Here is a 70,466-nt window from a genome sequence, read left to right on the forward strand (position 1 = left end):
TGCTGAGATCTGGGTCTTTAGGGTGCGTAAACCCAGTCCTTTCTGAAACCCCTCCGTCAGGAATTCCACCACCTCGATTGTGGAAATATCCTTCCAAGAAATGTCCCTGTGTCTGCACCATTTTAGGAGGGTCCTCCAGACCCTATGATACGTCTTGTCTGTAGACTGCTTGCGGGCTCGTAAGAAGATTTTTATGGCGTTCTGTGAAAATCCTTGTCGCTGCCACCACTCGGTTTCAAGAGCCACGCAGTTAATCGGAGCATCTGCAAGTTGGGGTGCTTTATTGGCCCTTGAGTTAAGAGGTCGGGTCGAGGAGGTACTCGCCAGGGCCTGGCAATTGACAATTTGATGAGATCTGAGTACCAAACTCTGTTCGGCCAGTCCGGGGCTATGAGTATTGTGACCGTGCTGGACTGTTTCAATTTCTTGATTACCCTGGGTAAGATGGGTAGTGGTGGAAATGCATATACCATCCTGAAGTTCCATGGTATTACTAGTGCGTCCACAAACGCCGCCCTTGGATCTCTTGTTCTGGCACAGTAAAGTGGTAGCTTTGCGTTGTGCCTTGATGCCAATATGTCTATTTCCGGTGTCCCCCACCTGCGAATTAGTTGTTGGAAGACCTCCTCGTTGAGTGACCATTCCCCGTGGTCGATGGTTGTTCTGCTCAGATAGTCCGCTTCCCAGTTCAGTACCCCTGGTATGAAGACTGCAGAGATGCTCGGTACTGTGCGTTCTGCCCAGGTAAGTATTCTGGAGGCCTCCTGCATAGCCATTTTGCTGTGTGTGCCTCCCTGTTTGTTGATGTAAGCTACTGCAGTTGCATTGTCGGATTGTACTCGGACTGCCTGAGCTTGTAGGATTGTTGACCAGTTCTCTAGTGCTAGGGCGATTGCTCTGAGTTCTAGTACATTGATTGGTAACTGGCTTTCCTCTCTGGACCAGGTGCCCTGGAGTGTGAGGTTTTTGTACACTGCCCCCCATCCTCTGAGGCTGGCATCGGTGGTTACCACTTCCCAGGTAGCGGTTGTCCAACTCCTTCCTTGTTGGAGGTTGACGTTCTCCGTCCACCAGAGAAGACTGGTCCTGGTTGTCTGAGTAATATGGATCTCCTGTTGTAGGTTCTGGTGGTTCTTGTTCCCGCACCTCAGGAAATTGAGCTGTAGTGGTCTGAGGTGAAATTTGGCGAATGGTACTGCTTCCAGGGTTGATACCATGAGACCCAGGAGGCGTAGACAATCCTCTGCTGAGGTCTTGTTCTTGGTCAGGAAGGCTCGAGTTGTCAAGATTAATGTGTTGATCTTGTCTTGGGTTAGGAAGACTTTCTGTGTCTTGGAGTCGAAAATTAGGCCCAGGAATAGTATCGTCTGGGATGGTGTTAGAGAGCTCTTGCGGTGGTTGATCAACCATCCGTGTTGCGTTAGGACTTGAAGACACAGGGTGGTGTCCTTTACTGCTTGTTGTGCCGTGGGTGCTTGTATTAACAGGTCGTCCAGATATGGTATGATGTGTACTCCCAGGGTTCTCAGGTATGCCACTATTGGTGCAAGCACTTTGGTAAAAATTCGCGGTGCGGTACATAGCCCAAAGGGTAGTGCTGTGAATTGGTAGTGTGAATTGTTGATTGCAAATCTGAGGTATTTGCGTGACGCTGGGTATATTGGTATGTGTAGGTAGGCGTCTTGTAGATCTATTGTCGTCATGAAGATTTGCGGTTCCATGGCGGCTACTACTGATCTTACGGATTCCATTTTGAATCTTTGGTTTAGGACCATTGGGTTTAGTGGTTTCAAGTTGAGGACTGGTCTGAAGGATCCCTCCTTCTTTCGTACCAGGAACAGGTTGGAATAGAAACCCCTGTATCTGTGGTGTTCCGGGACATCCTCTATTACTCCTGAAAGTAGTAGGGTATTTACCGCTTGTTGAAGTAAGTGTTGTTTGTGCGGTGCAGTGGATGATGGGAGAAACCTTCCCTGTGGAAGCTGTAGTGAGAAAGGGATTCTGTAGCCTTGGCTGATTATGGATAGTACCCACTTGTCTGTAACGTGTGTTTCCCATGTTCCCAGAAATTGTTGTAATCTGCCCCCAACGTTTTGTGTCCCCGGTTGCCTGGTTGAGTCAGGCTGAGTTGGTTTTGGTCGCGTTTGGTTTCTTGGTATTGCTGCGGGCGTGCTGCTGCCATGTGGGTCTGCCACGTCTTGCCCCCTGATCAGCTGGGGAGCTCCTGAATCCTGAACGAAAGGGGCGAAATGGTCTTGATTGTGAGTTCCATCCTCTCCTCCCGGAGTATCTGTTAGAGGAATCAAATCTTTGTTTCTTGCCGGTGGGTAGGAAAGTGCTTTTCTCCCCAGTAACGTCAGATATGATCTGTTTTAAGTCAGGTCCGAATAAGGACTCTCCTGTAAATCTCAGTGATAGTAACCTCATCTTAGAAGCAGTGTCTCCCGACCAATGCCTTAGCCACAGGGCTCGGCGAGCCACCACTGCGTTGGAAGTCGCTTTGGCTGCTAATCTGGTAATTTCCAGGGCGGATTCTGCTAGGAATGATAAGGTGGTGGATAGTTTGTCCACTTCCAGCTGTAGTTGTTGTTTAGATGCTGGTGGGTGACGTGCTAACTCCAAGGCCCAATGTCTGGCTGTTCTGGCTAGGCCTGCTGATGCCACTGCGGGTCTAAGGATCGCTGCTGCTTGTGTATAGGAGCGTTTTAGAATGGATTCCATCCTGCGGTCTAATGGATCTTTAAATGCCGCTTCCTCGGCTGGTATGGCAGTTTGCCTAGATAGCCTGGCCACTGCGGAATCAACCTTAGGTGCTCTATCCCACTTCTTCTGGTGTTCCTCTGGTACCGGGTATGTTTTGAAAAATCTTTGTGTGAGTGCAATTCGGCGCTCAGGTTGGGCCCACTCTGCCTCAATTGCCTGTGTGAGGGAATTGAACACTGGGAAGGCTAACTTGGACTTTTTTTGGACTCCCAAAAGTTTATCAGCCCTAGATAGGGGTACAGTCTCATCCTTAATCTCTAGTGTCTGCATCATCTCCCTTAGTAACCTCTTTGAGGTTTCTGGGGAGGCAGAGGCTGTTCCCTCTTCATCAGAGTCTGACTCTGATTGGGGTTGTGAATGGGTTGAAAAATCCGAATTCTGGCTAAGTAATTCGTCTGCCTCTGAGTCTGAAGCTAGCCCCTCTTCTGATTCTGAGGAGGAAGGTAAGGTGACTGTGGCTTTGCGCTTCCTATTATCACGGGCTTTAGTCTGCCCCCCTTGGGGTTGTACTGTGTTCATGATCCACTGTAGGAATTCCCCAAACTGGGCTGGTACTTGGTTAGAAGTATGGGCCAGTGGATTCTCATCCCAGGGCATGGGTATAGGTGCCTGTGCTATAGGTTGGTCAGTGACTGGGGGTGATGGGGAGTTAGCCTGAGGGGTGTTTGGCAGTGAGGCTGCATCCTGAGCCTGTAATGCTTGTGGGGAGAGAATAGGAGGCTCAGCTACAGAAGGAGTCTGTGAGGCAGGTTTGCAGTCAGAACAATAATTTCTCTCTGATTTTCTCAGGGAGTGCTTACATACCTTGCACTTAGGCAGTTTGTCTGGTTTCTTCTGTTTTTTTGCTGATTGTATAACCTCTCTGAGGTCCTTGAGTGAATCTGCCTTCTCCATGTTATGGGCTCTGTGAGGCTTATGTTGTATGCCTGTAGATATAATTGTGGCTAATCTGCCTTTTTACTACTCCTGATGCTGTATAGGGCAGTTATATTAGTACCCCTCTTGAGGTGGAGCAGGGGAGAACTGCAGCTTTGCTGCTATAAAGACGCTGCTATAGGAGCGCTCCTGTAATGGCGCGCTGTGTCCGTTGTGCAGGGGCGCCTAGGATGACGTCATCGCGCCCGACGTTCAGGCGCGAATCCTAGTTGCGCGCTTACGTTCGGCGCGCGTTGCCTTAGCAACCAGGAAGTGCGCCGCGTGGCAATGTCCCCGGTGCGAGCGGGGCCTTCTACAAGGTAGGTACCGTGAGCCCACCGCTCTTGTGAGGATCCCACTTACCTTTCTTTTTATCAGCTGTAAGGGTGTATAGGGCAGGCTATTAGGCGGATGGCCGTTGTGTTCCTGCTGTGGGGGTTACACTTATGGGCAGCTCTGCGTACCCTGTGTGCCCCAATGGCATGTCAGCCAGCACTTAAGTGGCAGCTCTGCGTGCCTAAGTGCCCACCATTAGGTGCCAATCTGCACTTGTAGGGGCAGCTCTGCGTGCCCAAGTGCCCACCATTAGGTGCCAATCTGCACTTGTAGGGGCAGCTCTGCGTGCCTAGTGCCCACCATTAGGTGCCAATCTGCACTTGTAGGGGCAGCTCTGCGTGCCCAAGTGCCCACCATTAGGTGCCAATCTGCACTTGTAGGGGCAGCTCTGCGTGCCCAAGTGCCCACCATTAGGTGCCAATCTGCACTTGTAGGGGCAGCTCTGCGTGCCCAAGTGCCCACCATTAGGTGCCAATCTGCACTTGTAGGGGCAGCTCTGCGTGCCCAAGTGCCCACCATTAGGTGCCAATCTGCACTTGTAGGGGCAGCTCTGCGTGCCCAAGTGCCCATCATCCTTAGCTTCTGTGGATGTTCCCTTGTTGATATTTTATTTTTAAAATCATTAACTATATTGTTAAGTGAGATAAAAAAAAAAATTAAAGAATAAATAAAAGGAAAAAAATTGAATCTAGATAACTGTCCTACACCTCCGAGGCAGGACAAAGAACTGAGGAGTGAGGGTGGAGCCTTATATACAGTGGGAGGGGCCAGGAGCCACTAGGTCTAAATTCTCTGTCCTGCCTCCAGAGGTGATCCCAGACAAAACCCCTAACGTCTGCACTGACAGGAGGGCCGACTAGAAAAGGATTTTCCGGTAAGTCTAAAATCCCCTTTTTTCAGCCTCCCCTACTATGTTGCTATGGTGGTTGCCAGGGTACAAGGTTCTCTCATTACTGGGGTGAACTCCAAGAAAATGATTAAGAAAAAGTGCTAAAAAACCCAAAGTGAGAGTGGAAAGAGGAGCGGGGGGTGTAAGTCACATGGTGCCGGGGTGGAATAACTGCCCCCACGGAGCTTGAGAGGCAGATAAATATCTCCTTAGTAATGCTTATAGGGGGGGGGCATAGGTTCCCGCCTTTGGACTGTAGAAGTCCCGCCCTCTGCAGAGGCAGAGCTACCATACTGATGGGGGAGTGTCCCTCAGCTCCTGCGGGTGATTGGTTACCCCACTGCTGGGGGCAGGAGCTTGATTTATTCCCTTGTGTAATGTGTTGGGGGTCTCTGTAGCTTTAGGGAAGTGAATTAATTGAATTTATATGAAATATCCTTAGTGCAGGTGTGTGTTTTAGCCCCACCCTCCACCAGCTGATAGGACAGACAGCAGTGTAACCAAGGAAACCGCCCTATACAGAGCTGCCCCCTTGCTTTAAAGGGACAGGAAGCGACTTGTGGCCAAACAGGCTCCACCCACCTCAGAATTAAAGGTTCAGAAAATGATTTGATTCTTTGATCACCACGATTCTGTTTGGGCTTCACTTGCCTGCGGGCCCCAAAGCCTCTCACAGTGAATTTCTGGTTCCTATGGGCCAGGGTTCTGTTCTACTGACCCACAGATGTGCTGCTGTCGCTGCCCAATGGCAATTAGCCGTTATATCAGATTCACATTACAGGGCGGCACAGACACCGGCACAGGCTGCGTGAGGAATCAGAACCAGCCCTGTAGCATCAGCTTCTGTGCCCTCGATTTCCCACGCCCCCTAAGCTTAGCTCCTCCCAGCAGCCCAGAGCCAACTGAGCATGTGCGGTGCCACAGACACACAAGAGACTGGGAGCGGCCAGGGCTGAAGGCTCCGTTGTTACCCCTACAGTGGGGCCCCAGCCGGGTACAGTAAGTACAGGAGATATTAGTGAACATTTGCACTGAACCCACAACCCAGTTTAGTAGAAATGGCCTTGAAGAACTCGGCCTAAATCAGGTGACTGATCACATGACTCACAGAAACAAAACCGTTGGAAAGTCCATTTATTTGGAGGTGCGTTTGAGCCTCATTCACACAAACAGATAATAATGAGATTCACAGAACCCAAGAGATTCTCCATGCGATGGAGCATTTGGCCCAATCTCTAGCACGCCCCCCCCCCCTCCCCCCGGGACCCGTAAGGGCCACAGAGGCCGACTGCAGCTTAGGATCAGCCAATCCCAGAGGCCACAGGGCAGGGTGACAGTGGCCAGACTCCCGGCCAATGAGGCGCAGAGCAGCCACTTCCCCGACTCCCAGCCAATGAGGCGCAGAGCAGCCACTTCCCCGACTCCCAGCCAATGAGGCGCAGAGCAGCCACTTCCCCGACTCCCAGCCAATGAGGCGCAGAGCAGCCACTTCCCCGACTCCCAGCCAATGAGGCGCAGAGCAGCCACTTCCCCGACTCCCGGCCAATGAGGCGCAGAGCAGCCACTTCCCAGACTCCCGGCCAATGAGGCGCAGAGCAGCCACTTCCCCGACTCCCGGCCAATGAGGCGCAGAGCAGCCACTTCCCAGACTCCCAGCCAATGAGGCGCAGAGCAGCCACTTCCCAGACTCCCAGCCAATGAGGCGCAGAGCAGCCACTTCCCAGACTCCCAGCCAATGAGGCGCAGAGCAGCCACTTCCCAGACTCCCAGCCAATGAGGCGCAGAGCAGCCACTTCCCAGACTCCCGGCCAATGAGGCGCAGAGCAACCACTTCCCCGACTCCCAGCCAATGAGGCGCAGAGCAGCCACTTCCCCGACTCCCGGCCAATGAGGCGCAGAGCAGCCACTTCCCAGACTCCCAGCCAATGAGGTGCAGAGCAGCCACTTCCCAGACTCCCGGCCGCACTTTATACAAAATCCGTGTTGAAATCGTAAGCGTCGTCCTCTTGCGCCTGATCGAAGCTCACCGAGGGGCCGGCCGACTCTGTGGAACATGATACAACATGTTTCTACTGCACAGACCCCCCCCAAAACACTGACCGACACCCCCACAGGCACAATAGCCAAAAGGGAAGCACACATTAAAGGGGCGGGGAAGAGGGGGTGGGAGTAGAAAGAAAAGGGAGGGGCTCTAGGTACAGGCCAGCAATTAGCATGGAGTCCCACTTACTAGAATCCTGTTCTTTTGCAGACACCACTTCCTGTTCTTTTGCAGACACCACTTCCTGTTCTTTTGCAGACACCACTTCCTGTTCTACTTCCTCGTCCTGCAAAGATCACAAATTAGCAAAAAATTGCCCGTTTCAGGCACCGGTTCCCCAAATATGGCGACTCCGCCCCCGGTTTCATGGCATCGCTCGTTGCCTCACCTCTTCCTCCTCACTGCCCTCATGCTCCTCCTCCACATCCTCCTCTCCATCATTTGCTTCCAACTCCTCCTCAATTGGTTCTGGTTCCACCAATTGCCTCTCATCCATGATGGCGCCTGTGGGCCCAACTGACGTGAAGACGACTAGGTTGGCAGGACTGGGGCACTTTAGAGCTGCAGGAAGTTATGAGACTTGATCATGTGACCGAGGAACAGCCACTAAGGCGCCCCCTATAGAGCTTGTGCGACTGCACGTCTCCCCCTGACTAAAGCTCAGCAGATCCGAGTCTTCCCCCCGGGCCCCCGGACTCATCAGACCCACCTTTGAGGGTAGAAGCGTTGTCCTGGGCCAGCTGCTCGCTACAGATGCCGCTGCTCATCGCCGCCGTAACCTCCTTGGTGATGTGGGGCTGAACCCCGGGAGAGTCGGGGGGCTGGCAGTAATACTTCATCCTCACTCTTAGGGAAAAGGAGGAAAAAAATCTCTTAACTGGGAGAATAAGTTATAATTCCAGCCAATCAGGAGCAGAGACGGAGGGGAGGGGGGGGGACCTGCCACAGGGGAGCCACAAATATTACACTTCATGTGCAAATCATATTCACTTACCCCATCCAATCATTAAAGAGCAGCCGGCCGGCAGCCTCAGTGTCAGGCACGCCCCCTTTCTTCAGCAGGCCCCTCCTCTGCGCCAGTAGCGTCACGCATTCCAGGCTGTTGCGGTAGTCGGGGAGAGTGTAGTGCAACATCAGCTGCAACAAAGCGCCAACGTTACCCCAGCGGGGAGCCTCCCAAACCCAGCCAGGCACCCCCTCAAACCCAGCCAGGGAGCCCCACCCCAAACCCAGCCAGGGAGCCCCACCCCCAAACCCAGCCAGGGAGCCCCACCCCCAAACCCAGCCAGGGAGCCCCACCCCCAAACCCAGCCAGGGAGCCCCACCCCAAACCCAGCCAGGGAGCCCCACCCCAAACCCAGCCAGGGAGCCCCACCCCCAAACCCAGCCAGGGAGCCCCACCCCCAAACCCAGCCAGGGAGCCCCACCCCCAAACCCAGCCAGGGAGCCCCACCCCCAAACCCAGCCAGGGAGCCCCACCCCCAAACCCAGCCAGGCACAGACTGTATGGGCCAGTATAGGGGATAACAAGAGACAATGGGGGGCTCCCCCAGTACCTGCCCATAGAACATGGGGTTCAGGGGAATCTTTATGGGACACTGGATCGAGGCAACTGCACATGGTTACTGAGAAGGGGTATGGAGGGGGCAGGTAGGGGTATGGAGGGGGCAGGTAGGGGGATGGAGGGGGCAGGTAGGGGGATGGAGGGGGCAGGTAGGGGTATGGAGGGGGCAGGTAGGGGGATGGAGGGGGCAGGTAGGGGGATGGAGGGGGCAGGTAGGGGGATGGAGGGGGCAGGTAGGGGGGATGGAGGGGGCAGGTATCGTAGGCCAGAGCTGCCCTTGATTTGGCTTTTTTACGAGGTTATGGGGCTTTAAATGACTTGATCCCCCCAAACCCCGAGGAACAGGGGCCCAAATGGACTCACCTCCTGCTTGGAGCAGTGTTTCAAGATGGCGCTCACCGCAGCCAACACGTCCACGTTACAGTCCGACACGCTCCTCAACATGACGGCCAGCGGCGCATTCTGGGGCGACACCACCAGGGCGGGGCTATCCAACATCCTAATCTGGGGGTCCAGTCGCACTTCCTGCAGAACCCTGGGGGGGGAATGCACTGGGGGGGTAACACCAGTCACACAACAAGCGGGTCGCTTGGGGCCACAAGGTCCGGTTCAGAGTTGGATTGGACGGAAGCCCCATGGGAATGTCGGCACCAATCTCTCATCATGTTTCGGAACCAGTTACCCACTAAGTACCCAAAGGGGCAACCAGGAGACCAACTGCAACGTCACATTGATGTGCAACAGCCAATGGGCAGAGAGGGAAGCTTTGTATCTAAACAGTGACTCCGGTTTCCCATTTAACACCCCCCCCCAATACTCTGGCACCCCCCCCCACACACAGACATAGGGCAGATATCCGTACCTCGTGGTGCCTTTGGTTGGGCCGACGTTACACACGTGCGACTGCTTCAGGCTGTTGATGACGCTGCTCTTCCCCACGTTGGCGAACCCTGCGGAACCAAGGAAAGAGTCTGAGTGGCAGAACTGCCCCCCCCCCCCCCCACTGGGCAACTCTTTCAGTTTGGGGGCTATAAACCCTGCTCCAACTACTCGCAGCAGCAGCAAGGTGTGGCCAAGCGCCCCAATCCAGCCCCCCCCCCGAATGTCTATCGGCATGTTGGCCTAGCATCTCCCCACGCACCCCCCTGGGGCAGGACACCATGGCCAGGGGGCACGAGTGGGCAGTCCTTACCAACCCAATGCCACCAACCTGTGCCAGGTCACTTACCTATTACTCCAACTTTAATGGCATCGCTTTGGGACGGGCAGAGGCTGTGAAGGATCCTAAGCAAGACTTGCCCCCCGGGGCATCTGTTCTCTGTGCACAAATCCGCAGTGTTGGGCACCTTGTGCTTCTTACCCTGCGCCATTGTGGGGCAATAAAGAGACAATGAGTGCCCAGTGCCAATCTGCTCAGCTTGGGGCAAGCGGGGGGGGGGGGGAGGAGAGAATATATAGAATTAGTACCCAGGGCAGAGGGGGGGGGGGGAATATATAGAATTAGTACCCAGGGCAGAGGGGGGGGGGGGGGGAATATATAGAATTAGTACCCAGGGCAGAGGGGGGGTGGTGGAATATATAGAATTAGTACCCAGGGCAGAGGGGGGAATATATAGAATTAGTACCCAGGGCAGAGAGGTGGGGGGGGGGGGGATATATAGAATTAGTACCCAAGGCAGAGAGGTGGGGGGGGGGAGGGGGGGGGAAATATATAGAATTAGTACCCAGGGCAGAGGGGGGAATATATAGAATTAGTACCCAGGGCAGAGAGGTGGGGGGGGGGGGGGGGGGGATATATAGAATTAGTACCCAGGGCAGAGAGGTGGGGGGGGGGGGGGGGAAATATATAGAATTAGTACCCAGGGCAGAGGGGGGAATATATAGAATTAGTACCCAGGGCAGAGGGGGGAATATATAGAATTAGTACCCAGGGCAGAGAGGTGGGGGGGGGGGGGGGGGGGATATATAGAATTTCCCATCAGGCAGAAATCAGAGTTGGATCTTGTGCTCAGTCAGGAAAAGTCAGAATCCAGTTTAATCATCACATTCCAGCCTGACCCCCCCCCCCCGCAGCGGGTATTTGTCTGTATGAGTGGGGGGGAGGGGGTTACACCCCGACATTTGCACAGAGTCTCCCTGACTCACACAGTGCCCCCCAGGGGCCGGGTTACAGCTGATTCAGACAGACTAATGGCTGAATAAAGCATCACACACAATGTACCCAGTAGGGAAAGTGGCACAGTCACTGCCAGCTTTGACTGGCACCCCAGCCAGGGGCACACACCGGGCACCCCAGCCAGGGGCACACACCGGGCACCCCAGCCAGGGGCACACACCGGGCACCCCAGTAAATGGCACATACCGGGCTCTTGCTTGGCGCTTGGGGCAGACATCTGAATGGCACGGTGGGAAGCTCCGCAGTCAGAACCTGCAGCCATTTCTCTAGAACGTCCCTGGGTACAAGATCTGGAAGGGAAGAGACAAGTTAAATGGTGCAATAAACACAGGCCTGGGGCGCCCCCTCCAGCAAGTATGGGGTGACTGAGCCCCCCAATACCCAGCAATCAGCAACATCAGTTCAGGAGGCAGCAGAGAAACCAAGAAGGTGCCAGTATTGGTTGCGCCCCCTCCCACCCATAGTAACTCCCCCCCCACGGGGCTCTGGAACCCACAGAAGGAGACAAGCGGCGATCAGAGTTGGATCTGACAGTCGTCATAGTTACATCAGATTCATTTCAGTTTCTCCTCATCTCTTACCGCTGTCTCCTTGCTTTCCCAGCAGCTTTATTTGCCCTTTAACGGAAGGGAAGCCCGCCCACTTATCCCATGGCCACGCCCAGGCGCTCTATGCAGACTGCAATAAAGGGGCAAGATGCTGTGGGTGGATGTGGGGGCCATTAATCACTTACCGGCTTTATTGAGGAGCAGCAGAAGCCGCTTGTTGGGAGATTTAAGCACCGCCTCCTCAGCTTGGGCACATCGACTGCCCAAAGGGTCCCTGGCGTCCAGAACTTCCAGTACAACATCAGACTGTTCCAGTACCTGCATATGGGAACAGCGGCACAGCCAATCACACGGGAGGATGTCTAACCTGCCCCCCCAATCACACGGGAGGATGTCTAACCTGCCCCCCAATCACACGGGAGGATGTCTAACCTGCCCCCCAATCACACGGGAGGATGTCTAACCTGCCCCCCCAATCACACGGGAGGATGTCTAACCTGCCCCCCCAATCACACGGGAGGATGTCTAACCTGCCCCCCCAATCACACGGGAGGATGTCTAACCTGCCCCCCCAATCACACGGGAGGATGTCTAACCTGCCCCCCCAATCACACGGGAGGATGTCTAACCTGCCCCCCAATCACACGGGAGGATGTCTAACCTGCCCCCCCAATCACACGGGAGGATGTCTAACCTGCCCCCCCAATCACACGGAGGATGTCTAACCTGCCCCCCAATCACACGGGAGGATGTCTAACCTGCCCCCCCAATCACACGGGAGGATGTCTAACCTGCCCCCCCAATCACACGGGAGGATGTCTAACCCACCCCCCCACATTCCCAGCGGGGCACAACCTGGCACCCAACCCACCTTGTTCACGTGACGGCAGGAAACCACCTCCGCACTCTCGGCCGCCTTTGTCCCTTTGTTCTTCTTATTATCCTGAAACAGACAATTTGCTGGTTAGTGGGGCAGAACCCGGGGCAGGTCCATACGGCACAGAACCGGGCATTCCGTAGCGCCAATGGGGAATGGCTGATACAGGAAATGCAGTAGAGCTTGCAATCTAAATCCCCCCCCCCCCCCCGGATATGAAGCACAAATAGTCACTACTTACCCTTTTTTCTCTTTTCTCAGAGTTTTTCTTTTTCTTCTCGTCCAACTTGCGTCTCTTCGCCACTTCCTTCTGTCGCTCCAGTTTCCGGTTCTGCTTCAGTTCCTCTTCCTGCAACAGAGAATCACGACCCATTAGGGGCAGCGTCCCCCCAAATTCTCCCAGTCACCTCCACATTCCAGTAACCCCCTAACTCTATATATGCATTACCCATGGATACTGTCTATAGGTAACCACCCCGGCTGTGCCACATGTACCCATGGATACTGTCTATAGGTACCCCCCGGCTGTGCCACATATACCCCTGGATACTGTCTATAGGTACCCCCCCCCCCGGCTGTGCCACATGTACCCCTGGATACTGTCTATAAGTACCCTCCCCCCCCCGGCTGTGCCACATGTACCCCTGGGTACTGTCTATAGGTACCCCCCCGGCTGTGCCACATGTACACCTGGGTACTGTCTATAGGTACCCCCCCTGGCTGTGCCACATGTACCCATGGATACTGTCTATAGGTACCCCCCCCCTGGCTGTGCCACATGTACCCCTGGGTACTGTCTATAGGTACCCCCGGATACTGTCTATAAGTACCCCCCCCCCCCCCGGCTGTGCCACATGTACCCCTGGGTACTGTCTATAGGTACCCCCCCCGGCTGTGCCACATGTACCCCTGGGTACTGTCTATAGGTACCCCCCCGGCTGTGCCACATGTACCCATGGATACTGTCTATAGGTACACCCCCCCCCCGGCTGTGCCACATGTACCCCTGGGTACTGTCTATAGGTACCCCCCCCCGGCTGTGCCACATGTACCCCTGGGTACTGTCTATAGGTACCCCCCCCCTGGCTGTGCCACATGTACCCCTGGGTACTGTCTATAGGTACCCCCCCCTGGCTGTGCCACATGTACCCCTGGATACTGTCTATAAGTACCCCCGGCTGTGCCACATGTACCCCTGGGTACTGTCTATAGGTACCCCCCCCCCCGGCTGTGCCACATGTACCCATGGGTATTGCTTATACCCCCCCCCCGGCTGTGCCACATGTACCCATGGGTATTGCTTATACCCCCCCCGGCTGTGACACATGTACCCATGGGTATTGCTTATAGGTACCCCCCCGGCTGTGCCACATGTACCCATGGGTATTGCTTATAGGTACCCCCCCGGCTGTGCCACATGTACCCCCCAACCCGTTGGTTCTGATGCCCCGGCCCATTAGTGGGTCAGTACCTGTTGGCGCCTGCGCTGTGCCTCCTGCAGGATCTCTGCCTTGAACGGCGCATTGTTAGGAACGGAGATCTCTTTCTTCTGCTTCCTGGTGCCGCTCTTCTTGGCCTCCTTCCTCGCCTTCCGATTGTGCTCCCGCACCTTAGTACAAACACATGGGGGTGAGGGGCACCTTAGTACAAACACATGGGGGTGAGGGGGCACCTTAGTACAAACACATGGGGGTGAGGGGGCACCTTAGTACAAACACATGGGGGTGAGGGGGCACCTTAGTACAAACACATGGGGGTGAGGGGGCACCTTAGTACAAACACATGGGGGTGAGGGGGCACCTTAGTACAAACACATGGGGGTGAGGGGCACCTTAGTACAAACACATGGGGGTGAGGGGGCACCTTAGTACAAACACATGGGGTGAGGGGGCACCTTAGTACAAACACATGGGGGTGAGGGGGCACCTTAGTACAAACACATGGGGGTGAGGGGGCACCTTAGTACAAACACATGGGGGTGAGGGGGCACCTTAGTACAAACACATGGGGGTGAGGGGGCACCTTAGTACAAACACATGGGGGTGAGGGGGCACCTTAGTACAAACACATGGGGGTGAGGGGGCACCTTAGTACAAACACATGGGGGTGAGGGGGCACCTTAGTACAAACACATGGGGGTGAGGGGGCACCTTAGTACAAACACATGGGGGTGAGGGGGCACCTTAGTACAAACACATGGGGGTGAGGGGGCACCTTAGTACAAACACATGGGGGTGAGGGGGCACCTTAGTACAAACACATGGGGGTGAGGGGGCACCTTAGTACAAACACATGGGGTGAGGGGGCACCTTAGTACAAACACATGGGGGTGAGGGGCACCTTAGTACAAACACATGGGGTGAGGGGCACCTTAGTACAAACACATGGGGGTGAGGGCACCTTAGTACAAACACATGGGGGTGAGGGGGGCACCTTAGTACAAACACATGGGGGTGAGGGGCACCTTAGTACAAACACATGGGGGTGAGGGGCACCTTAGTACAAACACATGGGGGTGAGGGGCACCTTAGTACAAACACATGGGGGTGAGGGGCACCTTAGTACAAACACGTGGGGGTGAGGGGGCACCTTAGTACAAACACGTGGGGGTCAGGGGGCACCTTAGTACAAACACATGGGGGTCAGGGGCACCTTAGTACAAACACATGGGGGTCAGGGGGCACTTTAGTACAAACACATGGGGGTGAGGGGCACCTTAGTACAAACACATGGGGGTGAGGGGGCACCTTAGTACAAACACATGGGGGTGAGGGGCACCTTAGTACAAACACATGGGGGTGAGGGGCACCTTAGTACAAACACATGGGGGTCAGGGGGCACCTTAGTACAAACACATGGGGGTGAGGGGGGCACCTTAGTACAAACACATGGGGGTGAGGGGGGCACCTTAGTACAAACACATGAGGGGGAGGGGCACCTTAGTACAAACACATGGGGGTGAGGGGCACCTTAGTACAAACACATGGGGGTGAGGGGCACCTTAGTACAAACACATGGGGGTGAGGGGGACTGGGGCACCTTAGTACAAACACATGGGGGTGAGGGGGACTGGGGCACCTTAGTACAAACACATGGGGGTGAGGGGGCACCTTAGTACAAACACATGGGGGTGAGGGGGCACCTTAGTACAAACACATGGGGGTGAGGGGCACCTTAGTACAAACACGTGGGGGTGAGGGGGCACCTTAGTACAAACACATGGGGGTGAGGGGGCACCTTAGTACAAACACATGGGGGTGAGGGGGCACCTTAGTACAAACACATGGGGGTGAGGGGGCACCTTAGTACAAACACATGGGGGTGAGGGGGCACCTTAGTACAAACACATGGGGGTGAGGGGCACCTTAGTACAAACACATGGGGGTGAGGGGCCCCCCACATTACAGGCCACAGGGGCCCCGGGTTCCCACCTTTTTCTGGATCTTGTAGCGCTTGTGGCAGCTCAGGCGCTTACTGCCTTTCTTCAGCTCTGAAACAGGGAGAACAGAGAGATCAGCTGCACAGGTAGGGAAATAGGCACAGCCCCGGGGAATGATGGGTAGGAGCGGGGCCCCTCACTCACACACAGCCCCGGGGAATGATGGGTAGGAGCGGGGCCCCTCACACACACAGCCCCGGGGAATGATGGGCAGGAGCGGGGCCTCTCACTCACACACACAGCCCCGGGGAATGATGGGTAGGAGCGGGGCCCCTCACTCACACACACAGCCCCGGGGAATGATGGGTAGGAGCGGGGCCCCTCACTCACACACACAGCCCCGGGGAATGATGGGTAGGAGCGGGGCCCCTCACTCACACACACAGCCCCGGGGAATGATGGGTAGGAGCGGGGCCCCTCACTCACACAGCCCCGGGGAATGATGGGTAGGAGCGGGGCCCCTCACTCACACACACAGCCCCGGGGAATGATGGGTAGGAGCGGGGCCCCTCACTCACACAGCCCCGGGGAATGATGGGTAGGAGCGGGGCCCCTCACTCACACACAGCCCCGGGGAATGATGGGTAGGAGCGGGGCCCCTCACTCACACACACAGCCCCGGGGAATGATGGGTAGGAGCGGGGCCCCTCACACACACAGCCCCGGGGAATGATGGGTAGGAGCGGGGCCTCTCACTCACACACACAGCCCCGGGGAATGATGGGTAGGAGCGGGGCCCCGGGGAATGATGGGTAGGAGCGGGGCCCCGGGGAATGATGGGTAGGAGCGGGGCCCCGGGGAATGATGGGTAGGAGCGGGGCCCCGGGGAATGATGGGTAGGAGCGGGGCCCCGGGGAATGATGGGTAGGAGCAGGGCCCCTCACTCCCCCCCCGGGGGGGGGATGGAGGGCCGGGAGGGGGGGTGGGGTTCCGGGGGGGGGATGGAGGGCGGGGGGGGGGGGGATGGAGGGCCGGGGGGGGGGATGGAGGGCCGGGGGCCCCACACATTCACACCCCACATAGCCCTGGGGGAAGGAGGGCCGGGGGGGAAGGAGGGCCGGGGGGGGAAGGAGGGCCGGGGGGGAAGGAGGGCCGGGGGGGAAGGAGGGCCGGGGGGGGAAGGAGGGCCGGGGGGGGAAGGAGGGCCGGGGGGGAAGGAGGGCCGGGGGGGGAAGGAGGGCCGGGGGGCCAACACATTCACACCCCACATAGCCCGGGGGGAAGGAGGGCCGGGGGGCCAACACATTCACACCCCACATAGCCCGGGGGGAAGGAGGGCCGGGGGGCCAACACATTCACACCCCACATAGCCCGGGGGAAGGAGGGCCGGGGGGCCAACACATTCACACCCCACATAGCCCGGGGGGAAGGAGGGCCGGGGGGCCAACACATTCACACCCCACATAGCCCGGGGGGAAGGAGGGCCGGGGGGCCAACACATTCACACCCCACATAGCCCGGGGGGAAGGAGGGCCGGGGGGCCAACACATTCACACCCCACATAGCCCGGGGGGAAGGAGGGCCGGGGGGCCAACACATTCACACCCCACATAGCCCGGGGGGAAGGAGGGCCGGGGGGCCAACACATTCACACCCCACATAGCCCGGGGGGAAGGAGGGCCGGGGGGCCAACACATTCACACCCCACATAGCCCGGGGGAAGGAGGGCCGGGGGGCCAACACATTCACACCCCACATAGCCCGGGGGGAAGGAGGGCCGGGGGGCCAACACATTCACACCCCACATAGCCCGGGGGGAAGGAGGGCCGGGGGCCAACACATTCACACCCCACATAGCCCGGGGGGAAGGAGGGCCGGGGGGCCAACACATTCACACCCCACATAGCCCGGGGGGAAGGAGGGCCGGGGGGCCAACACATTCACACCCCACATAGCCCGGGGGGAAGGAGGGCCGGGGGGCCAACACATTCACACCCCACATAGCCCGGGGGGAAGGAGGGCCGGGGGGCCAACACATTCACACCCCACATAGCCCGGGGGGAAGGAGGGCCGGAGGGCCGGGGGGGAAGGAGGGCCGCGCACACACACACACACTCACTCGGACGCTTCATGGCCGCTGTGCTTTCGCTGCTGCTGCTGACACCACGTGTGAGAGTCAGTGCGCGCTCACGGAGCCACAGGAACGCGCGTAACGTGATTTCAACCCTAAACGCGAGATCTTGACTTTCCAAGACGCCGTCGGGGCGGAAGTGACGCAATGACGCGCTACGTATATACTAGCCCCGCCCCCTGCGTGCCTGCGCATCCTGTCCCCAAACCCCGCCCCCAATCAGGCATCTTGGTGCCGGCACCGACTCTCCCGCTCTTCCCGTGTCCCAGCGGCTCCTCCGAGCCCCACTCCCGGCACAACCCTGGCGGCCCCCCTGTGGCAGCGGCAGCGCCTGTCTGCATGGCGGCGGAGAGGGGTGAGTAGCTCTGTGTGTGTGGGGGGGGGAGCCATTGTCTCGTATCGCTCCTGCTTATTGTGTGGCGCTTGTTCCTATGTGCCGCCCCTGTGCCTCTCATACCCGCCAGCCTTACACTGGGGATTGGTACTGAGGGTGTTGTGCAACTACACCTCCCACTGCCGGGTGTAACGCTGGCACAAATGAGCCAAATGCTGTGTATATACTGATGGGGCAGAACAATGGCAGCTAGAGATAATGATAAAGGCAGAGCAGTGATGCCCCAGTGTGGGGTAACCAAGCCCTTAGGGCCCCCACCTTTATGGGCCCAACCCCCCTGTGGCCCCTACACTGTAAGGAGACTACTCCCGGCTGTCTCTCCTGTGACTGTGGCCCCTACACTGTAAGGAGACTACTCCCGGCTGTCTCTCCTGTGACTGTGGCCCCTACACTGTAAGGAGACTACTCCCGACTGTCTCTCCTGTGACTGTGGCCCCTACACTGTAAGGAGACTACTCCCGGCTGTCTCTCCTGTGACTGTGGCCCCTACACTGTAAGGAGACTACTCCCGGCTGTCTCTCCTGTGACTGTGGCCCCTACACTGTAAGGAGACTACTCCCGGCTGTCTCTCCTGTGACTGTGGCCCCTACACTGTAAGGAGACTACTCCCGGCTGTCTCTCCTGTGACTGTGGCCCCTACACTGTAAGGAGACTACTCCCGGCTGTCTCTCCTGTGACTGTGGCCCCTACACTGTAAGGAGACTACTCCCGGCTGTCTCTCCTGTGACTGTGGCCCCTACACTGTAAGGAGACTACTCCCGGCTGTCTCTCCTGTGACTGTGGCCCCTACACTGTAAGGAGACTACTCCCGGCTGTCTCTCCTGTGACTGTGGCCCCTACACTGTAAGGAGACTACTCCCGGCTGTCTCTCCTGTGACTGTGGCCCCTACACTGTAAGGAGACTACTCCCGGCTGTCTCTCCTGTGACTGTGGCCCCTACACTGTAAGGAGACTACTCCCGGCTGTCTCTCCTGTGACTGTGGCCCCTACACTGTAAGGAGACTACTCCCGGCTGTCTCTCCTGTGACTGTGGCCCCTACACTGTAAGGAGACTACTCCCGGCTGTCTCTCCTGTGACTGTGGCCCCTACACTGTAAGGAGACTACTCCCGGCTGTCTCTCCTGTGACTGTGGCCCCTACACTGTAAGGAGACTACTCCCGGCTGTCTCTCCTGTGACTGTGGCCCCTACACTGTAAGGAGACTACTCCCGGCTGTCTCTCCTGTGACTGTGGCCCCTACACTGTAAGGAGACTACTCCCGGCTGTCTCTCCTGTGACTGTGGCCCCTACACTGTAAGGAGACTACTCCCGGCTGTCTCTCCTGTGACTGTGGCCCCTACACTGTAAGGAGACTACTCCCGGCTGTCTCTCCTGTGACTGTGGCCCCTACACTGTAAGGAGACTACTCCCGACTTTCTCTCCTGGTTTGAGCCCCTGCTCTCTCTCTAACTAAAGCTGTGACTGTCTTGCATTTTTCTTTAGGAGACTGCAGAGCCAGTGAGTTCCAAGAGGCGCCGCACCACCTCCCCTTCCAGCAGTGCCAGTGGGGGGGACTTTGATGATAGCCCCCACTCTACAAGTACCCCAAACTCTGGTCGCAAGAGAAGGCGCCCCGCTAATGTGGCCTCTGTGGATCCAGTAAGTAAATGTCACTCTGGGTGATGCCCCTAATGCCCCTCACTGACACTGGCAGATAATTATTCACTGTGTGTTTGGCACCGACTGGCAAGGGGTAGGGCAACAAGGGGGACGTGCCCAGGAGCACTGTTTGGGAAGCCCCCATAGCAGGGGTAGGGCAACAAGGGGGACGTGCCCAGGAGCACTGTTTGGGAAGCCCCCATAGCAGGGGTAGGGCAACAAGGGGGACGTGCCCAGGAGCACTGTTTGGGAAGCCCCCATAGCAGGGGTAGGGCAACAAGGGGGATGTGCCCAGGAGCACTGTTTGGGAAGCCCCCATAGCAGGGGTAGGGCAACAAGGGGGACGTGCCCAGGAGCACTGTTTGGGAAGCCCCCATAGCAGGGGTAGGGCAACAAGGGGGATGTGCCCAGGAGCACTGTTTGGGAAGCCCCCATAGCAGGGGTAGGGCAACAAGGGGGATGTGCCCAGGAGCACTGTTTGGGAAGCCCCCATAGCAGGGGTAGGGCAACAAGGGGGACGTGCCCAGGAGCACTGTTTGGGAAGCCCCCATAGCAGGGGTAGGGCAACAAGGGGGACGTGCCCAGGAGCACTGTTTGGGAAGCCCCCATAGCAGGGGTAGGGCAACAAGGGGGACGTGCCCAGGAGCACTGTTTGGGAAGCCCCCATAGCAGGGGTAGGGCAACAAGGGGGACGTGCCCAGGAGCATTGCCATCAGGTGCACATGTGCCGCCGGGGGGTTATGATTTTATTTACATTTCTGTATCTGCTTTAGTTATTTATATTAAGCCCCACTTATCTGAAAAAGCTGAATGGTTCAATGCCATGTGTATTCCAGTTGGCACTGTGCCCTGGCTCTCTGGGCATGGAGCTCTGCCAGTATGTATGATGGCTGCCCGTGCTGCTGCCCGACTCTGCATTGGGCTCTGGGGGGCAGGACCCCACATAGGGTTAAATAAAGAGATACATATATAGGGTTGGGGATTGGCCCTATTCGGGGCCCCTGTGTGTTTCCTGCTGTTACAGAGATATGTGGGATCCCTTTATCCTTTCAGATTGCCGTTTGCCATGAACTTTACAACACAATCCGGGACTATAAGGACGAGCAGGGCCGGATCCTGTGTGAGCTCTTCATTAGGGCCCCCAAGCGCAGGTAAGTGGCCCTCAGGCTCTTCCTTACCCGGGCGTCTATAGGCTGGGAGTTAGTGTTACTAATATCCTGTATTGTCATTGGTTCCTTCACTCTGAGCTTACAATCTAAGGTCCCTATCCAATTCCCATCAGTCCCTGCCCCAGTGAGCTTACAATCTAAGGGCCCTATCCCATTCCCATCAGCCCCTGCCCCAGTGAGCTTACAATCTAAGGGCCCTATCCCTTTCCCATCCGTCCCTGCCCCAGTGAGCTTACAATCTAAGGTTCCTATCCCATTCCCATCAGTCCCTGCCCCAGTGAGCTTACAATCTAAGGGCCCTATCCCATTCCCATCAGCCCCTGCCCCAGTGAGTTTACAATCTAAGGGCCCTATCCCTTTCCCATCAGCCCCTGCCCCAGTGAGCTTACAATCTAAGGTCCCTATCCCATTCCCATCAGTCCCTGCCCCAGTGAGCTTACAATCTAAGGTCCCTATCCCATTCCCATCAATCCCTGCCCCAGTGAGCTTACAATCTAAGGTCCCTATCACATTCCCATCAGTCCCTGCCCCAGTGAGCTTACAGTCTAAGGTCCCTATCCCATTCCCATCAGTCCCTGCCCCAGTGAGCTTACAATCTAAGGTCCCTATCCCATTCCCATCAGTCCCTGCCCCAGTGAGCTTACAGTCTAAGGTCCCTATCCCATTCCCATCAGTCCCTGCCCCAGTGAGTTTACAATCTAAGGTCCCTATCACATTCCCATCAGCCCCTGCCCCAGTGAGCTTTCAATCTAAGGTCCCTATCCCATTCCCATCAGTCCCTGCCCCAGTGAGCTTACAATCTAAGGTCCCTATCCCATTCCCATCAATCCCTGCCCCAGTGAGCTTACAGTCTAAGGTCCCTATCCCATTCCCATCAGTCCCTGCCCCAGTGAGCTTACAATCTAAGGTCCCTGTCACATTCCCATCACTCCCTGCCCCAGTGAGCTTACAATCTAAGGTCCCTATCCCATTCCCATCAGTCCCTGCCCCAGTGAGCTTACAATCTAAGGTCCCTATCACATTCCCATCAGTCCCTGCCCCAGTGAGCTTACAGTCTAAGGGCCCTATCCCATTCCCATCAGTCCCTGCCCCAGTGAGCTTACAATCTAAGGTCCATATCACATTCCCATCACTCCCTGCCCCAGTGAGCTTACAATCTTGCAATACAGTTGGACCTTTTACAGATTTAGAGAATGGGTCAGTATTTGGTTGGGTTTATTTACAAGAAGGTGTTCTCCCCGGCACAGAAACCAACCGGATTATTATGAAGTGATTTCTCAGCCGATTGACCTGATGAAGATTCAGCAGAAGCTGAAGATGGAGGAGTATGATGACGTGCGCTTACTGACCGCAGACTTCCAGCTGCTGTTCCAGAATGCTAAAGCTTATTATAAGGTGGGTCTGGGACCCGGCTCTGGTGCATTTGTACCTACCCCTGAATTGCCCTTCTGTGACCTGATTGGCCAGGAGGTCCCAGTGCCCTGCTGGGTGCAACAGTAACTAATACCTACTGTCTCTCACACCCCAGCCTGAAAGCCCAGAGTACAAAGCTGCCTGCAAGCTGTTGGATGTCTACCTGCGTACGCGGAACGAGTTTGTTCAGAAAGGAGACTGTGAGGAAGACGAGGAGGAAGAAGAGGCGCAGGAGAGCAGCAGTGCAGCACCTGAGGAGGAAGTAAGCGTCTGTGCTTCCTTCCTGCTGGCCCTATACTATAGGGGGCAGGCCCCTGGGTGTTTGAATATTATCTTCCCCTTCCCCCCTCTCCCTTTAGCTTTAGCCATAGGTTGTGCCTGGATCTCACTGTGCGGTTCTGAGAGATCCAATAGGCGGAATCAGTTTGTGACGTTGAGATTGGGTTGAGGGGTGGGAGGGCTTGGGTGTATGTTACCCATTTAGCAGGAACTGGACAGGTACGTTGGGTACAGTATATTTGGTTGGGGGGGTCTTATCTAGGGCTCACCAACACAGGTTGCACTGACAGGTTGCACTGACTCTGATATCCCTGTCACATGATTATTGGTCACTTTCCCAGAGGCCTTCAGTAAATACCCACAGTGCATCACTTCCATGCCCTTATCTTTACAGAACTACCTGAAGCCAATCCTAGAGCAGCTGCTGGAATCGGTCACTTCTGCCACTCACCCTGGGGGGAGGCTGATCAGCGAGCTCTTCCAGAAGCTGCCCTCCAAGGTGGTAAGTACCGGGCCGGTGCTGCTATTATAATGTACTTCCTGGTTGGTGCGGTCGGCCCCGCCTCACTGTCGCTCCTTGCCTTTCAGCATTACCCAGATTACTATGCGATCATAAAGGATCCCATTGACCTCAAGACGATTGCGCAGAGGATTCAGGTACTGAGATAAGGGACAACCTACCTGCTCAATGAGTTGCCCTGTGTGTCCTTTATATAATCATTTGTCTGTATCTCTGGCCTGTGAGTAACTGCCCCATTAGCCTGATCTCTGCCTTGTAGCCCTTTATGCAATGATGCTGCTGGGGGGGGGGGCAGTAGTCCTGGCCAGCTGGTCAGCTGAAAGTGATGAGAGGAATATACTGCCTCTGATTGGCTTATATTTCTATTTCTTGGGGTCTTAAAGGGGTGGTTCACCTCAAAGTGAACTTAGTTCTAGAATGTCCTATTCCTAGCAGCTTTGCGATTGGTCTTCATTATTTATCTTTTATAGACTTGTAATTATTCACCTTTTTTTCTACATCTTTTCAGCTTTCAAACAGGGGTCACTGACCCCGAAAGCCAAATAACTATTGCTCCGTGGGGCTATTATTACTTTTCTTTCTATTCAGCCCCTCTCCTGTTTGTATTCTGGTCTCTCATTTAAACCCCTGGTCACTAAGTTAAACAATACCCTAGCAACCAGAGACCTGCTGAAATTCCAAAGAGAGCTTCTAAATAACTGAAAAACCATAAAAATGAAAACCAATTGCAAATTGTCTCAGAATATCAATGCCTTGGTCACACTAAAAGTTAGTTTAAAGGTGAACTTCCCCTTTAACTCTGAAGCACTGGTTTCTTACTGACAATCTGTGTATATTAAAGGGATTCTGGATTACTTTGCCTTTTTATTATAGCCACGTGTGCTATGGCCTTCCCGTTTGTGCAGCCTCCCCATATAAACATGTAAATGCCTGTACTCTGTCTGAGTGAAACACAATAGTCTCTCTCGCTTACAGACTGGTCACTATAAAAGTGTCAACGCAATGGCCAAGGATATCGACCTGCTGACAAAGAATGCAAAGACTTACAATGAACCGGGCTCTCAGGTCTTCAAGGTGAGAAATTAAGGCCTGGGTGTTGGGAGTGTTTCCTGCCTTCATTCTGTGTGAGTGATGGGGGCCTGGGAGTTGCTAGCCTCCTTTGTGTGAGTGATGGGGGCCTGGGAGTTGCTAGCCTCCTTTGTGTGAGGGATGGGGGCCTGGGAGTTGCTAGCCTCCTTTGTGTGAGGGATGGGGGCCTGGGAGTTGCTAGCCTCCTTTGTGTGAGTGATGGGGGCCTGGGAGTTGCTAGCCTCCTTTGTGGAGTGATGGGGGCCTGGGAGTTGCTAGCCTCCTTTGTGTGAGGGATGGGGGCCTGGGAGTTGCTAGCCTTCATTATGTGTGAGTGATGGGGGCCTGGGAGTTGCTAGCCTTCATTATGTGTGAGTGATGGGGGCCTGGGAGTTGCTAGCCTCCTTTGTGTGAGGGATGGGGGCCTGGGAGTTGCTAGCCTTCATTATGTGTGAGTGATGGGGGCCTGGGAGTTTCTAGCCTCCTTTGTGTGAGTGATGGGGGCCTGGGAGTTGCTAGCCTTCATTATGTGTGAGTGATGGGGGCCTGGGAGTTGCTAGCCTTCATTCTGTGTGAGTGATGGGGGGCTGGGAGTTGCTAGCTTCCTTTGTGTGAGGGATGGGGGCCTGGGAGTTACTAGCCTCCTTTGTGTGAGTGATGGGGGCCTGGGAGTTGCTAGCCTTCATTATGTGTGAGTGATGGGGGCCTGGGAGTTGCTAGCCTCCTTTGTGTGAGTGATGGGGGCCTGGGAGTTGCTAGCCTCCTTTGTGTGAGTGATGGGGGCCTGGGAGTTGCTAGCCTCCTTTGTGTGAGTGATGGGGGCCTGGGAGTTGCTAGCCTCCTTTGTGTGAGTGTTGGGGCCTGGGAGTTGCTAGCCTCCTTTGTGTGAGTGACGGGGGCTTGGGAGTTGCAAGCCTCCTTTGTGTGCAATAGTTGTGAGTAGGACGCATATGCCATCCCACCGGCGATTTACATTCTAGCTGGCGGGATGGCATTGCGGGGAGATTAGCCACCCACAACAACGAAGATTTGTCGCGGGGCGACTAATCTCCCCTTCTACCCACTGCCCTGAGGCCCAATGGCTGCCAGCCTTCAGTCTGTGCGAGGGGGAGGCCCAATGGCTGCCAGCCTTCAGTCTGTGTGAGGGGGAGGCCCAATGGCTGCCAGCCTTCAGTCTGTGTGAGGGGGAGGCCCAATGGCTGCCAGCCTTCAGTCTGTGTGAGGGGGAGGCCCAATGGCTGCCAGCCTTCAGTCTGTGCGGAGGGGAGGCCCAATGACTTGCCAGCCTTCAGTCTGTGTGAGGGGGAGGCCCAATGGCTGCCAGCCTTCATTTTGTGTGAGGGGTGAGGCCCAATGGCTGCCAGCTTCAGTCTGTGTGAGGGGGAGGCCCAATGGCTGCCAGCCTTCAGTCTGTGCGGAGGGGAGGCCCAATGACTGCCAGCCTTCAGTCTGTGCGAAGGGGAGGCCCAATGGCTGCCAGCCTTCAGTCTGTGTGAAGGGGAGGCCTAGGCTGTGGGTGTAACTTTTCTTTATCTTCTCTCTCTCAGGATGCAAATACCATTAAAAAGCTGTTTGCATTAAAAAAGACAGAAGTTGACAGCGCAGAGGTGGGCAAGTCCAGCCTCCGGAGCAGGTAAGGAACACGTGGTCCCCTCGCCCCCTCAGCTGCTGCACCCCCACTTATGTGTATTACATCTTCTGCCTCCGTGGGTTGGGACCCTAATGCATCTGTTACCCAGAATGCGCTGGTGGGGGGGAAATAGATTGTTTGGGCCTCTGGGTACTGGGAATGCCAGGGGGGCTGTAAGGTGCCACAGACAGTCACTATTTATTGGGCTGGGGGGGGGGGCTGTTTGTGCCTCTGGGTACTGGGAATGCCAGGGGGGCTGTAAGGTGCCACAGACAGTCACTATTTATTGGGCTGGGGGGCTGTTTGTGCCTCTGGGTACTGGGAATGCCGGGGGGGCTGTAAGGTGCCACAGACAGTCACTATTTATTGGGCTGGGGGGGGGAGCTGTTTGTGCCTCTGGGTACTGGGAATGCCAGGGGGGCTGTAAGGTGCCACAGACAGTCACTATTTATTGGGCTGGGGGGGGCTGTTTGTGCCTCTGGGTACTGGGAATGCCAGGGGCCTATTCTGACTCCCAGCCCAGGCCTAGGCCCATACATGTAGAGGAAAACCCAGTAACCCTACATTTTTCATGAAATCTCCACCCAGCTAACAGGTAAACCCCAGTAGAGGGGGGATTGAGCCACTGGATTGAAGGAATTTGATACTGTACAGCCTGAAGGTGATAGATAAGGTGTATATATTGTCATTCATGTTTTTAATATTTTCTAAACATTTTAAACAATTTGCTGAAATTATTAGGACCCCCCCCTTGGTAGTTGCACTATAAATAGATACTGACATACTTGTACATATTGTGCCCTGAGGAAGACGCCCCTCTGTGGTGTCAAAACGTTGACTTGAAAATAACCACAATAGTCAGCCTGTCTGTATTTGGACATAGGGTCAATGTGCATCAGAGGTTTATACCTCAGTATATGGATATAAAACGAAGGCAACATTCTCTGATTTGCCCCTTGCAGTTGCTATGGAGGAGTGCAGGCCTATATACACTATTGCTGCTCTTGCCATTACTTTCCCTATTGTTCTGATCTTCGCTTTGGTTTGGCCTGTATTCAAGTGACACAGAAATGAAACTATAACCCCACTGTGCCCCTATTTGCCCCTTGCAGTTGCTATGGAGGAGTGCAGGCCTATATACACTATTGCTGCTCTTGCCATTACTTTCCCTATTGTTCTGATCTTCGCTTTGGTTTGGCCTGTATTCAAGTGACACAGAAATGAAACTATAACCCCACTGTGCCCCTATTTGCCCCTGGCAGTTGCTATGGAGGAGTGCAGGCCTATATACACTATTGCTGCTGACGCCGTTACTTTCTCTATTGTTCTGATCTTCGCTTTGGTTTGGCCTGTATTCAAGAGACACAGAAATGAAACTATAACAATAACCCCACTGTGCCCCTATTTGCCCCTAATTACAGGAACAAGAGACCCGCACAGGGCGACCGTCTCTCCGCCATCACCATGGCTTTGCAGTACGGCTCAGAGAGCGAGGAAGACGCCTCTTTAAATGGTAGGTTTGTTATTTCCCAGAATGCACTTGTGTTTATGGTTATTCATTTCCTGGTTGGTAGGTCAGCTTGCTGCCATTTTCCTGCTCTCTGTGGGTTAAGAGGAGCAATAACACATGGGTCAGGGCTTTCCTAGCCGTAATGCTGTGAGAAGGGGGCCGGGGGCAGCTATTCCCAGTCACACAGCAGGGGGGGCACAAGCAGCAAGTTAATGGCCTCTGTGCATAGGAGACAAACACTGGCACAGCTCTGCTGGGGGGCTAGGCCTGGCACCCACTCCCCTGGCTCTACCCACTTCATTCAGTGCATTATCCACTCAGGGATGGGGTCCCTCCCCCAACCCTACCTTCTGCTGCTGTGCTCCCCACATTCTCTAGCCCTTATGGGGGGGCCTTTAATGGCTTCCTCTATGGTGAGGGAATGTGGCGCAGGAGGAGGAGCCAAATGAGGCACAGATCCCTGGCTGGCTGCAAGGGGAGGAGTCTGCACTTTTTCTCTTTGCCCTGTTTAATGTCAGATTTCCTCACTGCGAGGAATCTGAATTCCATGGTCCAATCGTTGCGTATTCCCTCCAAACCTGCTTGGGACTGGGGCTTATTTCATTTAAGACCTGTTTACAGTTAGGGGGTAAATGTTTTTACAACCGAGCGAACATTAAACCCCACAGTCCCACCCCCCCATGTACCTTGTTTGGTGCTTAATCGCCACAGTATAAATTATAGGGAGTCGGAAATGTCCGTTAATGTTCTATGAGGGTTCACCCTTCACCTTGAATAGCAGTTACATAAGCAACAAGTTCATTTAGTGACCAATAGGCTGTGAAATATCAGAAACAGACATTGATCCCACAGTGATCCCTGCACACAGCCGGGTACCAGAACTGCACACGCTGTACAGGCACCAAATGATCATATAGAAAATATATTTATTGGCAGTAACAGCAGCATTATTCAGCTTGCCATTACCTTTATGTAGCTATAGGTGCGGGTGAGTTAGATTTTCAAGACCTGCAAAATATAAAGATGCCGATAGGTGAGAGTCTTTAACAGGCTGCTTATTATGATATAACTGGGTAATTGTTCATTCTGAAGGTTTAGTTTCCCTTTAAGCCCAGCCGGAATAGCAGTCTCTCTCTGTTGCAGCCTCATCCATTCGCTATGAGGAAGCCGAGTCCGAGGGGGAGAGCATTACATCCTTCATGGATATTTCCAGCCCTCTATACCAGCTGTATGAGACGGTGCGATCCTGCCGGAATAATCGCGGGCAGCTCATCGCGGAAGCTTTCTTTCATCTCCCCTCAAAGAAGAAATATCCAGATTACTACCAGCAAATCAAGAGCCCCGTTTCTCTGCAGCAGATCAGGTACAGAATGGGTAGAATATTCTTATACACTGATCCCCAGCCAGTGGCTTGGGGGCAACATGTTACTCACCAACCATTGGACGATGCCCCCAGGGACCTCAAAGCCTCCTGTAGGGGCTACCAAATAGCCAATCACAGCCCCTATTTGGCTCCCCAACTCTTTTTACATTTGAAAGTGGCTAATGGGTCAAAAAGGTCGGGGGACCCCCGTTCTTATCCATGTTACTGTATAACTGGTGGTCTCTATAGAATCTGTCACATACAGGGAGCAGTAACCAGAATGTGTTTCTAGGGTCAGTGACCGCTGGAAGTGAAGCCCTTAATTCCCAGAAGGGGAGCCATTACTAAGCACTGCTAAGGCCCCTTCTAGAATATGCTGTGCAGTCTTAGTCATGACCAGTGGGGGGTTAACCTTTGCAAAGATTCTGGGTGCTGTCATGCCTCTTGCCCCACCCCCCTGAACCCCCTGGAAACCGCGGTCGCCGGGCTACCTCCCTTCTAGTAACCCCTCACTGCCCACGGGTCATTCCTTTGGTTTTGGTTCTATTTCTGTATAATGAAATTAATTTGCCGGTCGATCTCTCTGTACAGGACCAAGCTGAAGAACCAGGAATACGATGGTTTGGATCAGCTGGAATCGGATCTCAATGTCATGTTTGAAAATGCCAAGCGCTACAACGTTCCCAATTCTGCCATCTACAAACGAGTATTTAAACTGCAGCAACTGATGCAGGTAACTCCTCCCATATCCAGATTGTAATGAGCGTACGGTATTGTGCAACTGCAACTCTCACACACACACACTCTGTCCAATGAGGGCATTTGTGCCCAGAATCTCTAAAGAACCATGCTTTTATAATTACACACACTGGGAATGTTACCACTTCTTAAATGTAAAACCATACTATGTATTAGCGGCACTGAGAATTCCCAATAATTACAAACTGTACATCTGAAGATAACGGGATTTCTATGAACATCCCGTTAACTAATAATGTTAATTTCTAATGGGAACGGCACCCACGAGCCCCAGACTGATTGGGCACTGAGATCAACACGTTGGGGGGTAAATCTTCCCTTCTCCTGTGGTGCAAATAAAAGACAAGGTACCAGGAATATCCCGCTCTTCCTATTATCATTCACATTGCTACATGCAGGTTCCCAGCCAGTCACCCAGGGACTAACACTCCACTCAGTGGGCTGGCAGGGAGCTGACACTTTATATTCCCCCTCGCGCACACCCATGGGGGGACTGGGCTGCCTATTAAGAAGTGAAATAGTTACCCTTATTGTTATCCATTGCTTGTTTGTACCTGTATAATGCCCATTGCACAGCGAGACCTGAGTAACTGGGATTCTTATCACAAAGCTCAATTTGCCCATGTTTAATGTGCTATTTTCATTGAGTTTCTAAATGCCACACACTGGCAATCCCATGTCAACTGTGTTTCTCTTGTGGCCCTCCCGTCAGTGCAGCCTGCATTCACCACTGGAGGGGGGCAGTGAAACAGGGGTCTCTTACTGTATCAGCGCCACCTTAGACCTTCAGTCCTGTTTCCTGCCTTGAAGGTAAAGGCTATTACTCTGATACTTTCCCTAGCTACCCAGGGCACACACGGCGCTACCCAGGGCACACACGGCGCTACCCAGGGCACACACGGCGCTACCCAGGGCACACACGGCGCTACCCAGGGCACACACGGCGCTACCCAGGGCACACACGGCGCTACCCAGGGCACACACGGCGCTACCCAGGGCACACACGGCGCTACCCAGGGCTCACACGGCGCTACCCAGAGCTCACACGGCGCTACCCAGGGCTCACACGGCGCTACCCAGGGCTCACACGGCGCTACCCAGGGCTCACACGGCGCTACCCAGGGCACACACGGCGTTACACACCACAAAGTAACACACAGGGCACACTAAACTGCCAAAGTTAAGGCAGGCACAATGTACCCTTCTACACAGGTAACTGCAGAGCCTTCCGGGTCTGTAACTGGGGCACCCATGGCAGCCAGATGCAGTGATTGAGCAGCCCATGGCCTCCCTGAGGTGCCGCTAGACCCACTCCCCATTCACTCCCACGGCGCACCCTCTAATGAGCGTTAATTGATAGGGCTCCCGGGTTGTTGGGTGGCACACAGGAAGTATTTGCCCGTGCCATTTCACTGCTCCCACTCGCCGCACTGACATCACAGGAAGGCGCCCCCCATGGGACACAGTAAGGTTATACAGAGACACAGATGCACTCTGCACCCTGCACGCAGTACTCCTCCCACTACCGCCAATATGCTGTTATTCTGTGTGTGCCTAATCCTTCTATTGTGGGGCCCAGCCTGCACCGCCAAGCACCTTATACTGCATAATGTAAAAGCCTAAACTCAAGGACAAAAGTAAAAAACAAAACTTTGTACCTAAATGCAAAAAATTTGTGGGAAAATGACCGAATTACTGTTCTGATTGCAAAAGATATGCAGGGGCACCTATTGTAGCGCCACAGCCCCCAGCCCATGGAGGGTCTCCGTTCAACTCCCCCTCCTGCAGGTAATTCACCTGCCCCCAACCAACTGTAACAGAGGCTTCTGCATCCATTCCTTGGGGCCCAGATCCAACATCTCTAACAGCAGCCAGCGCACACAGTACGACATACAGGCTGAATGGGTTCAACCAAAAAGCCACATTGCCCTCTCCCAGAGAGTTTTTAAGACCTATGCGGTACCAGAGGACCAACCAAAAATGGCATAAAGCCCCCAAAGTAGATTCCGCAGTGGGCCGACTCCTCAGACATGCCACAATAGAGGCAGCATTTAAAGATCTGCATGAAATCCACACAACTGAGCCTAAGTCCAAGCAGCTGCAATACTTTGACCAGCAAGTGTGTTGGCTGGCCTATCCAGTACAGCCAGACATTGGGCAGACATTGGTTAGAGGTGGGTAAGCTGAGTGCTTGCCCCAATGGAAGCTATCAAAGTAGTGGCCAAAACAACAGCCAACACAGTGGTGGCAAGATGTGCTCTATGGCCTCCCCACTGGTTGGGCGATACTGCATTCATACTGAGACTGAATTCACAGGCTAATCCATGTTTGGGCCATAGGGAAAAAGAGGACCTCCTCGCCCACCACAAAGAGAAAAGTTCAATACACCGAACAGATCCACCAGTAGGAACAGATGTGCTTCATAAAATTTCCCAGTTTCAGAACCTCTCCATCTGACCAAAACACTAAACATGATAGGCCCACTGGGCACCAGCAGGCTTGGAACAACAAGAAGCCAAACACCTCTAAAACAAGTTCCACCTGACTGCCCACCATAATGGGCCACAGCTTGTAGGGGCAGACTTCAGGGGTACCATGTAGAATGGCACACTCACATGACCTGGGTGCCGAGAGTGATCAGACCAGGTTACAGCTCACTTTTCTCCCCATCTCGAACCTCTTCAACACAACTTGACAATTGGATCAAGAACCATAAGGTCCTTTAGCAACTGATACCCATAACTCTGGCAACCAGAGAGGGTCTATAACCTCCATACTTCCTTGGAGGTTGTAACCAGAGCTGCCAGGGGCTGGGGGCAGTATACTAAACACACTGTAAGAAACATGGTCTCTGGAGGAGAGCTCTTTACACATCAATGTCCTAGATTGCCTTGCCATTGGAGGGCTGGCCAAAACTTCTGTGGTCACATCCAATCAATGCCATCTGATGTAGTATATGTCAACAAGCAGGCTGGCACACCCCACAAACTGGCCAATGAAGTGTCATGGATCCTGAATTGGGCGGGACATACCCAGTATTTCAGTAGTATTCTCATTTGGTGCATAATTGGGAGGCAGATTTCCTGAGCAGGAGGGCAGTTGACCAGCTCCAAACACCTCAGACTTCAAACTTCCCCGCTATTGTGCCAGGACCAGACCCAGGAGCAGCATTTGTAGATGCCCTAGTCACTCTGTGAGATTTCAGGGTGGTGTATGCCTTCCCACTGCTAGACATTCTACTTGGAACAATCCAGAAACTAAAACACCACCACCACCACAATCCTTATGGCACCGGGTGGCCTAACTGAATGTGGTACCCAGATCTTGTCCAGCTGTCAGATCCAAACCTTGGTGATTGCCTCTCCGACCCAGCTTGCTATCCCAAGGTCCTCTCAACCACCCAAAGCTGCTCCTGCCCCATTTGACAGCATGGGTCTTAAAGCCCGGGTAAGGGAAGGCGTAGCTAGGGCATGGCCCCCTCTAAGAGAACCACTTCCCAAATGGGACTCGGTACTGGTTATTATTACAGACAGAGACCCAGACAGTTTTCTGTGAAGACCCATCCCACTAGGGCTCTTTTTGGGCCTCTCAGAACAGATCCATAGGGCAGCCATCTGGGCTTCAAGTTACGCAGGGCCTTTCAGCTGGCCATGTTTGACTGGAAAGTTCTTCAGGCTGCTGTAGCACAGTGCCCAGGCTTATTAGTCTACGCCCTCTTGGGGTATACCCAACCACTTGATAGACAGCACTTGGATGTCCCTTAATGTCTGCCTGGCTAGAGAAAATTGAATATTGGACTCAATGGAAAATCCTTATCTTGTAGGCCCAGAACTGTCCCACCCAGGCTAATATAGTATGGGCCATGGGACCTCTTCTCCCTGTCCTCTGTCTTTTGTTGCTTGGTGTTCTTTCTGCCTTTATGGTCTCCACCAACTGAGCTTTCCCAATGAACTGCGGGTCTAAGGTGGAGCCATCTGATAGGGAGGGGCTAGGGGTCATCCGTTATCTGCCCTCCCTCCGGTGCTGAATGAAGACAAAACCCCCAACTTCTGCACTGACAGTGGGAGCCTATGAGGAGGGCTTTCCGGTAAACCCCAAATCCCCATATCGTCCTGTTCCTAACAGTCCTGGCGTTCATATTTTGGGGTTGATTTCACTAAAGTGCGATAACGCTTATTGCATGTTTTTTTGCGTTAAAATTGACACGAAAAAAAACGCGCTATTCGCTAAAGTATTATTGCATGCGTTAAATAGTGCGCAACTGAATGCGTTAATTTTACCGCATTACGTTAATTCTCGCGCAGAAATAACACTAACGCATGATTCACAAACGCTTAGACGCTAAATATCGCATTAGTCTGTGCGAAAATTAACCCCTACTTGGGCCAGGCGGTAATTATAGAAAAGTACAGTTAATGAGCTTTTGGCAACACAATAAGGACTTTGCAGTGGGATTTATTCAGTCTGCGTACCCTTTTTGGATTTATAATGAGTTTTAAAATGCACTGGATAAAGTCCCTTATGCACAAATGCCCATTCCTCTGTGCCGCCCTCCTTCTGGGGACTTGCCGGATACGTTGCTGATCCCGTGCAGATTGGGCATTGCTGGCTCAGAAGGCCCCTCATCCTCATATTAGGGGGTCTCATCCTCGCATGTAAGAGTTTTCAGAAACAGAAGTATCCTGATTTCCGGAGCAGTCTGTTGAAACTTCAGGGGTGCTCTGCTGGCGGGGTTTGACTCTGGAAATATACGTATTTGCTGTTTGAGCACTCACGACTTAGCTTTTCAGTTTGCTGAGAGCCCAGGATTTCTAGCTGATTGCTGAGAGCCCGGGATTTCTAGCTGATTTCTGAGCACCCAGGATTTCTAGCTGATTGCTGAGCGCCCAGGATTTCTAGCTGATTGCTGAGCGCCCAGGATTTCTAGCTGATTGCTCAGAGCCCAGGATTTCTAGCTGATTGCTGAGCGCCCAGGATTTCTAGCTGATTGCTGAGCGCCCAGGATTTCTAGCTGATTGCTGAGCGCCCAGGATTTCTAGCTGATTGCTGAGCGCCCAGGATTTCTAGCTGATTGCTGAGCGCCCAGGATTTCTAGCTGATTGCTCAGAGCCCAGGATTTCTAGCTGTTTGCTCAGAGCCCAGGATTTCTAGCTGTTTGCTGAGTGCCCAGGATTTCTAGCTGTTTGCTGAGCGCCCAGGATTTCTAGCTGTTTGCTGAGCGCCCAGGCTTTCTAGCTGTTTGCTGAGCGCCCAGGCTTTCTAGGTGTTTGCTGAGCGCCCAGGCTTTCTAGGTGTTTGCTGAGCGCCCAGGCTTTCTAGCTGTTTGCTGAGCGCCCAGGCTTTCTAGCTGTTTGCTGAGCGCCCAGGATTTCTAGCTGTTTGCTGAGCGCCCAGGATTTCTAGCTGTTTGCTGAGAGCCCAGGATTTCTAGCTGTTTGCTGAGCGCCCAGGATTTCTAGCTGTTTGCTGAGCGCCCAGGATTTCTAGCTGTTTGCTGAGCGCCCAGGATTTCTAGCTGTTTGCTGAGCGCCCAGGATTTCTAGCTGTTTGCTGAGCGCCCCAGGATTTCTAGCTGTTTGCTGAGAGCCCAGGATTTCTAGCTGTTTGCTGAGCGCCCAGGATTTCTAGCTGTTTGCTGAGCGCCCAGGATTTCTAGCTGTTTGCTGAGCGCCCAGGATTTCTAGCTGTTTGCTGAGCGCCCGGGATTTCTAGCTGTTTGCTGAGCGCCCGGGATTTCTAGCTGTTTGCTGAGAGCCCAGGATTTCTAGCTGTTTGCTGAGTGCCCAGGATTTCTAGCTGTTTGCTGAGTGCCCAGGATTTCTAGCTGTTTGCTGAGAGCCCAGGATTTCTAGGTGATTTATAGACAGTGAGGAAGAAAAGAGAATATTAAGCTTTTGTTCTCACATCTTCACTTAATTGTATTTACAGCCGGCCCCTCTAAAGGGAACTTCAGAGCTAACTGTGTATTGGTGCAAATTGCAGGTAGAATGGGAGGGGGGGGGCATGTTGCTGGCTCCTAAAGAGTGGGGGTCACGGCCGGTGCTGGGGCACCTTGGTCTCTCAGTGCATTTATAGAGTTAAAGTGCAATTCCTTTGGGGCAGGGGCTAATAAATGGCACCTTTCTGGTTGCTTTGCTACATGGGTACACAGTGGCATGTGTTAAGGGGGTAACTGCCCCATGGAGCTTACATTCCAAGTGGGCTGATAACTTACGGGCAAAGCTGAATAAGATGCGGTTCTTGTGGTCCCCCCCCCCCCCTCAGACAGGTTGCCCCGGGGCCAATCCGTAGTAGCGCTATATGGGGGGCTTACCGAACATCCTTTCCTATCTTTATGTAGAACATGGCAGAATTTAACCCTTCCAACAAAAGCAATCGCTAATCCCTACTGGGGGGCAGTGTGGGAACTCTGGGGTGCACCCACCTCTCCTGCCAGCGGCCCTTTCCCAAAGCAATGGTAGTTGATGCAGGGAAGGAGCTCTATGCAGAGACAGAAGAATAAAGCCCATAATAGTGGGATTGGGTGTGTTAGTTACCCTTTATTTGAGTGCGAGCAGCCTGGCACGGAGCTGGTTAACCCTATTAACCCCCGAGCTGCTGGGGGGGACGCGGCTGCTTAGTATTCATGTATTCCGGCTGGGCAGAGCTGACTGGCATCTGATTATTCCAGGCTAAAAAGAAGGAGCTGGCGAGGAGGGACATCGATATCGAGGACGGGGACAGTATGATCTCCTCGGCGACATCTGACGCGGGCAGCTCCAAGCGGAAAAGGTACCCCCCCCCCCGTGTAAACCTTACGCCCTCTCCTTCCTTTATTGCCCCCCTCCCACCGGCCCTGCTGCAGGGATATTCATGGCTCGTAGGGAATCCCATTATCATACGGGAGCCCCCCCCCCCCCCCCCCGCATAGCCCAGCGCATAGTAACAGGGAGGGTGGGGGCCTGTGTCAGTGCCTCCCTCATATGGGCCCCCCCCCCCCCGGGGAATGGGCAGAGCCGCCCAGCGCATAGTAACAGGGAGGGTGGGGGCCTGTGTCAGTGCCTCCCTCATATGGGCCCCCCCCCCGGGGAATGGGCAGAGCCGCCCAGCGCATAGTAACAGGGAGGGTGGGGGCCTGTGTCAGTGCCTCCCTCATATGGCCCCCCCCCCCCCCCGCACTCTGCATACATTCTGCCTCAAGGCCTTAAATAAAGGGGCCCCTCAGCTGGGCAAATCCTGTAGTCCTAGTGCTGGTCACATGGGGTTTCCAACACCCCCCCCCTCTTCGCGGCTGCCCGGCCCCCCAGAGTTTCCCATTCATTAAACTGATCAGCTCCAGCATTTGTTCCCTACACAGAGAGAACCCCCCTTTTCCTACATCTACACCCCCCCGGCGTTTCCCATTCATTAAACTGATGAGCCCCAGCATTTGTCCCCTACACAGAGAGAGCCCCCCTTTTCCTACATCTACACCCCCCCGGCCCCCCAGCGTTTCCCATTCATTAAACTGATCAGCTCCAGCATTTGTCTCCTACACAGAGAGAGAGCCCCCTTTTCCTACATCTACACCCCCTGGCGTTTCCCATTCATTAAACTGATGAGCCCCAGCATTTGTCCCCTACACAGAGAGAGCCCCCTTTTCCTACATCTACACCCCCCCGGCCCCCCAGCGTTTCCCATTCATTAAACTGATCAGCTCCAGCATTTGTCTCCTACACAGAGAGAGAGCCCCCCTTTTCCTACATCTACACCCCCCCGGCCCCCCAGCGTTTCCCATTCATTAAACTGATGAGCCCCAGCATTTGTCTCCTACACAGAGAGAGAGCCCCCCTTTTCCTACATCTACACCCCCCCGGCCCCCCAGCGTTTCCCATTCATTAAACTGATGAGCCCCAGCATTTGTCCCCTACACAGAGAGAGAGCCCCCCTTTTCCAAATATTTCTCCCCTTCTGGCTACTGGGCCCATAATGCTGTCCCCATTGGGGGGTACCCCAGTTAACCCTCTATCCTGTAAATGGGATAATGGAGTGAACTAGTGCCGCTCCAAAAAGTAAATTGATATAAATGTATTCAGGGTAATGCTCATTATTGGGGGAGGGACGGTGAGGGGGCCCTGATACTTAGGGTGCATCTTGAGGTGTTATACAACTGATCAGCATGTCGGGGACCCAGTCTGTACTGTTCCAGGGAAGTCCATTAACCCTCAGGTCACTTACTCTCAGATGAGCCAAAAGCCCAGTATCTGCAGTCTAGAACTGCAAGTGTCGAAAAAAATTATAAATAGTGGTCAGAGATGCCCCCTGTGTATCAAATCTTCCTCTCCATCCCACCCCCCACCCAGGCAGAAGCAGGATCTGCTTCCCTCACCCATTATGTACATTGGCCTGACTGGGGGTTTGGGGGAGCAGATATGTGGCACCTACTGATCTTATCAGTTAGTGGGCATCACCCCCAGGATCCCTGTGTTGGTTCCCCCTGTCTCCCTGTTAGTGGGCATCACCCCCAGGATCCCTGTGTTGGTTCCCCCTGTCTCCCTGTTAGTGGGCATCACCCCCAGGCTCCCTGTGTTGGTTCCCCCTGTCTCCCTGTTAGTGGGCATCACCCCCAGGATCCCTGTGTTGGTTCCCCCTGTCTCCCTGTTAGTGGGCATCACCCCCAGGATCCCTGTGTTGGTTCCCCCTGTCTCCCTGTTAGTGGGCATCACCCCCAGGATCCCTGTGTTGGTTCCCCCTGTCTCCCTGTTAGTGGGCATCACCCCCAGGATCCCTGTGTTGGTTCCCCCTGTCTCCCTGTTAGTGGGCATCACCCCCAGGCTCCCTGTGTTGGTTCCCCCTGTCTCCCTGTTAGTGGGCATCACCCCCAGGCTCCCTGTGTTGGTTCCCCCTGTCTCCCTGTTAGTGGGCATCACCCCCAGGATCCCTGTGTTGGTTCCCCCTGTCTCCCTGTTAGTGGGCATCACCCTCAGGATCCCTGTGTTGGTTCCCCCTGTCTCCCTGTTAGTGGGCATCACCCCCAGGTTCCCTGTGTTGGTTCCCCCTGTCTCCCTGTTAGTGGGCATCACCCCCAGGCTCCCTGTGTTGGTTGGGTTAGTGGGCATCACCCCCAGGAACCCCAGTTTTCTCCTCTAAACACCCTGTGATTCCCGACAGTAAGAAGAACATGAGGAAGCAGAGGATGAAGATCCTTTTTAACACGGTTCTTGAGGCCCGGGAACCCGGTTCTGGAAGGAGGTTGTGTGAACTTTTCATGTTTAAACCATCCAAAAAGGACTATCCAGATTATTATAAAATCATTCTGGAGCCAATGGACCTGAAAACCATTGAGCAGAACATTCGCACAGACAAATACGCAACGGAGGAGGCCATGATGGACGACATGAAGCTGATGTTTCGGAACGCCATGCACTATAACGAGGAGGGCTCGCAGGTAAATGTGCTGAAAAGTGTGGCGCACACACAGGCAGCATAGGGCAGGCAGAGTATGGCACACACAGGCAGCATAGGGCAGGCAGAGTATGGCACACACAGGCAGGGTAGGGCAGGCAGAGTATGGCACACACAGGCAGCATAGGGCAGGCAGAGTATGGCACACACAGGCAGCATAGGGCAGGCAGAGTATGGCACACACAGGCAGCATAGGGCAGGCAGAGTATGGCACACACAGGCAGCATAGGGCAGGCAGAGTATGGCACCACACAGGCAGGGTAGGGCAGGCAGAGTATGGCACACACAGGCAGCATAGGGCAGGCAGAGTATGGCACACACAGGCAGCATAGGGCAGGCAGAGTATGGCACACACAGGCAGGGGTAGGGCAGGCAGAGTATGGCACACACAGGCAGCATAGGGCAGGCAGAGTATGGCACACACAGACAGCATAGGGCAGGCAGAGTATGGCACACACAGGAAGGGTAGGGCAGGCAGAGTATGGCACACACAGGCAGGGTAGGGCAGGCAGAGTATGGCACACACAGGCAGCATAGGGCAGGCAGAGTATGGCACACACAGGCAGCATAGGGCAGGCAGAGTATGGCACACACAGGCAGGGTAGGGCAGGCAGAGTATGGCCACACACAGGCAGGGTAGTGCAGGCAGAGTATGGCACACCACAGGCAGCATAGGGCAGGCAAGAGTATGGCACACACAGGCAGCATAGGGCAGGCAGAGTATGGCACACACAGGCAGCATAGGGCAGGCAGAGTATGGCACACACAGGCAGGGTAGGGCAGGCAGAGTATGGCACACACAGGCAGGGTAGTGCAGGCAGAGTATGGCACACACAGGCAGCATAGGGCAGGCAGAGTATGGCACACACAGGCAGCATAGGGCAGGCAGAGTATGGCACACACAGGCAGCATAGGGCAGGCAGAGTATGGCACACACAGGCAGGGTAGGGCAGGCAGAGTATGGCACACACAGGCAGGGTAGGGCAGGCAGAGTATGGCACACACAGGCAGCATAGGGCAGGCAGAGTATGGCACATAGGGGTAAGGGTTATCAGGCCGCCAGTTGGACAGCTATGCTCTTTATCATGCCCAGGGTGAATAAAACCATTGGGCCTACTGGTGGGAAGAGTTTCTTCAACCGATTCATATCGAAACCACTTTAAATAACCTGGCTGTATGTAGCTCCCACATATCCGGCAGCACGGTGCAATAGGTGGGTGTTTACATACAGATTAAATACAGGAAATGAGAGCTGCAGGAGGGAGCTAGGGCCCTGCTCTGTAGAGCTTACAGTCTAAAGGAAACGGGTACTGCCTTGCCCTCACAGTACAGCTTATCAGTGATTTGGGTAAGGAGGGTTATCCCTGAAACCTGCGGGAATTCCTGCTTTAGGGGTTCAGCCCTGACAGGTGTTGGTTTGAGTGGCAATGCTGATTGGTTGAAAATGGTTCACATGCCGATGAGGAGGAGCTCCCTTTACCTTGAATCTTATTGATCTCCAAGGTGTATAACGATGCCCACGTTCTGGAGAAGGTCCTTAAGGAGAAGAGGAAAGAGCTGGGGCCGTTGCCTGACGATGATGACATGGCCTCCCCCAAACTGAAGCTCAGTGAGTTCTATTGTCCCCTTTGAGGGATTATGGGAACAAAGGGGGGGAGTCTGGGTGGGAGCCTTGAACTCATGTCAATAGGGAATTCTTAGCTCACACTGGGTGGGATCCTGATCCATAACCTGATCCCGTCGTCTTATCCTTCCTTGTACTTTTATGGGAACCCTCAAATTTCCTAGAGCTGCTGTGATTGGTTCTCGGGCCTCAGAGGGGCATGTGTGGGCACATTGAGTGGATCCCAGGCCTCAGTGGGGTAATAGGATACATTGCAAGGTGCTGGTATGAGTGGATCCCAGGCCTCAGTGGGGTAATAGGATACATTACAAGGGGCTGGTATGAGTGGATCCCGGGCCTCAGTGGGGTAATAGGATACATTGCAAGGTGCTGGTATGAGTGGATCCCAGGCCTCAGTGGGGTAATAGGATACATTGCAAGGTGCTGGTATGAGTGGATCCCAGGCCTCAGTGGGGTAATAGGATACATTACAAGGGGCTGGTATGAGTGGATCCCGGGCCTCAGTGGGGTAATAGGATACATTGCAAGGTGTTGGTATGAGTGGATCCCAGCCCTCAGTGGGGTAATAGGATACATTGCAAGGTGCTGGTATGAGTGGATCCCGGGCCTCAGTGGGGTAATAGGATACATTACAAGGGGCTGGTATGAGTGGATCCCGGGCCTCAGTGGGGTAATAGGATACATTGCAAGGTGCTGGTATGAGTGGATCCCAGGCCTCAGTGGGGTAATAGGATACATTGCAAGGTGCTGGTATGAGTGGATCCCGGGCCTCAGTGGGGTAATAGGATACATTACAAAGTGCTGGTATGAGTGGATCCCGGGCCTCAGTGGGGTATTAGGGATACATTACAAGGTGCTGGTATGAGTAGATTTCGGGGGGCAGTGGGGTATTAGGGATACATTACAAGGTGCTGGCATGTATGAATTTCGGGGGGCAGTGGGGTATTAGGGATACATTACAAGGGGCTGGTATGAGTGGATCCCGGGGGCCTCGGGGTATTAGGGATACATTACAAGGTGCTGGCATGTATGAATTTCGGGGGGCAGTGGGGTATTAGGGATACATTACAAGGGGCTGGTATGAGTGGATCCCGGGGGCCTCGGGGTATTAGGGATACATTACAAGGTGCTGGTATGAGTGGATTTCGGGGGGCAGTGGGGTATTGGGGATACATTACAAGGTGCTGGGGGTTAGATGCTCAGGGGGCACTAATATAAGTGGGTCTCAGTATGTAATTGGTTCTCTCGGTAGGTAGGAAAAGTGGAATCTCCCCCAAGAAGTCGAAGTACATGAGCCCCATGCAGCACAAACTGAATGAGGTGTATGAAGCGGTGAAGAACTACACGGATAAACGCGGGAGGCGCCTCAGCGCCATCTTCCTGCGCCTCCCCTCGCGCTCAGAGCTCCCAGACTACTATTTAACCATCAAGCGGCCAATCGACATGGAGAAGATCCGCAGCCACATCATGGCCAACAAGTACCAAGACTTGGACGCAATGTGTGATGACTTTGTCACCATGTTTAACAACGCCTGCACCTACAATGAGCCCGAGTCCCTCATCTACAAGGATGCCCTGGTTCTGCACAAGGTTCTGCTGGAAACCCGACGGGAAATAGAGGGAGAAGACGACTCCCATGTCCCAAACGTGACGTTGCTGATCCAGGAGCTCATCCACAATCTCTTTGTGTCGGTAATGAGCCACCAGGACGACGAGGGGCGGTGTTACAGCGACTCATTGGCCGAGATTCCCGCCGTCGACCCCAAGTTTCCCAAAAGGCCCCCCCTGACGTTCGACATTATTCGGAAAAACGTGGAGAACAATCGCTACCGGCGGCTGGATCTGTTCCAGGAACACATGTTCGAGGTGTTGGAGCGGGCACGCAGGCTCAATCGGTAAGTACCGCGGGCACCGTGCCAGGGGCGGCTTTTCTTGTTATCAGCTCATATACCCAGGTGCCATTTGGCCATGGGGCAGTTTGCACTTTGCCCCCGCTAGTAACTTTAGGGGCCATGAAACCCTAAAACTTAGCTCTTTGGCCACAGAATGAGCCTGAGAGGGGGGGGCAGCAAATTGTCCGACTGGGGTTGGTTATTCCGTAAAATGAGAGACAAATGTCTGGCAGGGGCCCCTTTGGCACAACCTTCATGCCAGTTCTGTGGGGGTGGGGGGTGTATTGGCATCTCTGCCATCAGTGTGCCACAGTGTTGCCCTGTTGGTGCAAGGCTTGTACCCACCCAGCTTGTGGCTCCCAGTGTGCCCCCTGGTCTATTGAGTGCAGCATACTGAGCGCTATCCGGCTTATGATTTCGGTGCGTATTTCCCTCCCCATCAGGACAGACTCGGAGATCTACGAAGACGCAGTTGAGCTCCAGCAGTTCTTTATCAAAATCCGGGATGAGCTGTGTAAGAACGGGGAGATCCTGCTGTCTCCGGCCCTCAGCTACACCCCCAAACACTTACATAGCGACGTGGAGAAGGAGAAGAAGGAGAAACTGCCCAAGGAGCTGGAGGAGGATAAAGCCAAGCGGGAAGAGGAGAAGAAAGGTAATGCCCCGCCCTCCTGCCCTTGTTTCTGCCCCACCACACTTTCAGCCCCGCCCTCCTGCCCTTATTTCTGCCCCACCCCACTTTCAGCCCAGCCCCCTGCTCCTTGTTACTGGCCCATGCCACTTTCAGCCCCACCCCATTTTCAGCCCCGTCCCCCTGCCCCTTGTCTTTGTGTCTCTCATTTCCTGTTCCTGTCATGTCCAGAAGCAGAAAAGAGTGAAGACCCAGGGGGGGTGTCGGGCCAGTCGGGCCTGTATCGCACCTACAGCCAGGACTGCAGCTTTAAGAACAGCATGTACCACGTAGGGGACTATGTGTACGTGGAACCGGCCGAGGCCAATCTGCTGCCCCACATCGTCTGCATTGAGCGCCTGTGGGAAGATTCTGCTGGTAAGTGGCCCTTGGCCTTCAGGGTGGCACTTGGGCACTTAGTGGCCTGGGAGGGTCCATGGGAAGTCTCACTGTTCTTTCTCTGGCAGGGGAGAAGTGGCTTTATGGCTGCTGGTTCTATCGGCCCAATGAAACCTTCCATCTCGCCACCCGCAAGTTTTTGGAAAAGGAAGTCTTCAAGAGCGACTACTACAACAAAGTGCCCGTGAGCAAGATCCTGGGCAAATGTGTGGTCATGTTTGTAAAGGTAAATGTCTGCTTTGGGCCTTCGGCAGCCATCTTGGGACTCCTGCTGGGAATGGCTGCCATCTTGGGGCTCTTGCTGGGAATGGCTGCCATCTTGGGGCTCCTGCTGGGAATGGCTGCCATCTTGGGGCTACCGCTGGGTATGGCAGCCATCTTGGGGCTCCCGCTGGGTATGGCGGCCATCTTGGGGCTCCCGCTGGGAATGGCGGCCATCTTGGGGCTCCCGCTGGGAATGGCGGCCATCTTGGGGCTCCCGCTGGGAATGGCGGCCATCTCGGGGCTCCCGCTGGGTATGGCGGCCATCTCGGGGCTCCCGCTGGGTATGGCTGCCATCTTGGGGCTCCCGCAGGGTATGGCGGCCATCTTGGGGCTCCCGCTGGGAATGGTGGCCATCTTGGGGCTCCCGCTGGGAATGGCGGCCATCTTGGGGCTCCCGCTGGGAATGGCGGCCATCTTGTAATGCAGCAGTGCTATATAATTGTCAATAGGTTTGGGCTGGGAAACGTACCACTCCCCAGATCTTACTGAACTACAACTCCCACTGACAGGTTGAGGGTGTTGGGAATAAAAGGGCAACAACATTTGGAGGCCTTGGGTCTGTGACCCCCACAGCCTGTAATCGGGAAGTCTATGTGTGCCCCCCATGTACATAATGTCGTATTTTGTTCCCTTTCCACACAGGAATATTTTAAAATCTGCCCCGAGAACTTCCGGGACGAGGACGTCTATGTGTGTGAATCTCGCTATTCTGCCAAAACCAAGTCTTTCAAAAAGATCAAACTGTGGACCATGCCGATCAGCTCGGTGCGCTTCCGGGCCAGGGAGGTGCCCCTGCCGGTGGTGCGCGTGGCCTCCGTGTTTGCCGCTAAGGATAAGGCTGAGGAGGATCTTCCTATGGACTCGACCGAGGAGAACCGGGATGATGACATCACCCAGACCCTAGAGAAGGTAATGGGGGGGGCACCCAGTAACCTAACTACCTACCTACCGTTCCGTTACTCCCTCACTGGGAGCAGAGAGCCCTTCTCTGGATTTTGGGGGGCTGGTACCTACCTACCGGTGTTGGTACCATTCCATTACTCACTTTCTGGGAGCAGAGAGCCCTTCTCTGGATTTGGGGGGGCTGCTACCTACCTACCTGTGTTGGTACCATTCCATTACTCACTTTCTGGGAGCAGAGAGCCCTTCTCTGGATTTGGGGGGGCTGCTACCTACCTACCTGTGTTGGTACCATTCCATTACTCACTTTCTGGGAGCAGAGAGCCCTTCTCTGGATTTGGGGGGGCTGCTACCTACCTTCCTGTGTTGGTACCATTCCATTACTCACTTTCTGGGAGCAGAGAGCCCTTCTCTGGATTTGGGGGGCTGGTACCTACCTACCTGTGTTGGTTCTGTTCCATTACTCCCTCAATGGGAGCACAGAGCCCTTCTCTAGATTTGGGGGGGCTGGTACCTACCTACCTGTGTTGGTTCCGTTCCATTACTTCCTGGTGGTATTTGCATGTTAACCCCTGGGAGGGTATAATGGTCATTGTCCAGCCACATTGCCCGAGGGGGCGGAGCTTGTTGCTAAGCGTTTGCCTTGGTGTCCCTGCAGGAGAAGGAAGACGTGCCGGTGGACATGCCCAATGGGGAGCACGGTTGCTATTACTTTGACCAGTTGCGCTACAACGAGCTGTGGCTGAAGGTTGGCGACTGTGTCTATATCAAGTCTCACGGATTGGTGCGACCCCGCGTGGGAAGGTGGGTGCTCTGACTGGGGGGGACTCGGGGGATCCTATATCTCATGTAACCTCCCCTTGTTACTGACACTCCTCCCCTTTATCATAAGCAACAGAGCTTGCAATTTGTGGGGCTGTACGGAGCTCTGTGCCCCTCTTTCCCCCCCAAGCCTTATGGATCTGCCCTTCTCCTACCCCAAGCCTTATGGATCTGCCCTTCTCCTACCCCAAGCCTTATGGATCTGCCCTTCTCCTACCCCAAGCCTTATGGATCTGCCCTTCTCCTACCCCAAGCCTTATGGATCTGCCCTTCTCCTACCCCAAGCCTTATGGATCTGCCCTTCTCCCACCCCAAGCCTTATGGATCTGCCCTTCTCCCACCCCAAGCCTTATGGATCTGCCCTTCTCCTACCCCAAGCCTTATGGATCTGCCCTTCTCCCACCCCAAGCCTTATGGATCTGCCCCTCTTCCCACCCCAAGCCTTATGGATCTGCCCCTCTACCCACCCCCAGCCTTATGGATTTGCCCCTCTTCCCCCACAGCCTTATGGATCTATATATGGTGTCTCTGGTAAAATGCTCTGCCTGGGGGCAGGAAATGTTCCAGGGCTGATGAGTGGGGTAAATGTCCATCTGGTTCTGAATCCCTGTTTGTGTTTGTGGGCGCAGGATTGAGAAGATGTGGGTACGAGACGGCGCCGCCTACTTCTTTGGCCCAATTTTCATTCACCCTGAAGAAACCATCCATGAACCGACGAAAATGTTCTACAAGAAGGAGATGTTTCTGAGTAACTTGGAGGAGAGCTGCCCCATGACCTGTATCCTAGGTGGGTCCTGCCCCTGTGCCAGCTGGGCCTCATTGCCTGTGTCATGGCGCTCCCCCCCCACTTGTGTTGCCTTAGGGATCTCTCGCTGCTCTGAAGCCTGAGGGGGCTGTGTGGGGGGTTCCATAAGATCTAGACGTCACTCCATTCTCTAAAGCATGAGGGGGCTGTGTGGGGGGGTTCCATAAGATCTAGACGTCACTCCATTCTCTAAAGCCTGAGGGGGCTGTGTGGGGGGGGTCCATAAGATCTAGAGGTCACTCCATTCCCTGAAGCCTGAGGGGGTTGGTTGGAGGGTCCATAAGATCTAGAGGTCACTCCATGCTCTGAAGCTTGATGGGGCCGTGTTGGAGGGTCCATAAGATTTAGAGGTCACTCCATGCTCTGAAGCCTGAGGGGTTCGGGGGGGGGTCCATAAGATTGAGGTTGTTCCATTCTCTGAAGCCTTAGGGGGTCGGACGGGGGGGTCCATAAGATATAGAGGTCGCTCCATGCTCTGAAGCCTGAGGGGGTCAGTTGGGGGCGGGGCTGAGTAAAATTTAGAGGTCACTCCATGGCACCAGCCTTTCCTGCCTCATTCAGTACAACCCAATGGGCTCGGGCTGGTTCCCTGCCCCTCAGCGTGCCGCACCCCTCTGAACTGGGCAGATATGTAAGGGGCACTGCCCGGGGGGGGGTAGATCAGGGTTGGGGTGCCAATGTGGCACAAACATAAGCAATTGTATCCGCTGCTCCGGCTGGCATTTATACACCTGGGTATTGGGCATGGACTCTCAGCCCCTCATTCATAGTAGGGTTCCATTGGCTGCCACCATGCATGCAGTATTCCCTGCCCCCCCAGATTGGCTTGGTACCCCATGTGTAGTGTAGGGGTCTGTAGAATGGCAGCTGTGGGCAGGGGATAGGAAGATAGAATTGGGGGCTTTAGCGCAGCAGCTAATTATCCTCTCGTTTCTCTAGGAAAATGTGGGGTTTTATCATTCAAGGACTTTTTATCCTGTCGCCCCACGGAAATCCCGGAGAATGACATCCTGCTGTGCGAGAGTCGCTACAACGAGACCGACAAGCAAATGAAGCGCTTTAAGGGACTAAAGAGATTCTCGCTCTCGGCAAAAGTCGTGGACGATGAGATTTACTACTTCAGGTACCGGGGGGGGGGGGGCAGATTTATAAGGGGGGGGCTAATTGCCACTGCTGCCTCTCATGAGCCCGTGGGAACCCACCGCTTCTGGCCGGTGGTCTCGTTACTTACACAAATCTTCCCGAGGTTCTACTCGGCCCCATTTTGTGTCTCCCCCAGGGGGCAGATTTATAAGAGGGGGGGGGGGGCTGATTGCCACTGCTGCCTCTCATGAGCCCGTGGGAACCCGCCGCTTCTGGCCGGTGGTCTCGTTACTTACACAAATCTTCCCGAGGTTCTACTGGGCCCCATTTTGTGTCGCCCCCAGGGGGCAGATTTATAAGGGGGGGGGGCTAATTGCCACTGCTGCCTCTCATGAGCCCGTGGGAACCCGCCGCTTCTGGCCGGTGGTCTCGTTACTTACACAAATCTTCCCGAGGTTCTACTGGGCCCCATTTTGTGTCTCCCCAGGAAGCCGATCGTTCCTCAGAAAGAGCCGTCTCCCCTGCTGGAGAAGAAGATCCACGAGTTGGAGGCCAAGTTTGCCGAGTTGGAGGGTGGGGATGAGGAAATGGAGGACATGGGAGATGAGGAGGGGGAAATAGATGCGCCGTCGCTCCCTCAGCTTCAGACGCCGCTCTCTGGGGAACTGGATATGATGCCGTACACCCCCCCACAGGTAACCAGCTGCGCCCCCATTCTCTCCTCCATGCGCTTTGGGAAGTCCATGCCTTACCGAGGGCAATTGAGACGGCAGGATTACCCACAGGCTGTGCCCTCCCTACCAACCACTGCCAGTGCTGCCACTCACCGTGCTGCCCCTTATCCCTGCTGATGACTGTGTGCCCCGCCTCCCATGTTGCTGTGCTGCTCACCTAACCTCAGGCTGGGTATCTGTGCCATCTGCCCTATGTGGGTGCCATCTGCCCTATGTGGGTGCCGCCGGCCGTATCCACTGCTGTATGTGTGTGACTTGTGTTTTACCCCCTGTTTTATTGACTGTGCTGCCTGTGTGTGAGGGGCACTCCTTGGCTGGGGCAGTGTGTGAGGGGGCCCCCCTTGGCTGGGGCAGTGTGTGAGGGGGCCCCCCTTGGCTGGGGCAGTGTGTGAGGGGGCCCCCCTTGGCTGGGGCAGTGTGTGAGGGCCCCCCCTTGGCTGGGGCAGTGTGTGAGGGCCCCCCCTTGGCTGGGGCAGTGTGTGAGGAGCCCCCCTTGGCTGGGGCAGTGTGTGAAGGGGCCCCCCATTGGCTGGGGCAGTGTGTGAAGGGGCGGCTGATTTAATGTTGCAGTTTCCTGTGGTTGTTTGCACGGTGCCCACCTTACCCTGTGCCTACCTGCCGCTCCTGGCACAGCCCCCGCCTGTATGTTGCTGAAGGCAGTGCCCGTGGCAACGCCAGTTACATTTCTTCTCTCCAGCTCCTCACAATAAAGCTACTAATGCAGTGTATGGGATCCCTCGCTGCCAGTTGGCACATGTGTGGGTATAAGCCGCCAGCTGGCGCAGGTTTAACACTCATTTCTTACAGGTTTGTCGCGTTTCCTGGGTGGCAAGTAAAACAAAACTACCCTTCTGGCAAAGTGTTAATTCCTGATGTTCATTTGCAGCTGTGTGTCTGTATCTGCCCCGTCAGTGCGTGCTTATTGCTGGAATGCCTGGGCTTTATTGCCCCATCATCATCCCAGGTCATTGTATTGCCCCATCATCATCCCAGGTCATTGTATTGCCCCATCATCATCCCAGGTCATTGTATTGCCCCATCATCATCCCAGGTCATTGTATTGCCCCATCATCATCCCAGGTCATTGTATTGCCCCATCATCATCCCAGGTCATTGTATTGCCCCATCATCCCAGGTCATTGTATTGCCCCATCATCTTCCCAGATCATTGTATAACCATCTCATTGCAGGCACTGAGGACACTGACGGCTTTTTCTTTCTGAATAGAGCGATTCCTAAAGCATTTACCCTGTTGTGGGGCAGCAAAGCTTGGGGATCCCTCTTCCACCCGCACAGGAAGTACCTCCCCCAGATACCCAGAGAACCCACTGTACCTACTGCCCTGGGAGGGAGTGACTGTAACCCCGCCCCTCTCCCACCTGCGCAGGAAGTACCTCCCCAAGGCACCCTGGGAACCCACTGTACCTACTGCCCTGGGAGGGAGTGACTGTAACCCCAGCCCCTCTCCCTTCTGCACAGGAAGTACCTTCCCCAGACACCCAGAGAACCCACTGTACCTACTGCCCTGGGAGGGACTGACTGTAACCCCACCCCTCTCCCACCTGCACAGGAAGTGCCTTCCCCAGACACCCAGAGAACACACTGCCCTGGGAGGGAGTGGCCATGTAACCCCGCCCCTCTCCCACCTGCACAGGAAGTACCTCCCCCAGATATCCAGGGAACCCACTGTACCTACTGCCCTGGGAGGAAGTGACTGTGTATCTCAGCCCCTCTCCCCCCTGCACAGGAAGTACCTCCCCCAGATGCCAAGGGAACCCACTGTACCTACTGCACTGGGAGGGAGTGACTGTAACCCCGCCCCTCTCCCCCCTGCGCAGGAAGTACCTCCCACAGATACCCCGGGAACCCACTGTGTCTAATGCACTGGGAGGAAGTGACCATGTAACCCCGCCCCTCTCCCCCCTGCACAGGTAGTACCTCCCCCAGATACCCCGGGAACCCACTGTGCCTAATGCACTGGGAGGAAGTGACCGTGTAACCCCGCCCCTCTCCCCCCTGCACAGGAAGTACCTCCCCCAGATACCCCGGGAAACCACTGTGCCTAATGCACTGGGAGGAAGTGACCGTGTAACCCCGCCCCTCTCCCCCCTGCACAGGTAGTACCTCCCCCAGATACCCCGGGAACCCACTGTGCCTACTGCACTGGGAGGAGTCACCATGTAACCCCCTCCCAAAGCTAGATGTGGTAGACGAGCATAGTGCCAGTTAGTAGTGCTACTGGGGGCTGTTTGTGGAGGGGGGGGATATATGTATTTGTATGTTTGTGTTCTTCACATTATCTGCCCTTTTTGCTGATTGGCTCCCTGCTGTTACCCTTCTCTCTGCCATTTACTTCCTGCGGTGTTTTGGGCCCCCTAGCTGATTGGCTATTTCCTGTGTTTTGGCCAAGCCCCTTTTAGGGAGGGGATAGTTCAGTGACTGTGAGTGGCTCATTGCTGGTGTGTGCCGCTGCTTGTCGCTTACACGGTGGCGCTAGAGTTGGCGGCTGTACACAGGGGATATAAAGCAGCAATACCACGTGTGTAACTGCTGTAACGGTTCGGCGCGGGACCTTCCCTGTCTGAACTGCATTTTTTTTTCCTTCTCAACTGCAAAAAAAAAAAACTTTCCTTTTTTGTTAATCCTCTGCAATTGGTGTTTCAAAACACTAAATCAGGCGGCCGCACTTCCCAGCACCGACGACCTGACGCCACCGGTCAGGCTGCCCACCCCCTCCTCACTGACGCACAGATCAGAGCCCTCAGAGACAGCCAATGAGAGCCAAACGAAAGATGGCGACCCGGGGGAGACAGTGGAGAGCAAATTGCCCAAACAGTATTTAGACAACGGAAAGGTAAATTTGGCGAGCGGCGGCCAGAACCCACGTTCTGTCAGTAGTGTGAGGGTTAGCGTTTCCTCGGGGGGGCGGGAGATGGCGTGGTATTGCTGCTTTGAGATGGCTGCTGCTGTGTGCGTGGGCTTTCCTCTCTGTGTCTCCATCTCATAGCGCTTCTCTAACCTAGAACCATCCGGACAGTTTCCACTTTCTAACCGTGTCTAGGGTAGGACTGCTTGCTCTCACCACCACCGGACATGGCCGCCATCTTCCCAAGCCCAAGCTGGAGCCCCAGCACGAAATGATCCTCTGTCCTCTGCTTCTTCCTTAGTCTACTCCCAAATCTGGCAAAAACAGCACCAAAAAGGAAGGCGGGAAGCGCAAAATCAACATGAGCGGCTACATCTTGTTCAGCAGCGAGATGAGAGCCGTTATCAAGGCCCAGCACCCCGACTATTCCTTTGGAGAGCTCAGCCGGCTCGTGGGGACCGAGTGGCGCAACCTCGAGGCCACCAAAAAGGCAGACTACGAAGGTAAATATGTCTCTCTGGCAATGTTGGGGTGTAACGGGGGGCTGCCACCAATATTGGAACGTTACAAATAATATTATAATATTGTCCCTGCAGAGTATGTATTAGTACAACCCTTACTATAAGCATTTATTGGTCCTGCCGTAGGGAGGGGGCTTTTCCTTAAATGGGTGGAGTTTGGGGCCACTTCCCATGGATCTCGTTCTAGTTGTCTTCTGTTCATCATCTGGGGAACTCAGGGGACTCATTTATACCTCTGGCCCCCAGGAACCATCAACGTGTAGCTTTGATCATTCTCATGCAGGTAGAATACTGGACACAAATATCTGGTTGCTATGCGTTACTGCCTTCAGGAAGCTTTGTCCACTGGCAATAAAATAGCTCCAGTGTCTTCCAAAGTGGGCCCTTCTCCCTAGGAAAATGAGACCAGTAGTTTTGAAAAGGAACCGTTTTCATCAAAAGATTCAAAGAATTCCGCCATAATGTCTTTGCCTGGTTTCCTGCTGTGCTGCCTGGTTCCCTGCTGTGCTGCCTGCTGGTTCCGAAGGTATTGCCTGGTTTCCTGCTGTACTGCCTGCTGGTTCCGAAGGTATTGCCCGGTTCCCAATTGTGCTGCCTGCTGGTTCCGATGACTTTGCCTGGTTCCCTGCTGTGCTGCCTGCTGGTTCCCAAGGCTTTGCCTGGTTCCCTGCTGTGCTGCCTGCTGGTTCCGAAGGTATTGCCTGGTTTCCTGCTGTGCTGCCTGCTGGTTCCGAAGGTATTGCCTGGTTTCCTGCTGTACTGCCTGCTAGTTCCGAAGGTATTGCCTGGTTTCCTGCTGTACTGCCTGCTGGTACCGAAGGTATTGCCTGGTTTCCTACTGTACTGCCTGCTGGTACCGAAGGTATTGTCTGGTTTCCTACTGTACTGCCTGCTGGTTCCGAAGGTATTGCCTGGTTTCCTACTGTGCTGCCTGCTGGTACCGAAGGTATTGTCTGGTTTCCTACTGTACTGCCTGCTGGTACCGAAGGTATTGCCTGGTTTCCTACTGTGCTGCCTGCTGGTACCGAAGGTATTGCCTGGTTTCCTACTGTGCTGCCTGCTGGTACCGAAGGTATTGCCTGGTTTCCTACTGTGCTGCCTGCTGGTTCCGACAAACTCTAAAGATCAAGGAGGGTGCTAGAAGACGGCATTAGCGCACTACAATGTCTCCCATTGGTATAACAAAGGCAAGATGTTTCAGGACAGAACCCTTTATCCAGTGATACTGTGACCCAATGTGGCACACAGTCCCCAATGTGGTCGGTTACATAGAGCAGTGTGGCCTTGACTGAAATTTTGACATTCGAATGCTTGCACTTCCTGGGTTATGCCGTCGTGGTTGGACAACCAAGTGCCCCTAATAGCTATGAAGCGGCTTCCTACATTACTGACAGTTGGACTGTTCTTCCTGTGCACATGGTTCCAGTTTGGCCCAATGGGAAGGGTTCCTTCTCCAAGCTGCAGTTTCCACATCTCTCCACAAGTGGTCCTTGAGATTGTCATCTGGACTTATTACTTTGTGGGTTTAGTGTTCCTGGCGGTGGTTCTGCTCATTCTCCTCGTGCAATGATGGCAGGTACAGACTAAAGGGACCCAGTTGCCCGGGCAGCAAAGCAACCCCAAAACATCAGGGATCCTCGCCAGTGTTTGCTTGTAGAGATAATGGCGAAGGAACCATACGGTTAGGGAGAGAGCGGCTAAATGGAGCCCGCGAGTCCTTTTCAACTGCAAGACCAGCACCGAGAGCCGCCTTAGTATAGCAGCACTATCATATAATAATATAATAATATATAGCACTGCCTTAGAACCAAAAATGGAAGTTTTTGACCTTCGCTTATGGCATTATAGGCGGAGACATGCAAATGACTCCTTAATGTCCCTGTGGCCAAGTCCACTGGTTTAATATCACAGATATCACCGGAGATTACGGCAGAGCCATCGATATCAAACACTTCAGGCTACAGAATTACCCTCCCTCGGTAACAGTTGCTACAGACCAGAGTTACCCTTTCCCTAAAGACAGAAGTTCAGAAAGTTTGTCTCCATCTTGCATTCAGGCGGCATCTCAAACAAGGCGCGGCCAAACCCCATCCAAACCTTGATGTCTGACTTTAAAGCATTGGGCAACTTGATGGGTTTTTAGATGATGATATTTTTTTTACTCAAATGTTAAATTGTAAATTGGAGTTCTGAAAGTTTGGTGGGCGGTGTGGTGCATCTGTAATGAGAACAAATTGTTACCACAGACCGGAATTGGTACGTTTGGGTGATTTAGGGTTTGGTGAAAGAAAATAGTTTGTCAGCATCCTGGACCCTCGGGTCACACAGACTGCACTTCAGCTGATCACAAAAGCACTTGGAGAATAAACAACCAACAGGGATCTCTTGGAGCATAAACCAACCAGCAGGGGTCTCTTGGAGCATAAACCAACCAGCAGGGGTCTCTTGGAGCATAAACCAACCAGCAGGGGTCTCGTGGAGCATAAACCAACCAGCAGGGGTCTCTTGGAGAAGAATAAACCAACCAGCAGGGGTCCCTTGGAGCATAAACCAACCAGCAGGGGTCCCTTGGAGCATAAACCAACCAGCAGGGGTCTCTTGGAGCATAAACAAACCAGCAGGGATCTCTTGGAGCCTAAACCAACCAGCAGGGGTCCCTTGGAGCATAAACCAACCAGCAGGGGTCTCTTGGAGCATAAACCAACCAGCAGTGGTCTCTTGGACAATAAACAAACCAGCAGGGGTCTCTTGGAGCATAAACAAACCAGCAGGGGTCTCTTGGAGAATAAACCAACCAGCAGGGGTCTCTTGGAGAATAAACCAACCAGCAGGGGTCTCTTGGAGAATAAACCAACCAGCAGGGGTCTCTTGGAGCCTAAACCAACCAGCAGGGGTGAGGTTAATTGCCTAAACATGGGGTGCATGGGCTCTTAGCAAGGAACTACTATGGCACCATGAGGAGCAGTTGGGTTTGTATTAAATAGGCATGAAGGCCCAAGCTACTTCCCTGGCTCCAGCCTGGTGCATTTCTTTGTACCATTATTGGTGCTGTCCAGGTTCTGGAGATGATGAAACCAACACCGAGCTGCAATAGCCTTGGGCCCTTATTGGCCAAGAAGGTGTCATTTTGGAGTCAATGGCAGTTAAACCATCCTGGAAAAGAATTGAGGCCAAACCCGCAGGTCTCGTGGCTCCTCCGTGCCAGTGCCCAATGGTGTTGCACTTGGAGTCTCTTTCTGAAGACTGGGCTACAAGGCTAAAGGCCCAGGCTCCTGCGGTGGTGCAGACAGTATGGGCAGAGAGCCATGGCCGGCCGCCATTTCACCCATATTCTGTACATAAGGGCCCAGCTCTGGCTTTAGGCCAAATATCAGCAATATCCTTCTCTAATAAAAGTTGGTCTTGGTTTGAGAGACAAGAACCTACATTCAGGCCCCACATGGCTCTTCAGCTTAATGTAGGAACCTGGGAGATATTTATTCACCGAATCATTAACTTCTTTCACCAAATGGGTAAGAGCTCAAACCCCCCAGGCTGTATTTGCCCCCCGTCTCCTTACTCGCCTCTGGCTGGGTGATGGCTGCTTCTTCTGAAGGGCACCTAATGGGTAAGAGCTCAAACCCCCCAGGCTGTTTTTGCCCCCCGTCTCCTTACTCGCCTCTGGCTGGGTGATGGCTGCTTCTTCTGAAGGGCACCTAAAGGGGCAACTGCTGAAACACTCGCCAAGTGGAGCAGGAGGCCCAGATGCTTCTTTTTAGCTCCTACAAACACTAGGGGGGATTTCACAAAAGTGGAGAGAGACCTGGAAAAACTGGTGGAAAACACTTTCACAAACAGAAATCCGTCTAAATTCCGACTCAACCGCCACTTTTCCGTTTTTGGTGAAAGAAAGACCGTTACAGACACCTTTTAACATCGTTTTAACAAGATTTTTTCCTGATGTTTTTCCCGCCATTTTCAAAATGGAGTGAAGCTCAGTGTAACTGTCAGATCAAGTGTAAGCTCTGCTGTTTGGTTTCACCCAGTCTCCATTTCACACCTCTGGGGGGGGGGCCATTGGGGGGTCAGTAACAGGGTAACGGGGATTAGCAGCCTCATTGTTAGGGGGCAAGTCTCAGTTTAACCCCAGAACTATAGGGGCAAAAAGCCTCATTAACATTTTATAAACAAGTAAAACACTGACTAAAAATAGTTGAATTGATATCTTGTATATAAAACCTTTTCCCCTCACATTCGCTTTGTTATGGGAATATTTGTTATATATTGGATACATTTTTATTTAAAGGAAAAGTAAAGCCTCCCAGGCAAATGTTTAGTTTTAGCAGCAGTGCCCCCTCTTTAACCCCCTCACTGATATTTGCCCCAATGTATCTGTGCCCCCATAGCAGGGGCAGAACTACAGAGCTACCCGACAGCATTGCCCCCCACCCCGTTCCCAGCAGCCATCTTGGGGATCAGCACCCACACTGGGATATTGGGGTACAGGGTTGGACTGGCCCCACAGGGCGCTGGATAGACCCGGGGGGCCCTAGTCCTGTTGGGCCCCTATCACCGGGCATGTTGGTGGGGGGGCCGCTGCTGCCCAGTAATGAGTAGGGGCTAGAGAAGTAGTGCGGGGGGCAGATTAGTGCGGGGGGTGGGCCCTAGTCCTGTTGGGCCCCTATCACCGGGCATGTTGGTGGGGGGGCCGCTGCTGCCCAGTAATGAGTAGGGGCTAGAGAAGTAGTGCGGGGGGCAGATTAGTGCGGGGGGTGGGCCCTAGTCCTGTTGGGCCCCTATCACTGGGCATGTTGGGGGGGGGGGGGGGGGGCGCTGCTGCCCAGTAATGAGTAGGGGCTAGAGAAGTAGTGCGGGGGGGCAGATTAGTGCGGGAGGTGGGCCCTAGTCCTGTTGGGCCCCTATCACTGGGCATGTTGGTGGGGGGGCGGGCGCTGCTGCCCAGTAATGAGTAGGGGCTAGAGAAGTAGTGCGGGGGGGCAGATTAGTGCGGGGGGTGGGCCCTAGTCCTGTTGGGCCCCTATCACTGGGCATGTTGGTGGGGGGGCGGGCGCTGCTGCCCAGTAATGAGTAGGGGCTAGAGAAGTAGTGCGGGGGGCAGATTAGTGCGGGGGGTGGGCCCTAGTCCTGTTGGGCCCCTATCACCGGGCATGTTGGTGGGGGGGCCGCTGCTGCCCAGTAATGAGTAGGGGCTAGAGAAGTAGTGCGGGGGGGCAGATTAGTGCGGGGGGTGGGCCCTAGTCCTGTTGGGCCCCTATCACTGGGCATGTTGGTGGGGGGGCGGGCGCTGCTGCCCAGTAATGAGTAGGGGCTAGAGAAGTAGTGGGGGGGTAGAGTAGTGCAGGGGGTGGGCCCTAGTCCTGTTGGTGGGGGGGCGGGCGCTGCTGCCCAGTAATGAGTAGGGGCTAGAGAAGTAGTGCGGGGGGGCAGATTAGTGGCGGGGGGTGGGCCCTAGTCCTGTTGGGCCCCTATCACTGGGCATGTTGGTGGGGGGGCGGGCGCTGCTGCCCAGTAATGAGTAGGGGCTAGAGAAGTAGTGGGGGGGCAGAGTAGTGCAGGGGGTGGGCCCTAGTCCTGTTGGTGGGGGGGCGGGCGCTGCTGCCCAGTAATGAGTAGGGGCTAGAGAAGTAGTGCGGGGGGGCAGATTAGTGCAGGGGGTGGTCCCTAGTCCTGTTGGTGGGGGGGCGGGCGCTGCTGCCCAGTAATGAGTAGGGGCTAGAGAAGTAGTGGGGGGGCAGAGTAGTGCAGGGGGTGGGCCCTAGTCCTGTTGGTGGGGGGGCGGGCGCTGCTGCCCAGTAATGAGTAGGGGCTAGAGAAGTAGTGGGGGGGCAGAGTAGTGCAGGGGGTGGGCCCTAGTCCTGTTGGTGGGGGGGCCCAGTAATGAGTAGGGGCTAGAGAAGTAGTGGGGGGGCAGAGTAGTGCAGGGGGTGGGCCCTAGTCCTGTTGGTGGGGGGGCCCAGTAATGAGTAGGGGCTAGAGAAGTAGTGGGGGGGCAGAGTAGTGCAGGGGGTGGGCGCTAGTCCTGTTGGTGGGGGGGCCCAGTAATGAGTAGGGGCTAGAGAAGTAGTGGGGGGGCAGAGTAGTGCAGGGGGTGGGCCCTAGTCCTGTTGGTGGGGGGGCCCAGTAATGAGTAGGGGCTAGAGAAGTAGTGGGGGGGCAGAGTAGTGCAGGGGGTGGGCGCTAGTCCTGTTGGTGGGGGGCCCAGTAATGAGTAGGGGCTAGAGAAGTAGTGGGGGGGCAGAGTAGTGCAGGGGGTGGGCCCTAGTCCTGTTGGTGGGGGGGCCCAGTAATGAGTAGGGGCTAGAGAAGTAGTGGGGGGGCAGAGTAGTGCAGGGGGTGGGCCCTAGTCCTGTTGGTGGGGGGGCCCAGTAATGAGTAGGGGCTAGAGAAGTAGTGGGGGGGCAGAGTAGTGCAGGGGGTGGGCCCTAGTCCTGTTGGTGGGGGGGCCCAGTAATGAGTAGGGGCTAGAGAAGTAGTGGGGGGGCAGAGTAGTGCAGGGGGTGGGCCCTAGTCCTGTTGGTGGGGGGGCGGGCGCTGCTGCCCAGTAATGAGTAGGGGCTAGAGAAGTAGTGGGGGGGGCAGAGTAGTGCAGGGGGTGGGCCCTAGTCCTGTTGGTGGGGGGGGGGGGGGCTGCTGCCCAGTAATGAGTAGGGGCTAGAGAAGTAGTGGGGGGGCAGAGTAGTGCAGGGGGTGGGCCCTAGTCCTGTTGGTGAGGGGGGGGGGGGGGGCTGCTGCCCAGTAATGAGTAGGAGCTAGAGAAGTAGTGGGGGGGCAGAGTAGTGCAGGGGGGGGGCTGCTGCCCAGTAATGAGTAGGGGCTAGAGAAGTAGTGGGGGGGCAGAGTAGTGCAGGGGGGGGGCTGCTGCCCAGTAATGAGTAGGGGCTAGAGAAGTAGTGGGGGGCAGAGTAGTGCAGGGGGGGGGCTGCTGCCCAGTAATGAGTAGGGGCTAGAGAAGTAGTGGGGGGGCAGAGTAGTGCAGTGGCTGGGCCCTAGTCCTGTTGGTGGGGGGGGGGGGGGGCTGCTGCCCAGTAATGAGTGGGGGCTAGAGAAGTAGTGGGGGGGCAGAGTAGTGCAGGGGGTGGGCCCTAGTCCTGTTGGTGGGGGGGGGGCTGCTGCCCAGTAATGAGTAGGGGCTAGAGAAGTAGTGGGGGGGCAGAGTAGTGCAGGGGGTGGGCCCTAGTCCTGTTGGTGAGGGGGGGGGGGGGGCGCTGCTGCCCAGTAATGAGTAGGGGCTAGAGAAGTAGTGGGGGGGCAGAGTAGTGCAGGGGGTGGGCCCTAGTCCTGTTGGTGGGGGGGGGGGGCTGCTGCCCAGTAATGAGTAGGGGCTAGAGAAGTAGTGGGGGGCAGAGTAGTGCAGGGGGTGGGCCCTAGTCCTGTTGGTGGGGGGGGGGGGGGGGGCTGCTGCCCAGTAATGAGTAGGAGCTAGAGAAGTAGTGCGGGGGGCAGAGTAGTGCAGGGGGGGGGCTGCTGCCCAGTAATGAGTAGGGGCTAGAGAAGTAGTGGGGGGGCAGAGTAGTGCAGGGGGGGGGCTGCTGCCCAGTAATGAGTAGGGGCTAGAGAAGTAGTGGGGGGGCAGAGTAGTGCAGGGGGGGGGCTGCTGCCCAGTAATGAGTAGGGGCTAGAGAAGTAGTGGGGGGGCAGAGTAGTGCAGGGGGGGGGGCTGCTGCCCAGTAATGAGTAGGGGCTAGAGAAGTAGTGGGGGGGCAGAGTAGTGCAGGGGGGGGGGCTGCTGCCCAGTAATGAGTAGGGGCTAGAGAAGTAGTGGGGGGGCAGATTAGTGCAGGGGGTGGGCCCTAGTCCTGTTGGTGGGGGGGGGGGGGGGGGGCTGCTGCCCAGTAATGAGTAGGGGCTAGAGAAGTAGTGGGGGGGCAGAGTAGTGCAGGGGGGGGGCTGCTGCCCAGTAATGAGTAGGGGCTAGAGAAGTAGTGGGGGGGCAGAGTAGTGCAGGGGGGGGGCTGCTGCCCAGTAATGAGTAGGGGCTAGAGAAGTAGTGGGGGGGCAGATTAGTGCAGGGGGTGGGCCCTAGTCCTGTTGGTGGGGGGGGGGGGGGGGGGCTGCTGCCCAGTAATGAGTGGGGGCTAGAGGACAAGGTATCAGACCGTTACATCTCGTTACAGAAGGGGAATTACACAGAAATATAGAAACCAGTAGAAAGCCCAGCTGGGTCTGAATGATGTGTAGTTTTCCTGGGCAAACTGAAATTACCCCTCAGGAATTGCCCCTGAAATGGCAAATCCTGCGGGTAAATTCCTCCCCCCGAGGCTCCTGGCGCCGTGGGACTGGGTGGGGGGCACCGACACATTTACTAACAGCTAAAGGCAAATTCATATAAAATGTCGGGAAAATGACAAAATCTGAAAACTGTTTAAAAGACAAATTCACAAAAGTGGAGGTTTGTGAATTCGGTGGGAAATCCCACAAATCTGTCTCCACTTTTATTTTGTCCCAATATCAGCGCTTTTGTGGTTCCCCCCATGAGGAAAGCATTTCCAAGCATTTGTAAGTTTATGTCACAGAATATTAAATCTGAGGATATTCACATTCGTTTATGGCGAGTGAAAAAGATCAATGAAAAGTCATTTAAAGTGAATGAAAGAAAAAACACAATAGGGGATTGCTTTGGTACACGCCCCTTTATTGTGACACGCCCCTTTATTGTGACACGCCCCTTTATTGTGACACGCCCCTTTATTGTGACACGCCCACATCATCCGCAGTGCAGCCAATACCTGTGTGCAGTCCTGGGATTCCATGTGATTGTACCATAGATACACTTACAGTGAGTGAGCATTCAGGGGGGAGGCTAATTAGGGCACAATGGGGGCGCTACCCTGGGTCTCTATGGTGATAAACCCCATCTGTCTGACCAATGGCAGCTTCCTGCTGGGAGCCGGGTACTGCCCTCTATTAAATACAGTATAGACTCACAGCAGGGACATTCCCTTTATACAGCGATGGTAATGCCCCATCTATTGTATGCTGGGCAGGTTTGCTCTCCTGTGGGGTATTATTGTATTGGAGAGGGGCAACTGAGCTGGTAAAGGGAATGGGCTCAGTTATGGGGAAAGGCTGGCCCAGTTGGGATTGGTTACACTGGGGGGGGGGGGGGGGTCACTATATATAAATATATAAGGGGGGGCAGTAATGAAATAGAGAAAGTACAGGGAAGAGCGACTAAGCTGATAAAGGGAATGGGCTCAGTTATGGGGAAAGGCTGGCCCAGTTGGGATTGGTTACACTGGGGAAGGGGCAGTTAAGGGGGGGTCATTATATATAAATATATAAGGGGGGCAGTAATGAAATAGAGAAAGTACAGAGAACATTAGATACATAGTACAGATACATTAGATAGGTACAAGGAAGGGGAGTTACAGGGGGGGCTGGGAAGTTGTGGGATCCCCCCCCTGAATCAGTGGTACTGGCAGATACATTAGATAGGTACAAGGAAGGGGAGTTACAGGGGGGCTGGGAAGTTGTGAGATACCCCCCCCCTGAATCAGTGGTACTGGCAGATACATTAGATAGGTACAAGGAAGGGGAGTTACAGGGGGGGGCTGGGAAGTTGTGGGACCCCCCCCCTGAATCAGTGGTACTGGCAGATACATTAGATAGGTACAAGGAAGGGGAGTTACAGGGGGGGCTGGGAAGTTGTGGGATCCCCCCCCCCCCTGAATCAGTGGTACTGGCAGATACATTAGATAGGTACAAGGAAGGGGAGTTACAGGGGGGGCTGGGAAGTTGTGGGATCCCCCCCTGAATCAGTGGTACTGGCAGATACATTGGATAGGTACAAGGAAGGGGAGTTACAGGGGGGCTGGGAAGTTGTGGGATCCCCCCCCTGAATCAGTGGTACTGGCAGATACATTAGATAGGTACAAGGAAGGGGAGTTACAGGGGGGCTGGGAAGTTGTGGGATCCCCCCCCCTGAATCAGTGGTACTGGCAGATACATTAGATAGGTACAAGGAAGGGGAGTTACAGGGGGGGCTGGGAAGTTGTGGGATCCCCCCCCCCCCTGAATCAGTGGTACTGGCAGATACATTAGATAGGTACAAGGAAGGGGAGTTACAGGGGGGCTGGGAAGTTGTGGGATCCCCCCCCCCCTGAATCAGTGGTACTGGCAGATACATTAGATAGGTACAAGGAAGGGGAGTTACAGGGGGGCTGGGAAGTTGTGGGATCCCCCCCCTGAATCAGTGGTACTGGCAGATACATTAGATAGGTACAAGGAAGGGGAGTTACAGGGGGGCTGGGAAGTTGTGGGATCCCCCCCGCGAATCAGTGGTACTGGCAGATACATTAGATAGGTACAAGGAAGGGGAGTTACAGGGGGGGCTGGGAAGTTGTGGGATCCCCCCCGCGAATCAGTGGTACTGGCAGATTCATTAGATAGGTACAAGGAAGGGGAGTTACAGGGGGGCTGGGAAGTTGTGGGACCCCCCCCCTGAATCAGTGGTACTGGCAGATACATTAGATAGGTACAAGAAAGGGGAGTTACAGGGGGGGCTGGGAAGTTGTGGGATCCCCCCCGCGAATCAGTGGTACTGGCAGATTCATTAGATAGGTACAAGGAAGGGGAGTTACAGGGGGGGCTGGGAAGTTGTGGGATCCCCCCCCCCTGAATCAGTGGTACTGGCAGATACATTAGATAGGTACAAGGAAGGGGAGTTACAGGGGGGGCTGGGAAGTTGTGGGATCCCCCCCCCCCTGAATCAGTGGTACTGGCAGATACATTAGATAGGTACAAGGAAGGGGAGTTACAGGGGGGCTGGGAAGTTGTGGGACCCCCCCCCCTGAATCAGTGGTACTGGCAGATACATTAGATAGGTACAAGGAAGGGGAGTTACAGGGGGGGGGGGCTGGGAAGTTGTGGGATCCCCCCCCCTGAATCAGTGGTACTGGCAGATACATTAGATAGGTACAAGGAAGGGGAGTTACAGGGGGGCTGGGAAGTTGTGGGACCCCCCCCCCCCCTGAATCAGTGGTACTGGCAGATACATTAGATAGGTACAAGGAAGGGGAGTTACAGGGGGGCTGGGAAGTTGTGGGATCCCCCCCCCCCTGAATCAGTGGTACTGGCAGATACATTAGATAGGTACAAGGAAGGGGAGTTACAGGGGGGCTGGGAAGTTGTGGGATCCCCCCCCTGAATCAGTGGTACTGGCAGATACATTAGATAGGTACAAGGAAGGGGAGTTACAGGGGGGGGGGCTGGGAAGTTGTGGGATCCCCCCCCCTGAATCAGTGGTACTGGCAGATACATTAGATAGGTACAAGGAAGGGGAGTTACAGGGGGGCTGGGAAGTTGTGGGACCCCCCCCCCCCTGAATCAGTGGTACTGGCAGATACATTAGATAGGTACAAGGAAGGGGAGTTACAGGGGGGCTGGGAAGTTGTGGGATCCCCCCCCCTGAATCAGTGGTACTGGCAGATACATTAGATAGGTACAAGGAAGGGGAGTTACAGGGGGGCTGGGAAGTTGTGGGCCCCCCCCCTGAATCAGTGGTACTGGCAGATACATTAGATAGGTACAAGGAAGGGGAGTTACAGGGGGGCTGGGAAGTTGTGGGACCCCCCCCCCTGAATCAGTGGTACTGGCAGATACATTAGATAGGTACAAGGAAGGGGTTGGGTGGGTATTTAGCAAGTGAGGGAATATAGGGTTAATAACAAACCGCTCTCAGTACAAGTTGCCCCAGGTACTGGTCTAATCTTGGAGTCAGGAAGGAATCCCCCCCCCCCCCGGGGCAAATTGTAGAGGCTGCAGATGGGGGTTTATGCTGCTGTGGGTCAGTAACAGGGGGCATGAGGGGGGAATGAGGCGGCCAATAAGCCCTGTGTATAAATGGCCCATTATTAGTTATGTTGGTAAATTAACCCTTTGCGACGTGTGTATTTGCAGAACGAGCTGCCAAAGTGGCGGAGCAGCAGGAGAGGGAGCGAGCGGCTCAGCAACAACAGCAGCAGCAGCAACAGCAGCAGAGCTCCTCCCCCAGAGCCGGCACCCCTGTAGGGGCACTAATGGGAGTTGTGCCTCCACCCACCCCAATGGGGATATTAAATCAGCAGATAACCCCCACCTCAGGTAATAACCCCTCTCACTGTGTGCGATATATATATATATAGAGCAAAAATGGAAGAATGCTGCACTCACAGGGCTTAGTGTAGAAACAAAAAACCTATTTTTCTACACTAAGCCCCGTGAGTGCAGCATTCTTCCATTTTTGCTCTCTAAACTACAGCTCTAATACTGCACCCAGGCGATCTGTGACTCCATCACACGTGAGTGCCTGCTGCTTGGACTTCTATATATATATATATAGGCATAAGCGGAACGGCCCCTGTCAGCCGCAGCCCAATAGGGTCCCTGTGGGAGTGCCCCCCCCCCCCCCACTGCATCCCAACCCTCTATATTCCCTTAGGGCAGGGATCCCCAACCGTTAAGGGCTGTGATTGGCTGTTTGCCCCATGTGACTGCTGGCCTGCAGGAGGCTCATAATAAGGCAGAAATTTACAAATGGACCCCTGGGAGTCACATCCAAGGGGTTGGTGAGCAACATGTTGCCCCGAGGTTGGTTAGTGGCCACTAACCCATCTGTATGTTCTACCCCTGGCCACTAACCCATCTGTATGTTCTACCCCTGGCCACTAACCCACCTGTATGTTCTACCCCTGGCCACTAACCCACCTGTATGTTCTTCCCTTGGCCACTAACCCACCTGTATGTTCTACCCTTGGCCACTAAACCACCTGTATGTTCTACCCTTGGCCACTAACCCACCTGTATGTTCTACCCTTGGCCACTAACCCACCTGTATGTTCTACCCTTGGCCACTAAACCACCTGTATGTTCTACCCTTGGCCACTAACCACCTGTATGTTCTACCCTTGGCCACTAACCCACCTGTATGTTCTACCCTTGGCCACTAACCCACCTGTATGTTCTACCCTTGGCCACTAACCCACCTGTATGTTCTACCCTTGGCCACTAACCCACCTGTATGTTCTACCCTTGGCCACTAACCCACCTGTATGTTCTACCCTTGGCCACTAAACCACCTGTATGTTCTACCCTTGGCCACTAACCCACCTGTATGTTCTACCCCTGGCCACTAACCCACCTGTATGTTCTACCCCTGGCCACTAACCCACCTGTATGTTCTTCCCTTGGCCACTAACCCACCTGTATGTTCTACCCTTGGCCACTAAACCACCTGTATGTTCTACCCTTGGCCACTAACCCACCTGTATGTTCTACCCTTGGCCACTAACCCACCTGTATGTTTTACCCTTGGCCACTAAACCACCTGTATGTTCTACCCTTGGCCACTAACCCACCTGTATGTTCTACCCTTGGCCACTAACCCACCTGTATGTTCTACCCTTGGCCACTAACCCACCTGTATGTTCCACCTCCATTCCCTAATTAACCTGTATGTTCTAAAAAGAAAGTTAACCCCTGACGCGCACATTTCCTGCTGGTAACATTCCACTCTATCACACACCACTAACTAGTCCTCTAACTAGTCATCTCCCCCCCCCCCCCCCCAGGGCATATGCTATTAATCCTCTCACCGCATGGAATTAATGCATGTCTGACATTTGTCTCCCCTAAGGCATGATGGGTGGGTACCTGCCTGGCCTGCCCCAAATGCAGGGCTCAGTCGATGGCATTATTAGCATGGGGAGCTTGCAATCTCATCATCATCATCATCCTCATCATCATCATGGGCTCATCCCTCCACCCCACCTCCTCCAAGCATGTATGGCAGCCCTCCCAAGCGTCCCGATACAGGGTAAGAATGGCACCCCCTCCTCTGCCTCTCTGCCTGCCTGGTGCTCTCTACGTGGCATCAGGTGTGTGCTTGGGGCGCTGTGTGTCTGTGCCGGGCACGCTGTGTGCTTGGGGCGCTGTGTGTCTGTGCCGGGCGCGCTGTGTGCTTGGGGCGCTGTGTGTCTGTGCCGGGCGCGCTGTGTGTCTGTGCCGGGCGCGCTGTGTGTCTGTGCCGGGCGCGCTGTGTGTCTGTGCCGGGCGCGCTGTGTGTCTGTGCCGGGCGCGCTGTGTGCTTGGGGCGGTGTGTCTGTGCCGGGCGCGCTGTGTGTCTGTGCCGGGGGCTGTGTGCTTGGGGCGCTGTGTGTCTGTGCCGGGCACGCTGTGTGCTTGGGGCGCTGTGTGTCTGTGCCGGGCGCGCTGTGTGCTTGGGGCGCTGTGTGTCTGTGCCGGGCGCGCTGTGTGTCTGTGCCGGGCGCGCTGTGTGTCTGTGCCGGGCGCGCTGTGTGTCTGTGCCGGGCGCGCTGTGTGTCTGTGCCGGGCGCGCTGTGTGTCTGTGCCGGGCGCGCTGTGTGCTTGGGGCGGTGTGTCTGTGCCGGGCGCGCTGTGTGTCTGTGCCGGGGGCTGTGTGCTTGGGGCGCTGTGTGTCTGTGCCGGGGGCTGTGTGTCTGTGCCGGGCGCGCTGTGTGTCTGTGCCGGGTGCGCTGTGGTTCTGTGCCGGGCGCGCTGTGTGCTTGGGGCGCTGTGTGTCTGTGCCGGGCGCGCTGTGTGCTTGGGGCGCTGTGTGTCTGTGCCGGGCGCGCTGTGTGCTTGGGGCGCTGTGTGTCTGTGCCGGGGGCTGTGTGCTTGGGGCGCTGTGTGTCTGTGCCGGGCGCGCTGTGTGCTTGGGGCGCTGTGTGTCTGTGCCGGGCGCGCTGTGTGTCTGTGCCGGGCACACTGTGTGCTTGGGGGGCTGTGTGTCTGTGCCGGGCACACTGTGTGCTTGGGGCGCTGTGTGTGTGTGCTTGGGGGGCTGTGTGTCTGTGCCGGGCACGCTGTGTGCTTGGGGCGCTGTGTGTCTGTGCCGGGCACACTGTGTGCTTGGGGGGCTGTGTGTCTGTGCCGGGCACACTGTGTGCTTGGGGCGCTGTGTGTGTGTGCTTGGGGGGCTGTGTGTCTGTGCCGGGCACGCTGTGTGCTTGGGGGGCTGTGTGTCTGTGCCGGGCGCGCTGTGTGCTTGGGGCGCTGTGTGTCTGTGCCGGGCGCGCTGTGTGCTTGGGGCGCTGTGTGTCTGTGCCGGGCGCGCTGTGTGCTTGGGGTGCTGTGTGTCTGTGCTTGGGGCGCTGTGTGTCTGTGCCGGGCGCACTGTGTGCTTGGGGCGCTGTGGTTCTGTGCCGGGGGCGCTGTGGGTCTGTACCGGGGGCTGTGTGCTTGGGGCGCTGTGGGTCTGTACCGGGGGCTGTGTGCTTGGGGCGCTGTGGTTCTGTGCCGGGGGCGCTGTGGGTCTGTACCGGGGGCTGTGTTCTTGGGGTGCTGTGGGTCTGTACCGGGGGCTGTGTGCTTGGGGCGCTGTGTGTCTGTGCCTGGGGCGCTGTGGGTCTGTGCCGGGGGCGCTGTGTGCTGTGGGTCTGTACCGGGGGCTGTGTGCTTGGGGCGCTGTGGGTCTGTGCCGGGGGCGCTGTGTGCTGTGGGTCTGTACCGGGGGCTGTGTGCTTGGGGTGCTGTGGGTCTGTACCGGGGGCTGTGTGCTTGGGGTGCTGTGGGTCTGTACCGGGGGCTGTGTGCTTGGGGCGCTGTGTGTCTGTGCCGGGGGCGCTGTGTGTCTGTGCCGGGCGCGCTGTGTGTGTGTGTGTGTGTGTGTGTGTATACGTACTATAGCTATTGGGGTATCACTGTGCAATGCTCTCGGTGTCGGGGTGCAAGGAGTTTGTGGGACACTCATTCATGTCCCGCTCCAAACTAACAGCCAGATGCCCCAGCGCTTGGGCAGTTGGCCTGAAAGTCACTTTGTGTATTTACATGCAGCCCCTCTATGTGCTCCTATAGGGGGGGCCAATCCCTAGTACTCCGGCCCCATACACAGGCCAATGAGATTACAGCACTGCTGGCTGGGGGGGCTTGTGCCTGAATGGGCTGGGAGAGAAATGACACTGCATTATAAACATGAAGATCTGCTATTTAGTGGGTTCCCTAAGCACAGGCTCCTCCCCCTATAGGTGTCACGGGGGCACCCACACTCATTATGTTCCAACTGGCATATTGGGGTGCTCGCCATGAATGTCCTGCTCTCTGAGAGACTCTAGTGATGGATATTGGGGTACACCCTGTGAACGCCCTGCTTGTCTCTAATCCATATTGGGGTACATTGTGCTGAGTGAGTGGGAGTGGGAGCCAGTGAGTGCTCACTCAGTATATTCTCTAACTGCACTTTCTCTGACCCTGCAGGGGTAATGGCGCAGGGGGTGGCACCTATGGTCGGATCCCCGGCTCCTGGGAACAATCCCTATGGGCAGCAGGTAAGTGCTGGTTACTGTAACCAATGGGGGAATGGCAGGGGGAGGGGCTTGTTATACAGAGCTCGTTATCTCTCCTTACACTGACTCTGCTGATTCCCAGGGGGTGGGAGGGGCTCATTATCTCTCCTTACACTGACTCTGCTGATTCCCAGGGGGAGGGGCTTATTATCTCTCCTTACACTGACTCTGCTGATTCCCAGGGGGAGGGGCTTATTATCTCTCCTTACACTGACTCTGCTGATTCCCAGGGGGAGGGGCTTATTATCTCTCCTTACACTGACTCTGCTGATTCCCAGGGGGAGGGGCTTATTATCTCTCCTTACACTGACTCTGCTGATTCCCAGGGGGAGGGGCTTATTATCTCTCCTTACACTGACTCTGCTGATTCCCAGGGGGAGGGGCTTGTTATACAGAGCTCATTATCTCTCCTTACACTGACTCTGCTGATTCCCAGGGGGAGGGGCTCATTATCTCTCCTTACACTGACTCTGCTGATTCCCAGGGGGAGGGGTTTATCTCTCCTTACACTGACTCTGCTGGTTCCCAGTGGGAGGGGCTCATTATCTCTCCTTACACTGACTCTGCTGGTTCCCAGGGGGAGGGGCTTGTTATACAGAGCTCATTATCTCTCCTTACACTGACTCTGCTGGTTCCCAGGGGGAGGGGCTCATTATCTCTCCTTACACTGACTCTGCTGGTTCCCAGGGGGAGGGGCTCATTATCTCTCCTTACACTGACTCTGCTGGTTCCCAGGGGGAGGGGCTTGTTATACAGAGCTCATTATCTCTCCTTACACTGACTCTGCTGGTTCCCAGGGGGAGGGGCTTATTATACAGAGCTCATTATCTCTCCTTACACTGACTCTGCTGGTTCCCAGGGGGAGGGGCTTGTTATACAGAGCTCATTATCTCTCCTTACACTGACTCTGCTGGTTCCCAGGGGGAGGGGCTTGTTATACAGAGCTCATTATCTCTCCTTACACTGATTCTGCTGGTTCCCAGGGGGAGGGGCTTATTATACAGAGCTCATTATCTCTCCTTACACTGACTCTGCTGGTTCCCAGGGGGAGGGGCTTATTATACAGAGCTCATTATCTCTCCTTACACTGACTCTGCTGGTTCCCAGGGGGAGGGGCTTGTTATACAGAGCTCATTATCTCTCCTTACACTGACTCTGCTGATTCCCAGGGGGAGGGGCTTGTTATACAGAGCTCATTATCTCTCCTTACACTGACTCTGCTGGTTCCCAGGGGGAGGGGCTTGTTATACAGAGCTCATTATCTCTCCTTACACTGACTCTGCTGGTTCCCAGGGGGAGGGGCTTGTTATACAGAGCTCATTATCTCTCCTTACACTGACTCTGCTGGTTCCCAGGGGGAGGGGCTTGTTATACAGAGCTCGTTATCTCTCCTTACACTGACTCTGCTGGTTCCCAGGGGGAGGGGCTTATTATACAGAGCTCGTTATCTCTCCTTACACTGACTCTGCTGGTTCCCAGGGGGTGGGGCTTATTATACAGAGCTCATTATCTCTCCTTACACTGACTCTGCTGGTTCCCAGGGGGAGGGGCTCATTATACAGAGCTCATTATCTCTCCTTACACTGACTCTGCTTATTCCCAGGGGGAGGGGCTTGTTATACAGAGCTCATTATCTCTCCTTACACTGACTCTGCTGATTCCCAGGGGGAGGGGCTTATTATACAGAGCTCATTATCTCTCCTTACACTGACTCTGCTGGTTCCCAGGGGGAGGGGCTTGTTATACAGAGCTCATTATCTCTCCTTACACTGACTCTGATGGTTCCCAGGGGGAGGGGCTTGTTATACAGAGCTCATTATCTCTCCTTACACTGACTCTGCTTATTCCCAGGGGGAGGGGCTTATTATACAGAGCTCATTATCTCTCCTTACACTGACTCTGCTGGTTCCCAGGGGGAGGGGCTTGTTATACAGAGCTCATTATCTCTCCTTACACTGACTCTGCTGGTTCCCAGGGGGAGGGGCTTATTATACAGAGCTCGTTATCTCTCCTTACACTGACTCTGCTGGTTCCCAGGGGGAGGGGCTTGTTATACAGAGCTCATTATCTCTCCTTATTAAAATGTTAATATTATAATCTTATTAATTGTTGTTCAGATGGGAATTCTGACCCAGCAGGGGCAGCAGGCTCCTCCTCCTTACCCAGTTCAAGGCCAAGCAAACCAGCCGGTGGCACAGCAGCCCAGCACCCCGGTGTTTGTGGCGCCCCCTCCCCGCACCCAGCGACTGCTGCACTCGGAGGCCTACCTCAAGTACATAGAGGGGCTGACGGCCGAGTCCAACTGTATCAGTAAATGGGACCACACACTGTCAGGTGAGTCGGGGGGGGGATCCCGGGCAGCAGTGCTGCACTTTACTGTGATATTTACAGCTTTGCAGTTGGTCTTTTTTGCCTCTCCTAAACGTAGCACCTAAAATACCATCTTATTGCTAGTGTCAGTGACCCCGGCAACCGTCGGTTCCTCTTGTCTTCCAGTCTGTCATTCTAACCCCTGCCTGGTTGCTAGGGTCATTAGGGTTAGTTATGTGGGGGTGGGCGGGGTATATAGCCATAGTTGATTTTGGCCCCACCCCCTCTAGCTGTAGGATTAACCCCTCCCTGGCACATGTTGGTTATTATGGGCGTTCCTTTCAGCGAGGAGGCGGGACATCCACTTGACTAAAGAGCAAGAGAGCCGGCTTCCCTCCCATTGGCTGAAGAGTAAAGGCGTACACACGACCATGGCCAATGCGCTGTGGCGCCTCCGGGACCTGATGCTGCGGGACACGCTGAATATCCGCCAGGCGTACAACATGGAGAA

At 54.8% G+C, this 70,466-nt stretch overlaps 2 protein-coding genes and 1 non-coding gene across 3 annotated transcripts; 1 reads left to right on the forward strand and 2 right to left on the reverse strand.

The window, feature by feature from the left end:
• Window positions 1–6,021: 6,021 nt before the first annotated feature.
• gnl3 (guanine nucleotide binding protein-like 3 (nucleolar)) lies at window positions 6,022–17,649 on the reverse strand (the record flags this gene model as incomplete). The annotated part of the gene is given in 16 exon segments (NM_001276682.1): window positions 6,022–6,816; window positions 6,817–6,947; window positions 7,134–7,230; window positions 7,333–7,505; window positions 7,654–7,790; window positions 7,939–8,081; window positions 8,872–9,043; window positions 9,371–9,458; window positions 9,737–9,869; window positions 10,871–10,974; window positions 11,418–11,550; window positions 12,104–12,175; window positions 12,351–12,458; window positions 13,581–13,718; window positions 15,541–15,599; window positions 17,608–17,649. Coding segments are annotated over 15 exon segments (1,647 nt in total).
• On the reverse strand, window positions 11,187–11,263 carry LOC116410659. Its single transcript, XR_004222573.1, has one exon. It is a non-coding gene; the product is annotated as a small nucleolar RNA SNORD19 (small nucleolar RNA).
• A 102-nt stretch (window positions 17,650–17,751) lies between the features above and the next one.
• pbrm1 (polybromo 1) lies at window positions 17,752–51,174 on the forward strand. The gene is given in 28 exon segments (XM_018090224.2): window positions 17,752–17,869; window positions 17,872–17,904; window positions 17,907–17,974; window positions 19,496–19,651; window positions 20,705–20,802; window positions 22,068–22,215; window positions 22,349–22,495; window positions 22,907–23,014; window positions 23,101–23,169; window positions 24,008–24,106; window positions 25,648–25,733; window positions 27,152–27,243; window positions 28,384–28,603; window positions 29,195–29,336; window positions 36,033–36,133; window positions 38,492–38,768; window positions 40,289–40,394; window positions 41,662–42,304; window positions 42,745–42,956; window positions 43,164–43,349; window positions 43,439–43,596; window positions 44,277–44,543; window positions 45,193–45,338; window positions 45,986–46,143; window positions 47,101–47,284; window positions 47,732–47,863; window positions 47,865–47,939; window positions 51,146–51,174. Coding segments are annotated over 27 exon segments (4,194 nt in total). The 5' UTR covers window positions 17,752–17,766; the 3' UTR covers window positions 47,920–47,939; window positions 51,146–51,174.
• The last annotated feature ends 19,292 nt before the right edge of the window (window positions 51,175–70,466 follow it).

This window comes from Xenopus tropicalis, chromosome 4 (genome assembly GCF_000004195.4).
Source record: "Xenopus tropicalis strain Nigerian chromosome 4, UCB_Xtro_10.0, whole genome shotgun sequence".
Taxonomy (NCBI): Eukaryota; Metazoa; Chordata; class Amphibia; order Anura; family Pipidae; genus Xenopus; species Xenopus tropicalis.